The 70,765-nt window shown below is 47.7% G+C and overlaps 2 protein-coding genes across 5 annotated transcripts; one reads left to right on the forward strand and one right to left on the reverse strand.

Annotated features, from left to right (window-relative positions):
- Window positions 1-21,792: 21,792 nt before the first annotated feature.
- On the reverse strand, window positions 21,793-36,379 carry CDCA8 (cell division cycle associated 8). Of its 2 annotated transcripts, none has more exons than XM_073317609.2 (11): window positions 36,211-36,379; window positions 34,246-34,358; window positions 31,569-31,697; window positions 30,922-30,962; window positions 29,564-29,639; window positions 29,023-29,159; window positions 27,951-28,030; window positions 27,386-27,484; window positions 24,356-24,482; window positions 23,868-23,954; window positions 21,793-22,836 (listed from the first exon to the last, which is right to left on the reverse strand). In XM_073317609.2, the coding sequence occupies exons 2-11, from the start codon at window positions 34,340-34,342 to the stop codon at window positions 22,792-22,794; spliced, it is 918 nt and encodes a 305-aa protein (XP_073173710.1). In that variant the 5' UTR covers window positions 34,343-34,358; window positions 36,211-36,379; the 3' UTR covers window positions 21,793-22,791. The 2 variants fall into 2 exon arrangements, with proteins under 2 accessions (XP_073173710.1, XP_073173709.2); XM_073317608.2 differs by lacking the exon at window positions 36,211-36,379 and adding an exon at window positions 34,743-34,788.
- Window positions 36,172-40,999, forward strand: AIRIM (AFG2 interacting ribosome maturation factor). Of its 3 annotated transcripts, XM_073317611.1 has the most exons (6): window positions 36,297-36,483; window positions 37,248-37,312; window positions 37,441-37,734; window positions 38,764-38,943; window positions 39,477-39,595; window positions 40,564-40,999. In XM_073317611.1, the coding sequence occupies exons 3-6, from the start codon at window positions 37,463-37,465 to the stop codon at window positions 40,599-40,601; spliced, it is 609 nt and encodes a 202-aa protein (XP_073173712.1). In that variant the 5' UTR covers window positions 36,297-36,483; window positions 37,248-37,312; window positions 37,441-37,462; the 3' UTR covers window positions 40,602-40,999. The 3 variants fall into 3 exon arrangements, with proteins under 3 accessions (XP_073173713.1, XP_073173712.1, XP_073173711.1); XM_073317612.1 differs by lacking the exon at window positions 37,248-37,312 and having other exon boundaries at window positions 36,172-36,386; XM_073317610.1 differs by lacking the exon at window positions 37,248-37,312.
- The last annotated feature ends 29,766 nt before the right edge of the window (window positions 41,000-70,765 follow it).

A 70,765-nucleotide genomic window follows, 5' to 3' on the forward strand; every position in this document is an offset into this window, starting at 1 on the left:
GGACGAGAAACTGACTTTGCATTTAAACGAAAGTTGAGGGTCTCAAAGGATCACGACTCCAGCAACCGGAGGGTTGAGGAAAACACCAAATATCATGAAACTCATGATAAAAATCACAAGAGTTGGCTCCAAGAACCTACCACCAAGTTCAGCAGCCTCACTAGTCCGGCAAAGAGAAGCAACAGCTTCAGCCATGCAAGCAGATCTGACATGTGCCATACAGTGGTTCACCCACACCCAAGCTCATACATGTCAGTGTCTACACAGCTACGTGGGAACCATATGCTGTGACTTCTGTGTTGGTGCCTGCTAAACCCTGAACTGTAAGAGACCAGAAAGCAACAGCATAGAAGAAAGTCACTCTCCATTTAACCACACACTGCAGAGCAGTTACTTATTAGTTAGTGCTGCCCTTGGGGTTCTCCAAAATACCCTTCAGTGCACTCAGTAAGTCTGTGAAATAATCCAGCGAGAGCATGTAAATGTGTTTTAATCCTGACCTTCCTGACAGAGACAGGATGTGGAACAGGAACCAATATGACAAAACAATCGTCCCATCCTGACAGCAAAATCTGTGGGGAAGCGAGATGCCCTCCCAAGGGAAGCGCGGGAGCCCCATTGGTTGGGGTGCCTGAAAACAGACTCTTTTCCACAACTCATCCTCAGCCTGTGGAACTCACTGTCACAAGATATCACTGAAGCTAAGAGCTCAGCAAGATTCGGAAAGAGATTGGACAGCTCTGGGGATAAACATCAATGTCCAGAGCTAGCCATGAGAATTTCAGAAAGGCAATAAGCCCTCCCAAATCAGGGCATAAGCCAACCTCTAAGATAGAGGGGGTTGGGAAGAAACTTCTCCTTTGGACAGCTGGATCCATTCGGGGAGAGACGTGCTGCTTATCACTGAGGTGGCTGCTGTCCCCTGCACCTGGCCTGGCTGACATCCTGCACAGCTGGGGCTGGGACTCGCTTGTAGCAATGCTGTGGGGGTGCCTGTGCCAAGGCTTTGCTATAGGCTGGGGACCCTTCCAGATTTGCTGAAAGACGCTTCACAGTTAAGATAAAGAGTTTTTTAGCATCTCTGCTCCCCTGTGCGGCCTGCTAGGGCTGGATTTGAGCCATCGGTTTCCATGTAAAGTGCTGAAGTATGAATTAGGTTTCCACCTTCTCCTCGCCAGGATAATGATGCCTCATTTCTGCAGAGGCTGGCCAGCGCAGGCATGTTATTGAGCACTGCAACACATGGCAAAGAGCTTCCTTGCTTGCTAAGTTCCTGTGGAGAGATGCATGGTCTGTAATAAGTTAACACCAGAGAGAGAGAGACTCTCTGTATGTGTGTGTGTGTGTGTGGCTGAGCTTTCCTCCCAAGCAGCCTGCTCCAGACAGAAGGCATTTTCAATTGCCTTTTCCATCTGGCATTGATTACTGTCCAATTTCTTGTGCCTTCATTTGTAGTCAGCAGAAGCAGGCTGACTGACACGGAGGAAAAACGACTCATCAGATCTTATCAATCAGGCTCCATCAGAATTCAGCTTCCCATGCTCTGGGGCCACCCAGTCGCAATCTGCCATACTAGGTAACATTTTCAAAAGTGTTTAAGTAATGGAGGAGCCCAAATCCCTTTAAAAAGTAACTAAATCACTTAAGGACCCAATGAGACTTTGGTGCTTTTGAAATTTATGACCATTGTCTCTTTGGCTGCGTAGTGTAACTGGCAGGGTTGGTAAGATGAGGGGCCATGGCCACAGAGGCTGGGGTACAGGCACTGCCTGGGGGATGACTTGGCAGAGCCAAGCTCCACGGCTGGACTGGAAATGCAGCTGTGCCAAAGAATCCCCTACAAACCCCGAGAAGGTTCAGCAAAGTAATGGAGAATGGGGGCTGACGCCATGAGAGCCCAGGGCTGAGTGTGGGAGCTCAGACCTGCTCCCACAGCTGACTCACACTCAGGAAACATGGCAGCATGAGGCTGGATAAGAGCGTGCAGCCCGTAGTGGCCTCAGGAATATCCTTGACTCTCTGTTGATGACAGGACAATCACAGTATCCTATCACGAGCCCATTGTTTCCAGTGCTCCTTGGGAGGCACTGACTTGAGAGCTCACTGCCCCCAGCTTCCCTGGAGCATCATACTGGAGAGTGGAATAGAACGGGGGACCTTTTCCTGTCATTGTATAGGAGCCTCAGTGAATTAGGCACCTAGTGCCCATTGAACTCAGCCAACTCCTTTGGGCTGCAAGCCCAGCCTGCTTGGTAAGTTAGCTCCGTGTTCGTGATGGGTGAACCCTGGGTTTGAAGGAATCGATTCAAGTTCCTCTGCCTCAAGTTTTTCAGATTCTCAGATCACTGCAGCCAGCTTTCTAAACCTAAAAAGAATCTCCTCTGATTTCCTTGACCTTCTTATCGGATACGGCACCCTCCTGTATTGGCTGTCAATATATCGATTTCTTTCAGCCTGACCACGTGAAAGATTTATTTAGCTGCAGACAACCAATTAATTCCACACAGTTAAGAATTCCTCTCCCTCTGCCTCACCCTCACTTGTGTATGCCAGACTTAGAATTTAGCAGCTGGCACAGTCCTTATAGGCAGATCTGCCACATACCAATCGCCCTTCCTGAGTTCCAGCTCAGGCCAGGCTGAGGTCTTGGTAGGGAAGGATATAGTCCCTTGCAGTCAGCTCCACACACGTGTGAGGGGCTGCTTTGGGTCTGTATCAGTAACTGAACCGGGGGAAAATCCACATGCAGAGCATTGGGAGTTCATACATGTGAGCACTGGAGACAAAGAGGTCGTTGTCTGGAACCAGATTGGGCTAAAGGGGCGGATGATCCTTATTTACAAATAGTTATTTATAAAGGAAAACTTTGCAGTGCATTAAAGAATGAAGCTGTTCTGTTCTGCGTGCTTCTACAGGCCGCGGCTGGACAGCAAGGATGTGTCTGGAGTCACCGCTCATGTGCCTCGTCTGGGAAGTAAGAATTCACACCTTCAGTTTCTGTAACTGGTGTTTATAGCCTTTGAGCTGCTGGTTTCTACTGCATCTGCTGTGTGGTTTTGTCTCAGGGAGCTGGGGTAAATCTTGCATCAGCAGGTGTGCCCAGCTTCCCTTGACCCCCGTGTAAAACAGAAGCCTGTGCATTTGTCGGTTCGCTTGAGAGAGTCAAAGATTTCTCAGGATTGGAAGCACGAATCCAGGGGCTGTTACTCTGGAGGGTTCAGCTGTTCCTGACCTTGTTCATTTCAGCCTGACTATCTTGCAGGGAAAACAACCTGCTCCGATTACAGCCCTTTGCAGTAAAGCATCTGTTTCTTCCGAAAGACCCAGATTGGTGTGTTTGGAAAATACGACCCAAGCATTAATGACCAGCTCCAGGATTCTGCATGCATGGTCTATATTAATGTGGCAATGAAGGCCTTCAAATGGGGACAGTGCAAAGGGAAACAACCATCCCAAGCCAATTGCCCCAGCCATTCTGTTAATGGTGGGCTGGACAGAATGATCTCTTTGCTCCGGAAACAATATGAAAGAATCCACCTGCTGTTCACATGGGCTGACACTTAATACCATTTAACACACCACACTGCCCTGCAATCAGTTTTCTTTGAGAAGACAACTCAAGGTCCTTTGCAAAGAGGAAAACTTTGAACCAGGGAATGCTGTGCATTAAGGGGCAAGGTTCCAAGGGGTGCCATAGGAACAACAAGCTACTGAGATGATTTTAAGCACCCAAACAGCAGATAAAATCAGAGATACAGCAGCCTGACTGATAGACAGTGATATCACAGCATTCTCTGATCTGAATTATCCTCTGCAACGGGGACAGGAAATTGACTAAACAAAGCCACAGAGAGGTGAAAATATTTATCAGTGTCACAAAGCATCAGAGCAGGATAATGCACATTCTGGGGCATGGCAGGAGCTCTGGGGAAGCCACCTCCACTGTCCAGGGTGGAATTCTAAGCAAACAGCATTCTCTGGAGGGCAGGGAACATGCTTATCTGACAACTGCACCAGGCAAGCGGCAATTAACCGTAATTGTTCCGTACAAACTTTGCATGGACTTTAGCATGTTACACAATAAGTTACACAATAAGAGGCAGGTGAGCTGCAGAGATGGATACGCAGCGTGACTCAGAGCTGGAGGCCTGTGAAAGTTGCCAGCCCCAGTGTCTGTGTGGAGGTTTGTGGGAACACAGTGACTGAACTGGGCGTGGGATGACATTTGTTCTACACCAACAGCTCACTGCTGACGGGTGGATGAAGTAGCTCTGTCTCTCTCTTTCCTTGGCATCTCCAGTGCGGGCTGCAGAGAAGGGAAACTCATTTGTCTACTCACACAGCTCCAGCAAACACAAAGCAGCTATCTCCCAAAGACAGACCAGTCACTTGCCCACACCATGAAACCTGTCCCAGCAGACTGCTTGGCTGGCGAAGTAGAGAGCAGCTGAGTGCATATAACTCAACATGGCTCCAGGCTTCCTATCTACCCTGGATGAACCTGACATGAAGTTAGAAGCTTCTGAGCGGGGAGGGGGCATGGTGGGATTTGTGAGAGGCTCTTGTGTCCATCCAATGGCACTGGCATTTCAGCAGGGTCATTCCTCCCCCTGGAGGGACTCAATGCCTTCCCCAAACATCTTCTCCTCCTCACTTTGAGCCACAGAGTCTAGGGCCATTTCCAGGGTGATAATAGCTGCACTGTTACTGAGTGCTGGTACCAAAGTCCTCACATGGCCTCTTAGATTAAGGCATTTCTCGTCACCAGGAATATCAAACAATGGTCAAGGTCCCCCATATTCTCCATCCATGAACATCTGAGCAAGCGGATGAAGGTTTGCAGAGTGGCCGGTCCTCGGGCGAATGCCCATCTGTACTTGCCTGCCAGCAAGGCTGCTCCTTATTTGCCATTGGCTAGTTGCTCTACTTTCCTTAAAACGTTTCCAGCATCCAGCCAGGAAGCAGAAATGATACCATGCAACCTCTGTAACCAATCCCACCGCCCCAGGAATACAGAACAGGGAATAGCTGAAGGGAGCAGTTGGCAAAAAAGCCAGAGGCTCAGATTTTTCACTTCAGCAGTTCATCGAATGATTGCAAATAGATTAATAAAAGACAAAGCTTTTTCATGACTCATTCGCATGCAGAATAAAGGGCCAAATGCCCCACAGCTGCCATTCACAATGAATGACTGTCCTTTGCAAATCAGAAAGGACGCTCTTGTATTTTTTGTTCACAGCAAAGCTCAGCTGTCTGGTGAGCGACCCGGGTCTAGGCCACACCGCTGCAGCACGTCCGGTGAAGATGCTCGAGTCTATGCTGATGGAGCAGGCTCTCCCGTCGGCATAACGAAACCACCTCCACAAGAGCCAGCAGCAGCGCTGCCCACCCTGGTGCTCAGGTTGGTGTAAGTTACATTGCTCAGGGTGTGTATGCGGATTATTCATGCCCCAGAGCCACGTAAATAAGTTGCAGTAGGGACAAGCCCCCACTAGCAGCAAGTGATGCAGCAGGCAGGCTGAGTGGTAAGAGATCCTCACTCACCATGCTCAGACTCTAGAGCTCTATACTGGGTCCAGGCCCGGCTTACATTTCAGCGTCTCAGGCTGGGGTCCTGCCAAACTGGGTCTCCTGTTGTCTCCAGTGAGCACAGAGGTGCAGAGCCCTTTCCCAGTGCACATAACTAGCTAACAATTCCTGCCCAGCTGTCTCTCTCTGCCCTTCCTAGTCTTTAATATCCTCTGTGTACTCTCCTTGTTCCCTGGACCTTTCCCCATGCTCCTTAAATACTAGATTCATTGCAGTCCCCCTCCCCAGTCTCTCCTTTTGCACCCTTTGGGATAACGGTACCTGTTTAACTAGCTGGTTTTTTCCAGATCCCATTTCCCCTGCCTGCCTGGTGACTCCATCCAATCCCATGCCCCAGGCCTCTCTCTCCTCCTCCAATCTGTCCAGTTGCACCTGTCACCTCCACCCCACATGCCCACAGTCACACTGGCAGATGCTGCCAATAATCTCCAGCATTGGCTGGTGTTGGCTGGAGATAGGCTGTAATTAGCTATCACCCCATGGTACTTTTGTAGGAGTGTTGCTGGACAAGGATAAATTGTCTTGTACTTAACCGCCTGCTTTGTGCATCAGTAAATAGCAAGATGCAGACTTGAGCGCTCATTTTAAGATCTAAGTATCTTCAGTAGAAAGCTTTCCTCATTCCCCCCATCTCATAGCTCCGGCCAAGGCACTGCCCCAGCTATTTGCATGGGTGGGTTTTTGACACCATGAACAAAGAGGGGTCAAAAATACAGCTTAGATCTCTGTAATATTTCCAGCTACCACCTTATAGAAAATGAGTTAATTTCAAATTGTGTCTGAGCTGTATCAGCTTCCCTGCTTCCTGTGGTACTGAGCAGTTAAAACTTGTCAGGGTTTGTTCTTTATAAGGAAGGTTGACCCATAACTAGTAAATATTGATTTTTCCCTTGAAAGCTGCTCTCAACTGGTTGTCATAGGATTATGCAGACCAGAGGTGAAAGTAAGCCGGTCCGGTCCGGTATGGTGTACCGGCAAGAGCCAGTACGCTGTGCCAGACCGGACCGGCTTCCCCGACCGCTGCAGGGAGCCCTGGGCCCTTTAAAGTGCCCCTGGGGCTCCCCGCAGCGGCCGCAGGCCCCGGGCCCTTTAAATCTTGATTTAAAGGCCCTGCCTCTTCCGGTCGAGGTCCCGCCCTCCCCTCAGGACTCCGGAGTACCGGTAAGTCCTTTAAGTTACTTTCACCTCTGCTGCAGACACTGCAATACAAAAGATAACGAGCTGTATGGTAACACTGGACTGCAACACAGATTTTCTCTCTGAAGAAATAAGCATGGACTTTCTCAGGGTGAAGTTCACTGGTTGGGTGCCCGAGGTGCTCTAAGGACGCTGACTGTGTATTTTGACTCTGTGATATGGAATTGTACGTCCAGAGAATGTGTGCATATAACTGAATCTACATTGGATTTGATAGCACGGAGAAATTTGTTTTGGAAAAGAAAGCCCCGAAGTTCATGCTCTTTCCGAACAAGTAAAACAAATGCACATTTGCATTCTGGTCCTCAACTGTGTTGTTTTGAGCAGCGGGGCTTTGTCGCCCTGTTACCACGCTCGGAGCAAAGGAGTGTGACCAGCCCTGAGTTCAGAGGTCACTCGTGTGCAGGAGGACTGCTAACGGTGGAACATTGTACAGAGCTTCACGTACAGAGTTTCACGTAGGAAGCCATTTGCAATGCACAACAATTACCCATTGGTCCTACAAAACCCTATGAACAAGGCTGTGTATGCTTGGCTGGCACCTACGGGTGCCTTGTCTATTAACCGACCAGCTACCTCTGTACAGACATCGCTTTTGTGAGCAACCTTGTAATAGGGAGTAAGAATTACAAGCTGGATTTCCAGCTTTGCCAACTCTTACGATTTGATCACAAATCTTGTGATATTTAGTATGTTTCTTAAAGCTTTAGCTCCTGGAGTCCTGTGATTATGAGATTAGCAGCTCTTAGGCATTGTGGTTGGGGAGGAAAGCTTGAAAACATGATCTCTCAAGGCTAAGAAACCAGAAGACAAACATAACTCACTTTCACTCTCATTCTTTCCATGCTGCCTTCTTCCTAAATTTGCCCTCCACTTACATGAATTAGGGCCAGTGAGTGACTCTGAGATAATGCAGCGCTTTGAAGCACCTGCCAGACACATTTCATCTCAGCTATGCTAATTTAAGCACTAGCCGAGCAACTACTCTTAGCCCCTTTTTAGCACTCAGAAGCCTCTAGCCCAACTCCCAGCCTCCTGGCAACTCCCACCGCTCCTTGAAAAACGAGCGCTATCCCTGAGACGCTGCTTTGCATGCTAGGCAGTCACTGACACCTGTGCAAAGTGGGCGTGCCATGCTACCATTCTGATTGGCTCTCATTTCGCACAGGTGTGATGGCCAACCCAGGCTGAAGGGCCCTGGAAATCTTGTCCCAGGTGGATGCTCATGGTGATGGCCCACAAGAAATGGATCTATCTGTCAGAGCAACGGAGTATTTTCGGGTGGGAGCCCCATGTCCTTCCACAGCAGCTGTCAAGGGCCACAGCACCTTTCTCTAGTGGATGGAAAACTTTCTGCTTCCATCCCAAAGAGCAGCAGGTCTTCTTTAGCTACACAACCCCCTGAAAAGAATTAAGCTGTCATTTATCCATGGGTAAGACTAACAGTCCTGCTAATAGTGTTTTGTGCTGGCGAATGAACGTCCCTTTGCCAGCTCCTTGTGCTGCCTATTTAGAAGTTTCAATGTGTTTTTCATTTCCTCCCTAGACAGACCTAAAACCTGTTGTTTCGGAAAGGAGCAGCCAGCACCCATCAGGCGTTCTGCCCCCGCTGCCTGGGGGTCTGCTGCAGCTCAGCACCGTGGAGAGGGTGCCCCATGGTCACTGCTCCCATAGTCCCCATTACTGACAGAGCCTTGATATTCCCGCTTGGGTGCCCAGGACACTAGGGTTTTGTGTTGTGCCGTGCAAGGAGCTAAGCGACCCCCCACTGCTGCCTCTGAGTACCAAACCCTTTTATGTTTGGTGTGTTGCTGTAGCCGTGTTGGTCCCAGGATATCAGAGAGACAAGATAATATCTGTTAATGTAGAGAAGCTGGTCCGATAAAAGCTGTTTCCTCTCCCACCGTGTCTCTCCTTCTATGGCACACAAGGGACTGAGGAGCGAGTTCTTTCCTAGGGCAGGTCACCACCAAGTGTCATCTATTCCTATCCAGACCCAGGCAGCTACTCACACGAAGGGCTTGTCTACACTGCAAAGTTGTTGACAAAACTTTTGTCTTTCACGGGTACTTTAAAAAGCCCCACCGCAAAAGACAGTTTTGCCGACGCAAATGGCAGTGTGAACGCGGCTTTGTCGGCAAGAGCGCTCTCCTGCAGACAAAGTTAATGCCACTCGCGGGGCTGGAAGTATTTTGTCAGCAAAAGTGCCAACAAAGTACCGAAAAAGAGCGTTTCAATAGGCTGACTTTTAGTGACAAGGCTGTGTTGACACAGCCTTGTTGCTGAAAGCTGTGTGGTGTAGAAAAGCCCTAAGAGAAGTTCCTCTTGCTCAGCCCCTTGTCATCCTCAGCTCTGTTCGAGACTGAAATTTCTAATCCAATTTTGGATTGCACCTTTCCTACTAATTGTTTCTCCCCCTTTACGGGAAATTATTTTAATTGGTTACACTGTAACAGGCAATATCAACTTTGATGGGGAGACAGAAAGCCTGCTTGGGACTCTCGTCCGTGTGTGATTTAATATTTAACAATTCCATCTAATCTCATTTTCAGTGCAATCTCCCATCTCCGCTAGGTCTTTGTGAGGCCCCGTGCCTGATGGTTGCTAAGTTCTTGAGATGAAATAGAGATTTTCTCCCTGCTCTCATCAGAGCTGGGGGTGAAATTGCTCTGAAGTCCGTGCCATTGTAAGCTTTGCTTCCTATTCCAGTATTTTAAGAGAACATTTATATTTTGCTCAGCACTCAGATATGGCAGCCGAGTCACGGTGCTCTGCAATTCCACTGCTCTGAAACCGACTCCAGCCACATCAGTTTTCATATTATCTTACTGTAAATGAGATTCACTGGACAATCTGGGTCTGATTTGCAGCACAGCTGTGAAAGGAATCCTGCCTTTAAGAAACCCACCATCTATGAATAAATTGAATATACTTATTTTGAACTCTTGACAGAATCAAACTTTCTGTTGTCTGAGCATGTGAAAAGAAAAACTCAGCCAGCTCTACAGGGAGGAAGAAGCAGGTACTGCTTTTTAAAGACAATACTTTGTTTACATGACAAGAAAGGGCCTTGAATATAAAGTTGAGAAGCGAGTGGATTGTTGGAGGGCACAGAATGAAAAGCCCACTGTCAATAGAGCTGCTTTCAGCGCACCTATTGGTTCACTGCATTGAGTGAGCCCAGCATGCGGCCTGACCTGAGAGGCCCCGCAATCCTGGGAGGGGAGATGGGGAGTTTGAGTCACAAATTATTTCCTTTTGAGAGGGCTTGGCCATTTGTACAGCTGGCTCCTCCATTTACCCTGAGAGTAAAAGGCCAATAACTAACCTCAGAGCTGCTCGATGAGTTCCAGACAAGGATTGCTAAGGAAAACGTCCACTGCTTTGCTGGACAGGATATGAAATCTTTACATTGCTGGCTGGAGGAGGCCAAGAGAGTAGGGTCACTGGGGATGCAGGGGGGAAGGAGGCAAAAAGGGCAGTTTGCCCTGGGCTCTGTCATTTGAGAGAGCCCCCTAACCTATGGGACATGAGCGAGTGGCAGTGTGACCTGCGCACAGGATCACAGTGCCACTCAGGTTTGGTCCAGCCATCCCTCTAGATGACAGGGGGTCGGCCAGGCCAAACCTGAGTGATGCTGTCACGCCATGTGCTGGGTGGCAGCTTTTGGCATGGGGGGCAGGAACCAGTCCTGCAGGACAGGAGTCACTGCTGCAGAGAGTGCGGGGAGGGTTTGTTCTCCACCCTGGGCCTCTTTTGTCTCCATAGTCATTTTTTTTTGGAGGGGGGCCCTTCAGTTTCAGGTTTTGTCCTGGGCCCCCAAAAACCCTCTGTGCGGCCCTGCCAGAGAAGGGCAGCAGGACTCTGAACAAACAAGGGCTTATTGGCCCAGGAACTTTACATGCTGGGGTGGGGAGGGGACGGCCCAACAGACAGCGCTCACTAGAAGAAACCTCGATCCCCATCCAGAGGTCACCTCAGAGATGAATGTTAGTGTCTCTGTAATCCTTCCTATGCCACCGTTCCGCCCTGCCACCCTCTCCTGCCCCAGCACGAAGGTTATGCCTCTAGCACTCTCTGAGCTGCCCCATCTCCTCATTCTCTCTGTTGCCAGATTTGTCTTTGCTGTTCTCCTTTCCCCTATTCTGCCCCCTTCTGGTCCTATTTTCTTTCTCTTGCTCTCCTGTGGGTGCTCAGGGCCACTTTGGTTGGGAGCCTAGCTATGGGTTCAGGAGCCAAACTTTAGGCCAACCTAGCCTAATAATTTTAGCCTTATTTACATGTTGCTCCTTTGGTGAGCCAGAGCAGGGGTCTGGAGCCTTGCAGGTAGGATTCCCAGCACAAGAGAAATTGGTGAGGTGGCATCTGGGTGTACTCCAAGTATAACAGTCTTATTTACACATGCACCAGTCCTGGAACAGTGGTGATCACAAAGGCATGCAGAGCAACTCCTTCTCCCAGGAAGCTCAGTCCAGCACCAAGGCCTGGTTCCTGAAGAGCAACCCCGCCTCATGAGTTTACTCCAATCAAAGACCAAGGCAGAGCAAACTCTGCGACTGCTCACACAGCTCCCTGGGCGCAGAGCCTTGCAGAACAAACACTACAGCATGTCATCCCAAGACTGAACATTTGCTCACAAGCTAACAAAAGGAACTTGAGGATTGTGTGTAGCAGAGCCACTGGGGACACCTGGCATAAGAGTATATACATGCATTCTCTCTCCCTTTTATAAAGAGATGGGAGAATTCACCATTCCTGAATGACTCATCCCTCCTCTGCCTAGTCATTAAAAGAAATGTCCCAACAGATCACCCTGTGTCTACTCTTGTACATACACACTCACAGAAAGTGGGCCAACGGTACAGCAACAAGCCTCTGCTTTCACTAAACATGTATGTGATTCATTCACAATCCTGCAGTACAGTCAGTCAGAGGAAAACAAACTGCAGCTGAGTTCATGGCAAAAATTCCTGTTTGATTTGAATTTCTGATATCCCCGTCACCTGTACTACATGATACGGGGTCAGGCATAAAGGCCATGAGATCCCTTCGGTTAGGAAGTGATAGGTGACAGTAGTGAAGACCCCGTCTGCCCAGATCTGTCCTGACACTGCTGGTCACCATGTAACACAGCTTTAATTCAGTGAGGCTCCAGACCACTGAAAAGTGAGCACCAGTCACATCTGTTAATTACTGTCTGCTTAATTAAGGGCCCGATTGTTAACTGATGTTAGTCAGGTTAATTAAACGTTAAATCTTTGTCAGACAGCAAAAAATTGAAAGTTACAGGAGCTTAAATTGCAAAACACTTACAAGCCTGTTAATGTGAGTAATGCACATACCTAGACATACCCCCCAGTATATAAAATCACGAGTGGTGTGGAGAAAGTGAATAATGAAAAGTTATTTACTTGTTCCCATAATATAAGAACTAGGGGCCACCAAATGAAATTAATGGGCAGCAGGTTTAAAACAAATAAAAGGAAGTTCTTCTTCACACAGTGCACAGTCAACCTGTGGAACTCCTTGCCAGAGGAGGTTTTGAAGGCTAGGACTGTAACAGGGTTTAAAGGAGAACTGGATAAATTCATGGAGGTTAAGTCCATTCATGGCTATTAGCCAGGATGGGTAAGGAATGGTGTCCCTAGCCTCTGTTTGTCAGAGGATGGAGATGGATGGCAGGAGGGAGATCACTTGATCATTACCTGTTAGGTTCACTCCCTCTGCGGCACATGGCATTGACCTGTCTATCCTGTGGGTAGACAGGATACTGGGCTGGATGGACCTTTGGTCTGACCCAGTATGGCCGTTCCTATGTTCTTAATACACCCCAAACTCAGAGTCAGCACCAGGGACACTGAAGAGCCCAGGGAGATGGCTTTGCTCTTTATCCCTAACCCTTCTCCCCAGTCCTGCCACTTTCCTTCTGTGCACTCGAAGGCTTGAGCACCAGCACCCAGTTCAGCAAGGCTCTTATCCACAGGCTTCACCTTAAGTAGGGCGCAGTCCTGTTGACTCCAATGAGATTGCTTAAAGCAGTGGTTTTCACCTTGTGCTCCAGGGCCCCTAGGAGCCCCAGAAACGAAGTCTAAGATTTCCAAAGGGGTCCACACCTCCATTTGAAATGTTTTAGGGGTCCCCAAATGAAAAGAGGTTGAAAACCACTGGCTTAAAGTAAATCCTGGTGCCAAGCTCTTTGTTGGATTGGGCAGTGTACTCGTGAGCTCGTAGGATCGAGCCTTGTATGCCGACGACTGTGTGTGGAAACAGGCTCAGAACGGGCGTGTCGGGATGAGTGAGAACAGGCCGCATGGTGACTGTTTGAGCCTCTGACCTGGCTGGGCTGGGAAATGACGCCGTTTCTCCTCTCTAGCAATGGGATCATACACAGATAAGAGCTGCGGTAAAAGAGTCTCATATCACTGATATTTTACAGCAGAGGAACTTAAAATGAGGGTCAGAGCCCAGCCTTTCATCTCCAGGCACCTAACACAAGCTGCAGATGTCAGATAAGATTCCAGGTAACACGTCCTTGCCCAGGGGGCCTCCTTAGACATAAATGCATAGATTTCCCGATTGTAGATTGCTGCTTCCTCGGGGGTTTTCCCCCTCCTTTTCTTACTGCCATCCTAATCACCTCTCACTTCCAGAGAGGATGCTCTGCCCGTTCAGAGACGCCCCAGTAACTACCAGTGCTGGGCTGGAGCAAAACCAAAACACGGCACACTTCTGAGCTACTCAGTGGGCTCCCTCTCTGGGAGAGTAGCTTTCTGAGGCAGCGACGCCGCGGGGAGCAGGCCAGGGACGAAGAGCTCTTCAGATCTGACTCCCCATTTCTATCTTGTGCTCCCCCATTTCTTTGTGCAGCCACCTGTCATTTCTCATCCCTTATTTAGATTGTCAGCTCCTGGGGGCAGGGACAATCTTTTTATTATTATATATATGGCTGTTCAGTACCCAGCACAATGGGGCCCTGATAAAGACCCTCTGGCACAACTGCAATGCAAATAATCTGTCAACCCCCCTAACAGCAGCTGTTGCTGCCAGTATAGTCTCCTCCAGTGAAAACAGGGTGAGGAGCAAAATGCAGAGAGTGGCTAGCATCACTAACCCCATCTCAGCTCCTCTGGAGTCGCTGGAGAAGCGGACTATCTAAGGGAGAAGTGACACTGCTCTGCAGCGTCAGGAGAGGTAAAATAGGACCAAACCTGCCCTGCGGCATGCCAGACACTCCGGGCTGCCATCTAGGGCAGATTATTTCACTATTCCACCACCCTTCATCATCCTGATGACCCTCAGCATCCCTCCTCACAGCAGATGGATTCTCTGCCTCTAACTAATGCAGAGTCGGGGCTCCAGCTTGCCCGGGCACAGGAAGCAAACAGCCTGGCAGGGTCCGTGAACATGGATACCACGTTCCCAAATGGACACATCTTCTAACAGGGACAAATGGTTTTCATTTAAAAATAAACCCCCTGCTCATTATTCAGCCATAATTTCCAGTGTGGGAAGCATCCAGCTGTCCTGGAGTCACAGTCAAAACCCAGCTGCAGAAATCCAGAATGAATCAGCTGGCAAGGCTGAGTCCAGCTACAATATCATTAGGCAACGTGGATGCTGCAAATTTACTCCAAATAATGCCCCTCAGCATCCAGGCACCTTGGGCCCTTTACCCCGGAAGACCTCAACTGCTCCCTGTTGTGAGGCTGTCTCTCCATGATTCAGCCTGATTCATGAATACTACATGAATTAAGAAAGTGAGTAATACATGTACACACTCTGGCTGGGACAGTTTGTTGCTACAGAATGGAGTTGGGCAAATAATTAGCAACAGATAATTTATGCAACAAATTTCATCTATTTTCACTGTCCGTGGACACATCAAAGAACTCTGGAATTTGTTCATGAATTCCATCAGTAGATAATACTTGGTCTGCAGTATAGTCTAATTGCTACTTGCAAATATTACAATAGAATATAAAGCTGATATTTCATGCTGCAATTTATGCCACAAAACTCATTCAATTGGCGCAAATTTAAAACTGTGCATTTGACCCAATCTACACTTCCTATAAGTCACTCCATCAGGAAACAGAAATAATGCACATCACCATGTAACTAACTGATGCATCACAATCTGCAAATTGCATTGTGTATTTAATACACATTTTGCTACTTGAGCATTTGCTCTTTCCAGGTATTCGCTGTGGCTGTACATGTGTATTAGCAGAAAGTTAACACAAAAAGGCCACATTTCTCATGAGCATTCATGGATAAAGCGTGCTCCCCATTTGCTCAGTTCTGATACACCACCCTAGTACGACACTACGCTGAGCACAATCCAGAGCAGGTGATCCCTTTCCTAATATGCAGGAATTGCTTGTTTACGTCTGTCCTCCTTCCAGCTCAACTGTACTGACATTCCCCACTCCACTGCCCTCGTACTACGTGCAACTTCTGAAAACTCCACAAGGGTTAAAATTCATGGTTCGCTCAGGGTCTAAGGCAGCCCTGAACCCTGGAACCAATATGCTGCCATTTTGTAGTTATTCTCTAACTGGGAATGAGGTATTTTCCAGATGGAGCAGCACAGGGTGAAAGATTGTAGTTGGGAGGGGCAGTGCCAAAGAGTTGTTAAGACCGCAAAGAGGCACAGATTTTTTGGAGGATGTTCTGTCCAGTCAAAATAAATCTAGGCACCTGTGCAAATTACAGTGCTGTGCTGCTGACAGAAAGGCAGCATCCAGCTTTACCCTGCATCACAGCTCAGGCATGGACTGCGCTCACCAGCAGCACTGGTTTGGTCAGGCAAACGGTTGTTTGGTTGCCTTCCAGTAGCACAATACTCCACTTTCCAAGGGACTGATTTCTGGAGAGGCTTGGCAATGGAAGAGGTGCAGTGGAAGTGGAAGTAGAAATGACGTCATAGAGGGAAATCTATGGAAACCCTGAGAAATCAAGAAAGCAAGTTTGAACTGGAGTTGGAGCATGGCCAGGTAGGATGGCCTTGAAGGTGATGGATAAGGACATATGGTCATCTTTGCCATATTACCATCATTGCTCTGAAACATTCCTATTCCATTTCCCAAGCCCTGCTGCTGAGTATGTATGGACTCAAACTAAGTAAGGTCAATGACCCAATACCACCTGTGAGGATGCCTTTTTAGTCTCCAGAATCAGTTTCATATAATTTTTTTACATCTAAGAAGTCCCTCGCCCTTATGGTGGCAAAGTAAAGCTTGAAAACATGAGCCAAGTGTAACTGATGCAGGATGTTTGCTTAAATTGGGAAAGAGCCTGAAAAACTTTCTGAGAGAATAGCGGAAGGCATTCCCCATTCATCTCGATGGGATGTTAACTGGGGATTAATAATGGGGTGACTAATTAATGCCAACATTAACTATTTCACTGCTGATCCAGCTTATAAGAAAAGACAGGGAGATTTATATGGTGAAGCTTTACACACCCTGCTGAGTAACATTTCATTCTAGTGGCAAAAATTAGTTGTGACTGGAAGATACACCTCCTTCTTCCACCCCAATCTGACTCTGGGCACATGACAAAAATGATTTTGATTTTGGGTATGAAGCAGACATGTCAGCTAGAGAAGGAACATGTCAGCACTCCTGCTCCTTTAAATCCAAAACTCCCACAGAAAGTGACTGCCTAGAGCCATCTCTAATTTGTTCTAAGCTATCATCCCTTCTATCAGGAGGCAGGGAATCATCATCTATTTATTTCTTACAATGTCACTGAATTAGCGACCACCTGCAAGGTGTCCACGATGATAAACACTTGCTTTGTATATGGAGCTATTTTTGACAAAGCTTGATAGGGCACATCTATCAATTTGCCTAGAAGAACCACCTGTTAGGATCATTATCTAACAGAATCCCTTTGTAGGAAGTTCAATGTCAGTGCATCTCGGGAAAGATACCTTGCTGGATATCTTTTTAGCTCATTATATTCCTGAAGATTAATAATATTTCAGATTTCCATCATCAATTTGGGCTGAACTTTGGCGTTTGATACCCAGAACGAAGCCAACGGCAAGCGAAGTTTGGAGCATGCATTGAAGAGAGAGCTACCCCAAAGCGCAGCTTGCTGCTGCTCCCATCTGGCACAAGTTGGAATTGCTGTACCGAGGGCTGGGTGAGCTTTACACCTGACTTGCCAGACCTGGCTGCCTCAGGTGGGCAGATGGGGGGTGAATTTTCCTGTGATGTTCTTGCTCTCCTAATGTGGACGCACTTTGTGGAAAGAAGGCAACTCACTGCTGCCGCCTTGCTTCATGGTGGGTCACCTACACTCTAGGGACTTGCCCAGGCTCTATTTCTGCCCGACCCATTAGAGGAACTTGTTTTAAAATTCCAGCAGTCCAGGAAAGCTGCTTGGACCCTAAAAAGATGTGCTGGGCCCCAGGTAAAAAATGCCATCACTTTTCAGGATTGCTTGTTTTAGGGGATTGCCAGGCTCCTCCCAGGGAAGACCACAGCTCCCAGCTCTGGCAGAGATACCTCTGCGCACACCTGGCACCACCCCTGTTCCAGGGAACTAGATATGAGAAGTGGAGGTCTCCCAGTGCCTTCTACTTTAAAAGAAAAGCCTATAACCACAAACAAATGAACAAAGCCCTTGAAGTGTTTTTTTTTTTATTTTCAAGATGAATATTTGCAGAGCAGCTGTTCTGAGAATGCCTTCCTGGGCTCCGTGTGCGGGAAGGAGGCACCAGGCCTTTCCTCTGCCTCCACTGGGAGGCGTTCCCTTTACACAGCCCAGTCCATACAATCACTGATGCCTACCCAAAGGAAAACTCTCAGGTCTGTCAGTGGCAGCAACTGTGCATGTAACACAAAGCTGATTTCAACAACCTGTCAGTGATGCATGCGGATGCCTTTTCAACTTGACAATCATTGTTTTGCTGCATTGCTTTTCATTTCCCACGACTTAGTTTAAAAGGACAATGCTGGCACTAGCCAGGCTGGCATGCAAATAAATGCACACAAGCACAAAAAGCCTAAGTCCCTTCCTTGTAATGTTCCAGTAATCCCTGCACTGAGCAGAAAAGGGCAGTTGTAATTATTTTGTTAAACAAAATGCATCTGCCACGTAATGTGCAAAGGGGCCAGAAGTGTTGCTGGTAATTTACACGAGTGATAGAACAGCAGAAAAATGAACTACTACTTACCCGTGTTCCAGAGAGCAAACAGCACAGGCCGCATGGGGAAACGGACTCAGGTAATGAATGGGTTTAGCTACTGGCTGCCAGGTTGCTTTAATTCATGTCTGGTCTAATTAACTCTGGCTGACAGCAGTTGCAAATGTAGTTGAATATTATGAGTATTCTTTGCTACACTACAACAAAAACTGAAAGTCATTCTCAGAAGGCACCGACCCAGCCCCAAGGGAGTCTACAGCTAACACCCTCAGACCCCACAGAGCAAGTCCATCCCATGCTAGGGCAGAGAGGCCAGTACGAGTCATAAAACCACCCAAACAGAAATAAATGAGAGGGACCCTAGAAATGCAGCCATAAAACATTAGTTTACGTTCTGCAGGTCCTGCTTTGTCCCATTTTCCAGGAGTTAAAGTTTGCTATGGCTGTTTGCTGCCGCGGGTGTAAATGCTGTGTTAATTCCTGCACCAGTGTGGATGCAGCTGCCTTTCATTGCACTGAAACATCAGAAATGTATAGCAAGATTTTAGTGACACTGCTTCGAGGATCAGGACTCAGCTGAAAAAAGCAGCATTGCTACTCCTAGGGATCAGTGCCAATTTTAAAGTCCAATATCTCAGGAGCCAGCAGAGCTAGGAATGAATGCGGCGTTCCATAACCGGAGAGCTGGGAAGGTAGGCTAGGGGTCTAAGGCATTCATCTGTGTCTAGGGTAAGTTATGAGACAACAGACCAGGAACTCAAGTCATTCCAATTAGCATCTTGTTTCTTCCCATTACCTGATTTTAATACCTGCTATCTCAAAAGCTACGAGCGCTAGAAACCGATGCTTTCTACGACCTGGGAGCTAGTGAACCCAGCTTTCAAGTGTTTGAAAGCTCAAAGGTAAGCGGCAGAAATCAGTGGAAGCTAGAAGTGGAAACTGTCTCACAGCCTTAACAATAGTGTATCCAATGGGGCTGCATGAAGTCATGTATAGATACACCATTCAGTACAGAGCAAAACAGGAACAAACTCTGCCTTCATTTAAAGACTGATTTGTGCACCTAATCTTTGTCATTTCCAATGGGCTCCTCTCCATAGCACCTTGGCTCAAAGCAAGTACTTAGTTAAATGACAATCCAGGTCCAAAAGCACCATGCCATCCACATCTTGTCGTTTGTTATGGCTTCAGGGTATATTCTGCAAGGGCCATGATCGGGAAAAGGCTTGCACAGAGCTGTCTTGCACTTTGAGCTCTGTCCTTCCACCAAAAGTGTCATGCTCTGGTCCCTGAATATTTGATCAGCAATAGCAGTATTGCGGCTCACTGGTGGGTCACAGACGCTGATGATTCTAAAGTAAGTATGCACAAGCCAAAGTAGATAGAACCCTGAGTGGATACATCAGCTCCAATCAGTGATCTGTGAACGTGGCCTGTGGATAGCTGCAGATTTGCAGGACTCTAAAAGTAGGACCTTGAAGACTAGGACCAGGATGTTGAATTAAGTCCAGGATTTGATAGGGAGCAAGCGTAGAGGGCAGAGGAATAAGGGAAATGTTTGATCTGTGCTGGACAAATTTGCTTTTACATGGAGAAGCACTGAAAGATGAAAAAGATGAAAAACATACTTCTGTCTTCCAAACTGCAGTATTTACACAGCAATTAGATTCTAAGCCAACATGACCATTTTCATATTTACATGTCAGTGGAATTCAGCAGAGGTAGTAAAGCTGAGACAAAGCCCTGAGGCTTAATAATTTGCAGAGTGCCACCTGCAGTTAGGATTTAGAGAAGGCTGCCAAAACCATCAAGATGTTAAATAACTGAGCTCCTTCAAGGTATGTATAAACTGCAATCTGAGGTGTGACTGCAGCTGAGGTAAGTATACATGTACTGGCTTAAATCTAGCTAGCGTGGCTAGAAATGAAAACAGTAGCACAGGCTTCTGACCAAGCTGTACAAAACCTGCCCTGGACTCTGCCTGTGGACTCATGTTGCTGGCTGATACCACCACATCCATGCTGCTATTTTTAGCCGTGCTAGCAGATTAAAGCTAGCACAGGTATGCCTACCCTACACTATGCTCATACCTTCAACTGAAGGGTAGACGTATCCTAACTATATGCAGTCAGTGGTTGCCCTACACCCTGACATGCTTAGCTACTTTCTAACCATAATCATACTTTGTATTAAAATATTCTTCACTGTGGGCCGAAACTAGAGAGGCAGTGAATTGCTGGCTACCAGCTGAGAGAAACAGTGCTTTCCATGAAGTGCTATCGTTTTCTAATCTTTAAGGCCAGGTTCTTACTGGAGTAGGAAGCGTGCATGTTGTTGTTGTTTCAGAAGTATCAATCCTTCCATATAAATATACGGGCTAGAAAGTGATTATGTTTAAATGTTTAAAGGAATACTGTCCATCAAACACAAAATCACATTTCTGCCTACATTTTTGTTGGCTCAAGTAACAACATTACTCTAATGGGGGAGTCAAATTGTTGTTCCTATTTTTTCCAGCTTGATGTTATGCAGCTAGTTAGCTATCTTCACCTTTCTTTTGTGCAGATATTTCAGTCTCCTGAAAAATGAAAAAGTTAGGAATTCAAGTTGATGGCATCCCTTGAATCCAACAGCCTCACAAATCTGCATAGAAAGTATGATGTGCAGGATGAACAAAGACGCAGGGTAAACTGTCCCATTCAAGACAGGGACATGGATCCTAAATTCTGATAATTTCCCCTCCAAACCCATGCAATATGGTGATCACCATTAAGAGCTACAAAAAAGTCCAACCTTTCTTCCAAACCCTGCAGGTTGTCAGATACACAAACAGATGCCAGGCCCAGACCTCTAGCGTCTTTCCCTCTGTGTTAAAATACCCTGTAACTCAGCTTTGAAAATGTTTGCTGTTATAGCTTTTCTGAAGTTGAGGGAATTTTGGAAAGTTACAAAGTGGCAGAGTTACAATTTCATTTTTCCTTTTACAACTCAACTTTTCCACAGTTGGAAAAGGATTTGAAAAGTTACAGCAGATAAACGAAAACTGAAAAGAAATAAGTGAAAAGACAAACCCTAGACAGTCATTCTATTGAAGTCAGTGGAGGAAAAAAAGCAAAGAGTGGTCTGGAAAGGGAAAAAAACAAAAGTTTGAAATTTAAATTCAAGTAAAATCTAAATGAAAATTTTCCTACAAAAAAATTCAAATGAACTTTCTTCCCATGATTTTTTTCCAGCTAGTCCCATTCCCTTTCTTGGCAAGAGGATAATAGTTACCTTTTGTAATGCACATTGAGCCAACTACTATGTACTAAGTGTCACTGGAATTATGTGGTGGGACAGAATCAGAAGAGGGCATGTAGTTTACTGTTAAGAACTGCCTGTTCCAGTATTGCCTTAGTTTATATAATGTTAAGTACACTATAGAAAAACAGACATTGGAGGAAAAGGGGTTGACAAGCCATTATTCCTAAAGTTCTGGAATGAAGCACAGAACAGAAGCCCAGACAACTTGGGGCTCATGTTCCACTTTGGAAAGATACAGGGTGTTAACTCTTGTTGCAAAGTTCAGCTTTCTGAACTTTTATTCTGGCTTCTTAAAGCTCTCTTCAGAACTCTGAAAACTATGTGTAAAGACACAGAACAGATGTTGTTGTTGTTGTTCCAGGCCAGGTTTCAGTCACATGATTCCTACACAGAGGTTATGAAGTGCTTCAGGCTTTTTCCATCACAGAAATGCTGGAGAAGAGTAAGGTGCTGGACACTGACCATTCTAATGCATCAGTGCTGTCCATGCGCTATTAAGCGAAGCAGGAATTTTCTAAAACAGTAAAAGTCAATGAATATGTAACTAATTTTATTCCATCTATAAACAGTATTTATTGTGTAAAACTTTTTTAGTTCATGAAAAGAATGCAGGGAACACCGCAGTGGAGACCTAGACATAGTGGAACCTGGCCCTGCCACATCCCCATCTCCTCCCTAGGAGCTAGTGCAGGAAACAGCAGTTTCCCTGTGCAGAGGGAACTCTCCACTGGCTGTCTCCAACCACTCTAAAGGGACTTGCCCAGTAAGTGTATGTGCCTTAGACTTAGAGGATCGGAGGTCTAGATGATTGGTTTTGTAGATAGAAGCTTTAAAACTCAGTAAAATTATGGGTTTAAGAACACACCAGTGTATTCATTTCTTTAAAAACAACGGTAGGATGTACAATAAAAGACTTCAAGTACATTGTTCACTGTAAACTGGAGAGCAGGATTGAAAGTTCAGTGGCTGCTGTGAGAAAAACAAAACAAAGGATTCGTTGTACCCCTAGCACCCCTGGCAGCTTCATTAGCTGGTCTGCAATAAAATGTTCTTTTAGCACCCCCTATTAATTATTTGTAATTGAGGTTCATATTCCAGCTGTTAGAATACAACTAATTAGCACCTTGCAATGATGACATCAATAAACAGAAAACTTGCCTGGTAATAAGTGCAATGAGCAGCTCCACCGCTTTTGCTCCCAAACCAGATAAAACTTTTGTCAATCACACCTGTAATCCAATAGATCCTACTGCTTCGATCTTCTGCAGATTGCAGGGCAGCTGTATCCACCTGACTTGTCTCTCATACACTCTGGAGGATCCAAGGCCAAGGTATAGCTAGCTATCTTGAAACAGGAAACTAAGTACTTCTTTCTGTACAAAAAGAAGTCAACCTATTCTAATCACATTATATATTACAGGCTGAAAATCTGTTCCTAACTTCCACCGTGTAACAGAAAGGTAAAAGAATAGAGTAAGAATTCAGGTTGTAGTCCTAAAATTGATGTTCCAGATTTACAAAAAAAGTCAATTATCCCTGAAGTTTCATCTTTGGGTGTTCGTGCTGCTGCATACTTGTGCAAGATGAACCTAAAAAGGAGAAAGATTAACAAATAGCACTTGTAAAGAACACATGCTGCCATATCCTAAAGTAGGGGTGGGCAAACTACAGCCCAGGGGCAGCATCCGGCCCTCCAGACATTTTAATCTGGTCCTTGAGCTCCCTCTGGGGAGCGGGGTCCAGGGCTTGCCCAGCTCCGTGTGGCTCCTGGAAACAGCAGCATGTCCCTTCTCCAACTCCTACACATAGGGTAGCCAGGGGGCTCCGCATACTGCCTCCGCCCCAAGCGCTGCCCCCGCAGCTCCCATTGGCTGGGAACCACGGCCAATGGGAGCTGCAGGGGCAGCGCCTGTGGACGGGGCAGAACTGCCTGGCCGCGCCTCCTCATAGGAGCTGGATGGGGGACATGCTGCTGCTTCTGGGATCTGCTTGAGGTAAGTGCCCCGCAGAGCCTGCCCCCCTGCCATGCCCCAACCCCCTGCCCCAGCCCTGATATCCCTCCTGCCCTCTAACCCCTCGGTGCCAGCCCAGAACACCCTCCTACACCCTCATCGCCAGCCCCACTCCATAGCCTGCACCGCCAGCTGGAGCCCTCACCCCCTCCTGCACCCCAACCCATAATTTCGTGAGCATTCATGGCCCACCATACAATTTCCATACCCAGAGGTGGCCCTCAGGCCAAAAAGTTTGCCCACCCCCATCCTAAAACCACCTACACTGGAAAAAAAGGAGGGCATATTCACCCTTGAATTAAATCCTAAGCACTACCGGTAGCTCTCTCCCACTAATGAAAGCACGGTTTGTATACAGACCAGTTGAGTGTAAGACCCACCTCTGTGTATTTTGCTGACTAGGTGAACAGACCCACATTGTATAAAACCATATTTTCTGGGCGCGCCAAGATCCAGGCAAACACAAGAGGAAAAGAATTTAACAAGAAAGATGACTGGCAGAGTCTAATGGAAACTGATGGCCCATTAACTTGACTACAGGGATGATGACAATGCTAGGCACCACAACAGACCAGTTTCAATTCATAGCCAAGTATATATTGACTTACTGATAACTTCTTCATAATTCCCAGGGTCTCTGGATTGAGATGACTTAAATTCCTTTTGGTCAGGTCACTGGCTGCTAAACGAATGTTCTGTACGAAAAAGACCACAAGTCTCAGTTACTGTTCAGCTGTATCATACTGGTACATGTTAGCTTGTAAGTGAAACCAGTGAAAGAACCAAACAAGATTGAAGTATCTGGATTATATATTAGAAAGATTGATAGACCACTATATTTAAGAGCAGGGAATCATGTACTGCTTTTATAGCAAGTGATGGACCCACTGTCCTGGGAACAGGATAAGGTTACTGATAAACAGGACTAGTTACAAATAGAGGACCAGATGCAGCATGAGATCACAGACTTATCTCACACCTTTTCTGTATTGCACCATGGCACATACTGCTATCAGCCATTATTTTAAATTGCATTTGATGCACTTCAAGACCCACTAAAATATTTCCCTACATTTTTAATAAGTTTCTGCTTTACCTCCCCTCCTCCGACAGGGACCGTAATGATGACATCGTTGCTGTTAGCAAGAGGGCTGCCGTTTGCAGAGACGATGTAAACATGCTCATGTGCGGCAGGCGTGCGTAGACCTGGTGTCTTGAAAAGCCTGAAAGATGTTCCGAAGTTATTGCTGAATAACTTTATTCTAGCCAATTAAAATGATCAGCAGTACGTTTCATGAGATTCTCCCCAACTAGAGATTTCAAACATCTCATTTTCAAGGGAAACAGGTTGGAGAAAAATGTGTATCTTGAAGTGCGAAACCAACAGAGCTTGTCAGAACCCAACTGTACTAACAAAAAACTCTGATTAAACTAGGACATGATTTATCTTATCTTCTTTTTTCTATTTATGACCTCCATCTACCCTCTTCTGTGGGACTACAGGCTTCTGGCTCTAAATCAATCAAAACTCTGAGGCCAAAACCTAAGGCTATTAAGTGATGTGTTGTAGTCGTCTCAATATTCCATATTTTACACTGAAAGAGCTAATTCTGAGAAGACATTTGACATATTTAGGCCAACATTTCAAAAGCAGACTCTGGTTTTAGGTGCACAGCTCCAGACATCCTGAGCCCAATCTTCAGAAATGATGAGCACCCACAGCTCCCACTGACTACAGCTTTACTTGAGAACGATAAGATAAGCACTTCTAAAAATCAAGCCCAAGCGGTTTAAAAAACCAAAAGCACCCAACCTAAAAACTAAAGCACCTGCTTTTGAAATTTTAGATCCCTATCATATCCCTCCCTTAGTCATCTCTGTTCTAATCTGAACTGCCCCAGGTTTTTTAATCTGTCCTCATATGGAAGTTGTTCCTTAGCCCTAACCATTTTTGTTGCCCTTCTCTGTATCTTTTCCAATTCTAATGTATCTTTTTTGAGATGGGGTGACCAGTACTGCAAGCAGTATTCAAGGTGTGGATGTACCATGGATTTGTATAGCAGCACTATATTTTCTGTCTCTCTCTTTTCTAATGGTTCTTAACATCGATAGCTTTTTTGACTGCCACTGCACATTGAGCAGATGTTTTCAGAGAACTATCCATGATGACTCCAAGATCTTTCATGAGTGGAACAGCTAATTAGACCCCACCATTTTGTATATAAAGTTGGTGTCACGGGTCCACTTACCATTGGGGTACTTTCTTGTGGCCACATCTGGGTATTAGCTCCACTAAGGTCTGATGTCCCCCCTCCCACTGGTGGCTCACATTGCATCCTCTCTCACTCTACAGGACATGTAGTGCTCCCTCCTCATGATTCAGCCCTCTGGCCAGGTCATTATGTAGTCCTCCCCTTCCAGGGTATTAAAGTCCCACTGGATCAGCTGTCCTCATCTTTTCCAGACAGTCTTCCCATCCAAGGCCAGGCCCTGTACCATTTTCCCAGTGGCTGGAAGGGGAACCCCAGCCCACACACTACTTTGGGTTCCAGTCCAGGGACCCTATGTCCAGCAATTATGGTCTGCTTGCTCCCTGTTGCTCTTTCCCTGGACTTCTTTCTACTTCTTTGCTCTATCTTCTGGCTCCCCCGGGCCCGAGTTTACCAACCCAAACTTCCTCCACCCAGGGAGGGACTGCAGACTACTTCTGCAGCTCATGTTCTCAGCTTGCTGGCTTTATATGAACTCAGCCTGCCTCTGCTCAGCTGGACTCCACTTAGTGCCTGTCCATCAAGCCCAAGTCTCCGCGCAGGTGCAGCCTACCAGGTTAATTGACCTAATTTAACTTGCTCTGCCTTGTGTGGCGTGGACACCCCATCACGGCTGAGACTATGTTTTCCAATGTACATTACTTTGCACTTATCAACTCTAAAATTTCATCTACAATTTTGGCGCCTGATCACCCAGTTTTGTGAGATCCCTTTGCAATTGTTTGTAGTCTTCTTTGGACTTAACTATTAAGTAATTCTGTATCATCTGCAAATTTTGCCACCTCATTGTTCACCCCCTTTTGCAGATCATTTATGAATATGTTGAACAGCACTGGTCCCAGTACACATCATTGAAGGATCCTGCTATTTTACCTCTCTCCACTGTGAAAACTGACCATTTATTCCTGCCCTTGGTGAAAAGATAGGAAACAAGTTACTGACTCATGAGAGGATCTTCCTTCTTATCCCATGACTGCTTACTAGTCTTTGGTATGGGACCTTGTCAAAGTCCAAGTACACTAAATCCACTGGATCACCCTTGTCCACATGCTTGTGACCACCCCCTCAAAGAATGCTAATAGATTGGTGAGGCATGATTTCCCTTTACGAAGGCTATGTTGACGCTTTCCCAGCATATCTGCTAATTGTTCTTTACTATAGTTTCAACCAATCTGCCTGTTCCTGAAGTTAGGCTTACTAGCCTGTAATTGCCAGGATTGCCTCAGGGCCTTTTTAAAAACTCGGTGTTCTATTAGCTATCCTCCTCTCATCAGGCACAGAGGCTGATTTAAGCAATAGGTTACATACCACAGTTGTTAGTTTTGCACGCATCAGATGCACATATTTGAACAATGGAAAAAGGAGAGGGAGAAGGGACAGTGTGGAGATGGTTCAAACAAGTAGACTACAATTTTGCTGATTGCACAGTACAAGACTGAGCACAGTAAGCCATGCACAAATGAATACAGAATCATGAAGTCTCAAATTCCAATCCTGGCTCTGCTCGTGACACTCTACTAATAGTAGTCAAATAATCTCACTTCTCTACCTCAGTTATCTCATCCTTAATATTTCAGGGTCGTGACGGTTAGTCAATATTTCTACAGCACTTTGAATATGTGAAGTGTTATATTATGGCTCTTATAACACACATCAGATAGGAACAGCCACTGCCATGGGGCAGAATGGTAACAAGCTGATCTACATTGCAACTGTTCTGTCCCAGCTCATGGAAAACTAATGGCAAGACACACTAGATGCCTTGACACCTAGCAAATTCTGATACTTAATAGAGACATTTTGCAGAATACTATAAATATACAGCAACGTGGCTTTGCTAATTAATGCACACTCACCTGGAATCAAATTTAGGGGTGACAGTGGAGGTCCTTCCCCATGTGCGGGCACCAGCGACTTGGCCAAGGGCTGGAGTGACAAAATTATTTTTGCTTGACCTGCTCAAAGAGAGTGGCAGTGATAAGATGATGCCCTTTTAAAAGACCAGTTTAGCAGTTGCTTCTCAGTTCTGAACATCTGTTTTATTAGTTAGAAAAGCTGAGAACAATGTGAGGGTATTTGGAAACTAGAGGTTTCTCCTGATTTCAGGTAATGCCTCTTGACATGGCAGCAAAGACTGCAGTTTTATGACAGCTTGATTCAGTGTAAAACCCCACACACCCTCAAAGAGAATAGCTGATCAGTCACCTTACCATACTATGAGACTGCCCTCTGTAGAGCTCCTCCATTTACCCCTACCATACCTTTTTGTTAGCTCCTCCAGCACAGTACGCTTTGTCAGCCAGATCACTCTCTCCTCCATCCATCCACCCCAACCATGGTTACTTTGGCAGTATCATTTCTGGTCTCCCCTTTCCATCCCCACATTGAAAGAGAGGGATTCACACCACTCCAGACTCTTACCTTTTACTAATGCGTTTCACTCTCGCTGATGGAGCTCTTCTGCTCTTCGAAACTGGCACTTTTTTGGTTGATGTCTTCACCTGGAACACACAGAACTAACTGAATTATTTACTGTTTCTTGATCAAACCACAGCTGAACTCCAGTTCTGAAGAAGTGCTCCCATAACTGAACTAACACTGGTAACAGGAACTGAAGAACAAGACTCACTGTTCCCCTTCTCAGATGATCAAAACTGTGGAAAACCTGTCCCTTTTGAGTCTTGGCTTTATCATAGCCTAGAGCTGAGCTGGGGAAGACACAGGGATTTGTGCAGAATTCTTTTCCATAGATATCAAAATTCTAATAGTTAGTTAGAGCAGTCTTGGGTAAAGAGACTCCTGCTCCCAGAACATGATGGAAGTTGAACATACAATTTAAGAGAAAAGGGATATAAAATGTTTCTGTACACTTTCAGAAGTGGTTGGGTTCTACCTCATAACAGAATCTATCTAAGGCACTCAGATACCATGTGGACTCTGATCTCATGACAAACAGAATTCAGGCTATGAAGCAAAGGGAGAAACTAATTTCTCATTGAAGGTTTGGAGACACACAAAATATATGAAAATACCCTGAAGTCCCCTGACAATTTGTGGTTTTACACATTTTAAAAGAAATTCTCTCCCCAACGGGTCTTTCACACAGAAACAAACTAGGGAAATTGACTGTACAGTACAGAGGGGAAACAGTGAAAGAGACTACCCAGAGAGCTTTTACAAATGTACAAGAAAACAAAATGAGAAATCTCTCTCTTCCCATTATAGTCATCTTGGATATTACAAATAGAATAGATAACATTTTCAGATGGTCATGTGATTTAAGCTGCATCTGAAAAATACATATATTCTTCTGCAAAATAAAACTAGTTGTAAAGTTATATTTTACAAATTTTAAATAAAAAGATTATATAAACCTATACTGCTGATTAAAACAGGTAGCTAGCCTACGGCAAGCAAGCTATAAGCATCACCTCCATCAAAAGTCAACTCACTTCCTGCCTGGGCCATAACCACAACAAGATCAGTTATTTACCTTCCCTGTTTTGGGATAAACATTTTCATGTTCTGGTTCTGGTTCTTTGCTATCCTGTTTCCTCTTCTTTGCTACAGGGAGCAAACTAAGTTCTGTTTCTTCTTCAATAGCATCAATATCCTGTTTGGATTTTTTAGCTAGAAGGAGAAAAAAGTGTCCAAATTGAAAAAATTCGAAGCATATTAAAATATCCACGAACAGATAAGGTGAAAAGAAAACAGTTGTGAAGTTTGTTTGGCAAACAAATTATTGAACTAGTAGTTACATACTTATATAGAAATAAAGTAGGATTTTATAAGGAAAGGGGTTTTATGGGTGGCATAAACAAATGTGAACAACACTTCTATAAGATTTAGCAAATCTAAGTTAACACGCTGCACATGTAACATCACAAAGACTGAAGCAACAATTGTTTCTTTGAAACCTATTTAGGCCAGTTAATGAGAGTTGGAAGATAGCTGACAAGATCCATAAGGAACAAAAAAACATTCCACTATTGATTGCACCCAGAACATTCAGCAATGCTTGTAAACAAACTGACCTTTCTTGACAATTCTGAAAGGCGTCTGGATAACTTCTGCTGTAAGTTTGTTTATTTCTGATAGCTCCAAATCTGCCTAAAACCAAAAGCAATCACAATACCATGTGTATTATTAGTAAAGAACTCATTCCTAACTGCCTGCAAACAGCAGTGTAAACCCATAATTATTTTACAATAAAAATGCTTCTATGCTGCTTTGCACTTTGCTATGTAAACACTTCTCTGGTATTTTAGAAATGGTAACAGCTTGCAGGACCTGCACAGCACTTAGTACTGAAAGACTTTATTCACCTGCTACAGCTATTCCCAACCCCCAAACATTTCAGTCCAATCCCAACATAGAAGTTTTCTGGTTTACAAAGAAATGCATATTCCCTGGTGAATGAGGCAGGGCAAGATAACAGTAAGGAAACATTGTTTAACTGATAGTCTGTTTAGTCAATTAGTATCACTGGTAGGCAAGCCAAGATTTCATTGCAGAAAAATGGCTTCCTATAAAAAGACTGCTAAAATTGAAAACTTTCAGCTATCTGGGCCATGAGAGAAAGTAGGTCAGGACACTTGCTATTTTCCACTTCTTTAAAAATCAAAGGCAGACACCCACTATCAACTGCAGAGACCCAGCTTGAATTACAAGGTCAGTTTTCTGAAACTTGAGAATCCTCTGAGTAAGAGGAGCAAAGAGGTAGTTACAGAATTCAGGAACAAGTCTTCCAGCTACCAAATGCTTCAGACTCAGGGCTTCTCTACACTTGAAACACTGCAGCTGAGCCACAAAGAGCTTCGGTATAGACACTCACTACAGCAAAGGAAGGGTTTTTTCAATCAGCATAGTTAATCCATGTCTCCAAGGCAGTAGCTAGGTGGTGGAAGAATTCTTCCATCAACCAAGGGCTGTTTATACTGGGGCTTAGATCAGCTTAACTATGTGGCTCAGGGGTGTGCATTTTTCACATTCCTGAGTGATGTAGCTGAGTTGACTTAACTTTTGAGTGTAGACCTGGCCTCAGTAAAGATTTCGGAGAAGTCTGTATTAGGTGGCAGCCATAACAATGAAGTGAGTTTCAATAGTCATTAAAGTGCACGGCACGGGGGACTGGATATGTATCTTGGAAAAAGGAGTGTCAAAGATTTACCATAAACCAAGTAATTGAAGGAGAAGGCTAGCACTTTGGCCAGACAGGAGAGACTACAAACGTTTCATGTCTTATTTAATCCTTTCACCAAGTGCTGTGCTAAGACTCTTAAAATGATGCAATGGTTTAAATAAAGATTGGGTTCCTAAAAACATTATCCAGTTGTACCAGAAAAGAAGTTTTTATTTGGCTTAGGAGCTACACTAGATGTATGTTACCTACCGTTGCTGCTTCTTCTAGGGCCTTTTTACTTCCTCCTTTAGCTGGAGACAGAACATTTTTTTATCAATGTATAACCAGAGTAATTTATGCAATATTAAAGTTTTAATACTTGGGTAGAATTAAACAAACAGGCAAACAATGAGCATTTCTTGACAGTTAATGACCATCTTAAGATAAAGGAACTAGTGGGAAAGCAGGATTTATCGTAAACAGAAAATCTGTGGTTGTCTACGAATCCATGTGGATAGGATATTCAATTTGCCTCTTCTTGTTTCCAAAGGTTTTTTTTTAAACACATGATTTTGTACCCAGTTAACCCAGTGCCACACCTCTTATCTCATGTGCCAATGAGTTTAAGACATCCAAAGGAAAAACATTTGAAGCCTTATTTTGAATTAGCACTTTCATACAAATAAACTTATCCAATATATTGACTTTAAATGTGATATGTTACAAAAGAAATAATTTACTGTAATTATAGATAACAACGTAAATAGTAATTACGTTTCTGAAAATCATGCAACTAGGATATGTCATTAAACAGAGTCCACTAACTGGATGAATGACTTATTAATTCACTTTTAGCTCTAAATTTAGTACATTTTTGAACTATTTTGTCAATACATATTGGAGTGGATGGACCATACCAAAGTAGTCAAGCCAGTTCATCTCTCTCAGTGCTAGAGGAAGTCGGAGGTTTTCTATGTTATAAAGATTATCCAATTCCTTGAGAAGATTTTGCCCATTTGTTTGTAGCTGATCAATTCTAGTTTGGACTAAAACAAAAAAAAGAAAAGAATTTTGATTGATTACTACATAGAACACAAATGTTATTCAGGGATTTACATATCAGGGCTTGAATTTATATTTCTCTGAATATCAGCAAAAATCTACTCCCTTGTGAATGCGCTTTTCTGATCAAATCTATTTCATTCTTGCCAAATAAGCCTTTTTGAGCACTTATATTTTCATTTGCTATGAGCCAATGGTAGAAAATTAACTGGACTGTATAAAGGTATGTCTGCAGTGCTTCTGTGTAGACACTCCCTAAACCAACAGGAGGGTTTCGCACATTGGTGTGGGCAATCCACCTCCCCAAGAGGCAGTCACTAGGTTGATGGAAGAATTCCACAAGGTGGAACAGATTGTCACCTACCACCCATATTGGAACCCATATCATTAAACAATTACAACCCACACTTGATGGGGACCACATCCTGAAAGAAATCTTTCCTGAACCCCCTTTCCTGCCCTTCAAACAACCCCCCAATCCCATCATCAGAAAAAAGTTCTGCACAGACCAAGACACATTAACTCAAAGCAGCACCAGACACTGCCAGAACAACAGATGCAAAACCTGTGGACCTCTCCACTGCTGCGATGATGAACACCCCTTACAAGACACCTCTCAAAATCCCTGGCTTCTAAACAATTCTATCGCAACATGTGGTGTATCTCAGCCAGTGCACTAAGTGTACCTCGATAACAACAACTATGTGGGTGAAATCAGGTAATCACTAAGCTCTTGAATGAACTCACACAGAAAAATGATAAAAGACAAAAATACCATATCACCTGTGTGGTACACACTTTCCAAAGTGATCATTCTATGTCTGACCTCTCAGTCCTCATCCTCAAAGGAAACCCGTGCAACACCTTCAAAAATCGAACTTGGGAACTTAAATTCATAACTTTGCTAGATACTAAAAATCATGAACTGAATATACACACACTGGATTTATGGTTTATTACAAAAATCTATAAAACACTAAACCTCCCCCCTATAACTGGAAAGGTATTAACAGGCCACTTCACATTGAATGATCCCTTGAAATATGTATTAACTATTTATGCTGGACAATCTGTTCTACCTTGCATTTAGCTGTGACACAGAGTACATTTCCCAGATCTGAAGAAGAGCTCTATGTAAGCATGCAAGCTTGTTTCTCACCAACAGAAGTTGGTTCAATAAGAGATATCACTGCATGGACCTTGCCTCTCTAAATAGCCTATTGACAAGCACCCAATATTAATATTTAACAGCTAACAGTTGTTAGGATATAGATAATTCAGGCCTGTCTGTAAAGGCCTATACTCTAAGAATTTAGGTGTATTCTTATCACTTGGCTAGTTATAGAGGTATAAAAGAAAGAATCAAAATCACTGTCTGCAGTGTAAGGTCCTTCTCTTACTGTGACAGTCTGAGGCCCTGTTCTTAGGCTAAGGCCTTTGGCTAAGCAACAGAGGCAGCCGTAAACTGGGAAGCAACCGGTCACATCCTCACATTCCAACCTAGTCACATTGAAATAAGGTGCTATTGGGCCGTTAGGAATACAATCCTGTCCTGATAATGCCTATCACCTCCAGAGAAAGGAAAGTGCCTAGAAGATGTAAAAGGAAACTTAGTTTGATAGCATCCTGTCTGGCAAGAACTCACTTATCAATAGCTGGGATGTGAAATCCTCACTTCTGTATTGTTTTGTCATTATAGTTCCCACTTTGCTATTGTTCATCTGGTTCTGTGATTGTTCCTGTCTGCTGTATAATTAATTTTGCTGGGTGTAAACTAATGAAGGTGGTGAGATATAATTGGTTAAATAATCATGTTACAATATGTTAGGATTGGTTAGTTAAATGTCAGGAAAATGATTGGTTAAGGTATAACTAAGCAGAACTCAAGTTTTACTATATAGTCTGCAGTCAATCAGGAAGTTAGGGGGTGGGGGGAAATGGGAACAGGGAATGGGGGTGGGGAAATTAGAATCATGTTTGGCGAAAGGGCATGAATGGGAACAGGGACCCAGGTGTAAGGCTCTGTGGTGTCAGAGCTGGGAAGGGGGACACTAAGGAAGGAAACTGGAATCATGCTTGCTGGAAGATCACCCCAATAAACATTGAATTGTTTGCACCTTTGGACTTCGGTTATTGTTGCTCTCTGTTCATGCGAGAAGGACCAGGGAAGTAAGTGGGTGAAGGAATAAGCCCCCATAACAACCATGACCTCAAAAAAGATTTCCTATTTTAGTTTAATTCCTAGAAGACCTGCATCAACATTGCAGCATACTCATCACAACTAGCCCCCTGGATAGAAGCCTCAGGAAAGGTCAAGGATTGCATAAGCATCGAGAATTAAACCACCTTCTCCAATCCCTCAAAGTCATCCTTCTGGATCAAAGCTACAGTTTGTGCTTTATCTGTCCTGAGGTGTCAGTTTCCAGGGTTGTTAAGACAATAACTTTAACCAGCATTAAATTAACCTGGAAAACAACTCAGGACCCTGAACCCTTTGTAAAAAGCAAGTTTATGAATGAGTGCAAAGGTTACCTTCACGATCAAAGTCCTTTAAAAACGCAGCAAGCTTTTTCTTTTTCACATTGTTTTTGCTGGTTCCATTGGCTGTTTTCTTCCTGGATGGTGCCATGGTGTCGGATGGAGCTCTGCAGCAGAACAGAAACAGCCAGTTGGGTTCATACAAGGGAACACTTGGCCAGTCAGAGACAAGAGGCCCTAGTCTTCTGGGAGGCTGGGAGCTACTGCTGCTCTATCCCTATTGAAAACCAGGGCTCCTGGGACTACTGCAAGCCACAGCAGAGAGTCGGCATTGGTGCCCCACACAGGGGAGTGGATCCCCAGCACCAGGACCAGGCAGCAGACGCACCACTGGTGGCCTGGGGCTGAAAGCCTGGCAGGGGCTTGTCTGAACATAGGGCTGCTCCTGATCAGCTCCAGTGGTGGGGGCTCTGGGCCGGTGAAGCTAAACAGGCCCACAGCGAAGTGAGGACGGGTCAGAACCAGCCCGGGCCTGTCCCAATCCGCATCACCTCTCTCTGGAGTAGACAATGCCATCTGGGAACCACCTGCTCGGCACCCGGCCAGGGCAGTGGTTTTCAACCCTGTGGTCCTGGTGACCCCCCCGCTTTTCACATAGTCGCCTCGGAGTGTGACTCCTTCTGAATTAAAATGGAGGGATCGTTTCACTGGGGCATGGAGCTGGCAGCTCGCCACCCCTGTGCGGGGCAAGGCTGGGGCGGAGGGACAAGGACCGGGGAGCGAAAACGTGACAGAAGGGAGGTTCTGCATGTCCCCCCCCGAGCGGGCCCCTCTGCCCCCCCCGCTCCCCCGAGCGGCCCCCCCGCCCCAACAGCCCCCCGAGCGGGCCCCTCTGCCCCCCCTGCCCCCCCGAGCGGCCCCCCCGCCCCAACAGCCCCCCCTGCCCCCCGAGCGCCCCCCCACGGGCCCCTCCACCCCAACAGCCCCCCGAGCAGCCCCCCCGCCCCCCGAGCGGGCCCCCCCGCCCCCGAGCGGGCCCCCCGCCCCAACAGCCCCCCCTGCCCCCCGAGCGGGCCCCCCCGCCCCGGCCCCTCTGCCCCCCCCGCCCCCCGAGCGGGCCCCCCCCGCCCCAACAGCCCCCGAGCGGGCCCCTCTGCCACCCCGCCCCCCCCTTCCCCCCCCCGCCCCCCGAGCGGGCCCCCCCCGCCCCAACAGCCCCCCGAGCGGGCCCCTCTGCCACCCCGCCCCCCCCCTGCCCCCCGAGCGGGCCCCCCGCCCCAACAGCCCCCCTGCCCCCCGAGCGGCCCCCCCTACGGGCCCCTCCACCCCAACAGCCCCCCGAGCAGCCCCCCGCCCCAACAGCCCCCCTGCCCCCCGAGCGGCCCCCCCGCCCCAACAGCCCCCCGAGCAGCCCCCCGGCCCAACAGCCCCCCCCGCCCCCAGAGCGGGCCCCCCCGCCCCGGCTCCACTGCCCCCCCCGCCCCCGAGCGGGCCCCCCGCCCCAACAGCCCCCCCTGCCCCCCGAGCGGGCCCCCCCGCCCCGGCCCCTCCCGCCCCCCCGAGCGGGCCCCTCTGCCACCCCGCCCCCCCCTGCCCCCCGAGCGGGCCCCCCGCCCCAACAGCCCCCCTGCCCCCCGAGCGGCCCCCCCTACGGGCCCCTCCACCCCAACAGCCCCCCGAGCAGCCCCCCGCCCCAACAGCCCCCCTGCCCCCCGAGCAGCCCCCCCGCCCCCCCGAGCGGCCCCCCCGCCCCAACAGCCCCCCGAGCAGCCCCCCGGCCCAACAGCCCCCCCCGCCCCCAGAGCGGGCCCCCCCGCCCCGGCTCCACTGCCCCCCCCGCCCCCGAGCGGGCCCCCCGCCCCAACAGCCCCCCCTGCCCCCCGAGCGGGCCCCCCCGCCCCGGCCCCTCCCGCCCCCCCGAGCGGGCCCCTCTGCCACCCCGCCCCCCCCTGCCCCCCGAGCGGGCCCCCCGCCCCAACAGCCCCCCCTGCCCTCCGAGCGGCCCCCCCCGCCGCTCACCGGCTCGCTCCTGGCGTCCCCAACGCGCGCGCGAGCCCCAACAACTACTTTCAAACCCGACCGCCCAATCAGCGAAGCGGCGGGACGGCGCCCAAACGCGCACGCGCTCCCGCCGCCAATGGAAAACGGAGCACGAGAGAGAACTACAATTCCCAGCATGCCTCGGGGGCAGGCAGGTGGGTGACTTCCGCTTCGCGCGAGCGCCCGTCGCTGGGGCAGCCGGTTTCACTTCCGGTCTGAGGGGAGCTGGCAACTACACTTCCCAGGGCTCAGGTAAGGGAGGGCCCGGGGGTTCGCCTGCCCCCCCCGACCTCTCCCCCCCCGGGGCCCTGCTCCCCTCCCCCACAGGCCCCGCATCGAGACCCCTCCCGTCCTGCTCCCCTCCCCCACAGGCCCCGCATCGAGACCCGCCCCCCCCGTCCTGCTCCCCTCCCCCATTGCCCCCCCGTGGAGACACCCCCTCCCCCCCGGGGCCCTGCTCCCCTCCCCCACAGGCCCCGCATCGAGACCCGCCCCCCCCGTCCTGCTCCCCTCCCCCATTGCCCCCCCGTGGAGACACCCCCTCCCCCCCGGGGCCCTGCTCCCCTCCCCCACAGGCCCCGCATCGAGACCCGCCCCCCCCGTCCTGCTCCCCTCCCCCATTGGCCCCCCGTGGAGACACCCCCTCCCCCTTGGCCCCGCATCGAGACCCCCCCCGGGGCCCTGCTCCCCTCCCCCACTGGCCCCGCATCGAGACCCGCCCCCCCCCGTCCTGCTCCCCTCCCCCATTGGCCCCCCGTGGAGACACCCCCTCCCCCCCGGGTCCCTGCTCCCCTCCCCCACTGGCCTTGTATGGAGACACCCCCCTCCCCCCCGTGGCCCTGCTCCCCTCCCCCGGGTCCTGCTCCCCGTCCCCATTGCCCCCTGCATAAAGACCCTTCCTCTCTTTCCTCCAGCTCTGTCAGGGCTCTCACCTCAAATATGTTCACCCCCATAAGCAGCAGTCCACCCCGAATTCCCCCCCACCTTTCCCATTTCTAAAGCAAACTCTTGTCTAGGAGCTGCCTGAGCTTCTGGAGGCCTGCGCTCCTAAGCCAGTGGCGCTGGTCTGTGGAGCGGGATGGTGAGTGTGGACAGTGGCTGCTTACTGGAAGGCGGTGGGGACCCTCAGCCCTAGGATCTCTGTACCTGTGTGTGCATATTGCAGGTTTCTGTGTGGTGCCCATCACCAGAGCCTCTCTCTTCCTGCAGCTCTGGGTCTGCCTATAAGAAGATGTCAGAGAGCCCAGCCATCCTGGTCCTTCATCGGTCCCTGCAAAAGTGCTTCCAGGCCATACAGCAGCAGCAAGAGGCTTGGCAGACGGCGCTGACGGACTGTAAACCTCTCCTGAGCTCCCTCAGCAATCTGGCGGAGCAGATGCAGGCCTGCCAGAAGGTCACATTTGCACATACACCACTGCGAGGCTTCCCGGATCTGGAAGAGCAGTTAAAATATAAGCAACGCTGTGCAGCAGAGACTCTGCTGGAAGAGCTGGTGGGCAAAGTGTAAGAGGCTGTTGTGTCAGGTTGTGAGCACTATGAAAGCCTGGGCAAACATGCTGAGAGAGGTGGGATTCCCCTTCTGGCCTGTTTGCAGGATTCACATCTGAAGGAGAGGAGATAATGTCAACCTAAGCATCACGTTTCTGTCTGGAAATGTTGTACCTATTGTTCTAACAATATGTAAAATCATAACAACTGAAAGTGAGCAAAAAATTGTCCCCTGCCTTTCAATTTGTTTACTTTGACTTTACATGGTGGGCCAGATTCTCAACTGGTGTCAATTAGTGTAGCCTCATTGAGTTCTGTTGGACCTTTGTTCATAGAATCATAGAATATCAGGGTTGGAAGGGACCTCAGGAGGTCATCTAGTCCAACCCCCTGCTCAAAGCAGGACCAATCCCCAATTTTTGCCCCAGATCCCTAAATGGCCCCCTCAAGGATTGAACTCACAACCCTGGGTTTAGCAGGCCAATGCTCAAACCACTGAGCTATCCCTCCCCCCAAATTGTTGATTTACAATAGCAAAGAATCTGGCCGAGTGTTGTCAAATATTCATTTTCACCCTTTGTCCTCATTTTGTGTCAGTCTTTCTCACAGAGTCTTGGAAGTATGTGTGTTTGTGTGGGATAAGCATTTTAAAAAAGGAGAAATATATAATTGTAAAACCACAAGAATTATTAGGGGTCTCAGCCATGTGTAATACTTAATAGTTTAGAGGAGTTAATAGCACTCATTAGATTTCAAGTTACAGTGTCTCTTTAAATTATGTGATTTGTTCAGCCTCTCAGCAGCATGTTCTATACGATCAGTTATACAGTCACATAGGCTTACCTTTTCCTTGCATGAATTCCCTAGTTCCAGTTCAGGTTACTGCATATTGTTGAACTCACCAAACTGTCAGTGCAAGGGGAAGCACTTTTTTTGTTTAAAGCAAGTACTGAGGCTTGTCCATGTAATTCATTTTGGGGTACAAAGTGAGTGAGGCCACCCTTTGGAAAACACAGCCGTGAGTATGACTCTCTGTTTTCACAGAGCTGACTTGCAGAAAGTGCGGGATGTAGTTAGTGGCTACGTGGGCACTGTTTTCCAACTCTATGAGCAGCATGCGGATGTGCTAGGTTTTGAAGCTTCTGTGCAGCGTACTGCTCTTATCCCCTCGCTGGCAGACATGTTGGAATGGCTGCACAATATTGAGAGATATTACCGACATGTGTATCCTTTGCTAGAAAAGCTAAAAGTTTGTAGCTCAAACAGGTCAAGGAGGTTGTTGTCTTGATTCATGTCAACAGAACTGGATTTGGCTTTCTTTATTTGTGAGTTGTCATCAGCTGGTGACCAGTAAGGTCACAATAAAACCTCACCAAGCATCTTGATGGACAGCTCTGGCAAATTGCTCCTGCCTCCACCTCCAGGAGTCAGTCTCCTGGCCCTGCTGTTTGGCCAAGGGAAATGAGATGAATAGGGAACATTTTTAGTAAGTGAATTTCTCAAAGAATCTAGAAAATACAGTCCATAGAGGGGGAAGAAGCTTAGATACTTGGGGTGACTATCGTTAGTGTGTTTTGACAAGGAACAACAAATAGAGCTCTTTCAGCATGTCCTGGTGGGAGGGGGAGTTGGATTGCAGGACTACAATGGGTCCCTACTCTCTCTTTTGAGCTCATAACTTCCTAAGAAGTCAGCTTGCTTGTGTTTCCTTCTCACCTCCCACCGGCCCCATATTTCAATCCTTACCTTCCAGAAAGATACCTGGAGAGTAAATTCCTTCTTCTCCAAGTCAGATATGAGAACTTGCCAGACATGCAAACCCTGCCGCAGTCCTGGGAGAGGATTTTGGAGAACAATAGCCGAAACATGGTTCAAGGTATTTTCATAAAACTCTTAAACATCTTAATGTGAGCTTAGTGCTATTGAAAGGGGCTGGTGTGGTGGCCCTGGAGACTGAAAGCCACTGTTTATCACCTGAACCTGTACTGTATTGGGTTTGTTTAGTCTGGAAAAGGGAAGACTGAGGGGGGGACATAACAGTTTTCAAGAACGTAAAAGGTTGTTATAAAGAGGAGGGAGAAATTTTTTTTTCTTAACCTCTTAAGGACAGGACAAGAAGCAATGGGCTTAAATTGCAGCAAGGGAGGTTTAGGTTGGACATTAGGAAAAACTTCCTAACCGTCAGGGTGGTTAAGCACTGGAATAAATTGCCTAGGGAGGTTGTGGAGTCTCCATCATTGGAGACTTTTAAGAGCAGGTGAGACAAACCCCTGTTAGGGGTGGTCTAGAGCAGTGTTTCTCAAGCTATCTGATGAGAATAGCAATTTTTTTTCCAATGTGTGCGCAGACCTGCAGCCGATGGCTCGTGGACTAGCACCGGTCCATGGACCAGCACTTTGAATAGCACTGGTCTAGATAATACTTAGTCCTGCCTTGTGTGCAGGGGACTGGACGAGATGCCCTCTCGAAGTCCCTTCCAGTCCTATGATTCCATGCAGCCACAACAATGTCTATCAATTAGTGCTACCATTGCAGTATTGGTTATATGGACGCTTGTCCTATGAGAACTGGACTGAGACCCACTGAATGATCACTATCTGGTAACAACTTGAAGTCACTGCACACCTGGACTTGACTGGAAATGGGACCTTTGAATAGAGGCAAAAGGTTCAGTATCCCATTTACCAGTCCTAAGATATTGAATTGTTGGTGGGTTATTCCCCGTTGGTCCTTGGTAATAAGTGGGGAAGTTCTCTCTGTGTGTGTGTGTGTGTGTGTGTGTATTATGACAAAAATAACACTTAGTGCAACATTAATGGCTTCTGTTTTTTCCTCCCAACTTAGACACTCTTCTGAAGGTCTCCTTTCTGGAGACTCTGTGAGGAGCTCTATTACTAACCAGCTTGCAGAGAGAAAACACCAGAGGATTTGTGTGAAATGATTAGTTTTGGGTGCCTGGGATAATACCTTGTTCAGGATACCCATGAAGAAGCTGGATTTGCTGAATGAGCTAGCCCAGTGCAGGGGTTTCCCTTGCTCTCTGCTATGAGCTAAGTGGTGTGTTAAAAGTCAAACAAGCCTGGCACCCAATGCGAGTGTCTCTGCTTGGCTTATGAAAGTGGACTTGATGTAGCAGCTGAAACAGTGGCTTGGATCATAAACTGAAGACAAAGGGAAAATGACAGATGTGGAATTTCTTCTTTAGCTCAGGGAGAGCTGCCAGCAGCAGCGCTCGTGGACTTTTTGTCTGCCAATGGAAATATACTTTTTTAATAAATTATGTGTCTGTCTGTGGTTAATGGCACACTGCAGTTCTACCCCAGGTAGCTAAATAAATGTTAGAGCAAAAACTTCCACTTAAAAATATTCCTTGTGTGATACCTACTGTCATTACATGTAACACTAAAGATTGCTACAGCATGAAGTCTAAAGAGAAACTTCTGATTGCTGACAAATGCACAAAAGAAGCCATCTCTCTGTTCAGTTTCCTTTTTTTACTTGTGTGGGGCCTTCACCCAGAAAGGCCAAAGAAAAACCTGTTTTCAAAAAGTGATTATGAAGCTGAAATAGTGGCAGGTGCCGCTGTAGTTGTGGAAACTACATTTAGTATTTTCTGAATTTACTAGATTTCAAATTGCTGGCTCCAAGTAGAACAGATAATAGATACAAGTCCTTAAGTAAAGAATTCTAGCTCACTTCTCTAGCAAGGGCTGGCATTTTACTGCTGCTCTCTGTCCCATGAGGTAAAGTGATTAATATTTAAAAGTAAGATACTTCTCCATTACAGGGCAGATAGTGATAAGCAATTCAAATTGGCTTTATATCCCAGCCAGGCAGCTGTAAGACAAGCTTCCTGTCAGTGCTGTTCTGAGCGAGCTTCCCCTGATTTTAGCACTTGCCTTTGGTGGGGTGCAGGCTCCTTACGTGTAGAACCTTGGGCTTCTGCAGGGTAGAGACTATCCAGTATGCTGTGCTGAATTGTGCTTCTGGGCCTCCCACCAATGTTACCGGGAGCTGTGGGCAGTGTGAATCCATTTAGCTGTAGCCTGATGGTTTTGGAATGTAGTCTTTACTGAGAACACCAAAGTCATTTCACTTAAGACCTAAAGATGGACTTGACCTCCGTCCTAGAGGTGAAAGGTGAGGGCTTGTCCATGCTATGCGCACCAGTGGTGAAAATAAAATGGCCAAGCATCCTATTATGAAACGTTTAACATAGTTTCATCTTCTTCCACAAGGGGGAGGTATTGCAGTTCTGCTAATCAAGTAGTTTTGCCGGGAATGATGCCAGGAACAGGAAGGGCTTTGCACTATGTAAAAGGGAGAAAGTTGACTATCGTGGCATTGCTTACAACCCCACCAGGAAGGTGCTGGTAAGAAAGTGCTGCCCTTTGCTATACAGCTCTCCCTTTTCCTTCTGGGTGGGTTGATGTGATGGAGATTTTGAAAGCAGTATGTAGACCAATGTCCTCCATGCTAAAAGTATCACACCCTTTTGCTTGTGGCAGGTGCTGTCCCCTGGGGCTGAGGCAGCATGTGCTGAATAGGGAACAGAAGATTTAATTCTACACCTTTCTAAAAGCACATGGCACAGGCTATTGAGAGACTTGTTCCCTGTGTTTCTCTGTGCAGCCTAGAGAATAAGGGTGGGTACCTTAAGCACCACTGAAAGCATTGCCAAGAGATGTACGAAGGAGGGGGCATTCTCCCCAAAATGTGCATGCTTGGTCCTCACCACTTACTGGTGACAAGACACTCAGATGGCAGAATAGACTCCAAACTATTAAGACTTAATCTATAGCTCGTCCCAACCCACCTCCAATTGCAGCCTGACAGCCTGAGCGAAGAGATGAGCCTTGTCGTGTGCTGGGGGAGTGAATTCCAAACCCAAGAGCCCTCGGCTCTGCAGCAAACCACCTCCCCTACCATGAGCCTGTAAGTCATTAACCAAACATCACGCTCAATGGTATCGAAGGCTGCAGACCGCGGTAAACATACCACGTAGGACAGGTACCTGTCCTCTGGCCACATTGCCTGGGGAGATCAGCAATGACCCAAACTAGGGCCTAGGCTGACACCAGATGGATTTCGCTTTAAAGACCCATTCAGTGAGAGATGTAGCTCTTTGTTTCCTGGCTCCAGACACTGTGCAGTTAATAGGAATTATACCTGCTAAAGGGAAACAGAGAAACACCTCTTTGTGCTTTGCTTTTAGAATGAAATGACTCAAGCCCAAGGAGCCATTTGGCCACATGAGGGCACTGCTAGACCTGCCTAGGGAGGGGAGCATATTATCAGCTGTGTGCTTCTGGGAGCACGAATGCCTCCTGTCTGCTGACAGCGTTGGCCTTATGGATTTTTTTTTTATCTGCACTTTTAATTGGAATGGAAGATAAAAAGAACTGCCTCCCTGCCTTTGCTGTGTCTCAAGTCTGCCCAGCTTAGTCCCTCCTCTGCTAATACAGAGCCCACATTAGATGCCAGGGAACCCTTTGGGTACACCTGCAATGTACATGTTCTCTCAGCAGTCAGAGGTACACTCGCAGGGGTGTCTAGCCAGGGGGCAGTGCTCCCATACAGGCTCCATCTGACTGGTCCCCATCCCTGCCGTTTGTGTGATTAAGAGTTAAGGCAAAGGTGCTCAATGCATCTCTCACATAACAAAGCTTTTGTGCCCAGCAACAGCAGGGGTGTTGATTGGCCACGGAGCACCCTGTATCCCTCTGAGTTGGACTGCGGGAGGTCACATGGCAACTTCTGCACTGGCACAGGAGAGGCCAGCAGTCCTGCTTGGGCAGTAGCAGCCTTGTGAGTTACAACACTTCTTGTTTTTGGCCTATTGCAAGTGGTGAGAGATGCCTGGCTGGTTTCCTGGTGAAGACCATGCCGCTTTCCTCCTCTGTACCGGGGGAAGCAGCTTGGAGGGAGATAAGACTCTTGACTCTGCCTTGTCACATGCTTGGTTTAGAGATTTCACCCCAGAGGCTCTGTCCTCCTTCACGAGATGGACTTCAACTTTCAGGGTTGGTGGCCTCTATCATAGAATCATAGAATATCAGGGTTGGAAGGGACCTCAGGAGGTCATCTAGTCCAACCCCCTGCTCAAAGCAGGACCAATCTCCAATTTTTGCCCCAGATCTCTAAGTGGCCCCCTCAAGAATTGAACTCACAACCCTGGGTTTAGCAGGCCAATGCTCAAACCACTGAGCTATCCCTCCCTGTCAAGGGGCATTTATTACAGTAATGCTCCCTTCTGTGCGCATTAATGGTAGATTGGCTAAAGGGTGGGCTCAAACCAGCTTGAATTCCATGTGCATGTGAATTCATAGAATCATAGACTTTAGGTCAGAAGGGACCATTATGATCATCTAGTCTGACCTCCTGCACAATGCAGGCCACAGAATCTCACCCACCCACTCCTGTAACACACCACTACCCTATGTCTGAGCTATTGAAGTCCTCAAATCGTGGTTTAAAGAATTCGAGGTGCAGAGAATCCTCCAGGAAGTGAACCGTGCCCCATGCGGCAGAGAAAGGTGAAAAACCCCCAGGGCCTCTGAATTCTGTGGATTCCCTGCAAAAACTTAACACAGGAATGTGACTGTGCAATGAGTCAAGGTGCAAATATCCCAGAGCCTTGCACTGAGTCATCTCCCTCTAAAGGAAGTGCGATAAGACCTCTTCCTCCTCCGGCAGGGTTTTAAGCTAAAGCAGATGATGTTGTGAAGATGTTAGCTTGGGAGATCAGTCTTGAAGAGCATGGCTTCCCGAGGGTCACAGGTGCCACAGAACTCTGTCGGAGGAATGCTCCACCCTGCAGATAGAGCACTCTTTCCCCTAGAGAGAGGCTCTTTTCTAACAGCCTGCCCACCACTAACCAAAACCCACCACTCGCTCGCTTCTGTGGCCTGTATCAATGGCTTCTCGCTATTTAGTGCTTCTCTACAACTGGCACAGACAGGGCTGCAGCACAGTGGCAGCTCATTAATGAGGCTGGTGAACGTTTCCCTGTGTACCTCGCTGGGTGGCAGCTTCTTGTGTTTCTATTCATCTCACCTTCCCCTCCCAAGAGTTTATCTCTCCCCCGCCCCCATTCCCACCCCACACCCAGCCTCTGAAATTCAGCACCTGGCTTTATCTCTGGTTGGTTTGCGACCACTTGTGTCCCATCCAATGACGGAGTGACTGGTGAAGGATTACAAGCCATTGGCTGCTACCTGGGATTCACCTCATCCAGGTTCCACTGAAATGCTGCCTGCTTCTCCTGGGCTTAAGGGGCAAGCTGTGGCAGGTGAAAGGGGAGGACTGAGGCTGGTCTGTGGGCTTGTGGGGTTCTGGTGTCCGAGTGTTACAGCTGCACCTGGTGGCCCTCTCTAGTGTTAGAGCTTCAGCAGAGTTCCCTATGATGGGTCGATGCATCCTCCAAAGTACTGGCCTTTGGAGGGGATCTCAAACTGAAGTCCCCTCGCCCACACAGAAATTAAAGATCCCAAGAGATAATCCAGGTGTCCATGGTCACATCACCGCCTCCTCCCCCCAATAGCTGGGGGTTTGAAGCAGTGAACAAGCTACTGCAGACCTGTAGGTCCGTACACTTGCACAGGGCTTGTGCTGCCAGGACGTAGCTCGTTACTCTACAAAATGCTTTGGGAACAAGTAGCATTTGGGAGGTGGTGGGGAAACCCAAGACAGTTCTCAGGTGTGTCAGGGTTATCACACCTTGCTTCAGAGTATATGCTGCAACTTAGGCCCTCGTCCCTCCCTGTTGTACACCTGCCTGAACCAGCCAGGAGAAGAGACTGCTTCTAAGCTCCTGCTTCATACACCGTTGGAGTGTATGCAGAAGGAAGCGGAAGTCTGGTAATACAAGCAACTGATGCTGACACATCCCATCAGCATACTGGCATCAAGCTTACATGTTTTATGGGCTTTCTTCGGCCTGCTGTGTGATGGCTTTCACATCCCATGACTGTCACCCATAAACACCTTCTTAGTTTTAATAACATGCACCCAGTCAGCTTTAATAACACTTTCTTGGCCAAGGAGTTGCTATATGCAGATAATGTGCGGAGTGATTTCTACAGCCTGGGAGCCTCATGTCACCCCCCTCCCTGGCCCCCGGCCCCCCGCCCCACACCAGTCAGACCGCAACACCGGAGCAAAACAAACGCCAGCCAGGGGTGGGGTACTGGAGTTTGTCAGTGGTTTTTCCAGGGGGCAGAACTGCAATTTGATTGCTAAAGCAAAGGCTGTGGGCCAAACGCTGCTGCCCTTACATGGAGCAGTGGGTCAGCCCCAGATCAATGGGAGTATTTGCAGAGTAGCATGCTATCCCACCTGAGTAAGGATAGCAGCTAGGAAGTCAGGCTATTCTGGGTAACTGTCCACAAATAAAGACCAGGGTTTCTAAGGTTTAGAAGCCACTCTCCTCTGAGCTGCTTGTCCATGAAATGCACCCCCCTCTCTTTTGTGTCGTATGTGGGTAGGACGGGCTCATCCAGACCCATTCCATCAGGGCTGTATCACTCAGTGACCTTCATTCCCCATTTCTGAAGCAGCATCAGTGAAGACAAAGCAAAACATGAAACCTACCCCAAATCCAGGGAGTTTAGGAGCCAGCTCTTGCAGGAAGAGGGACGAGGCTAATGGAAAACATGCCAGGTCCCACTGCAAATGCTGATGATCAGTTCTTGAAATATCATTTAGCAACATGGGCTGACCCCCCTCCTGGTTTTTGAGGGATGGAATCTGAGAGGGCTGGCAGCCCCAACTGACGAAGAACATCTTTGTGGGCTCATTCTCAGTATGCAGGGCAGGATGCTGGCAAAGACAATGATCAGACATTGACTTCCGTTGAGATGGAGGTTGAGGTATCTGCCTTGGCCCCAGAAATCTCAGGTGACAATAGATCATGATGTTCCCAGAGCCAGGCAGCCTGTGTACTGCATGGATCACTACCTGCAGATCTGAGTCCGGAAACCTCCGCTCTGACCATGAGTTTCTGAAGCACAGCTTCATAAAGGAGGAATGGAGCTGGAGACCTGGCACAGGCCAGTATGAACTTGCCTTATGTTCTCAGCCAGTCAAGAGCCAGGGGTTTGTGCCATTCAGATGAATGGGAATGGGTGTCCACTTCCTGTAAGACGTTTTGTGAATCATCTCCCCCTGACAGTACATAGGGACACTGGAATGGGACTCTGCTATTGGTGACATTTGCCTCTGTCCAATGTGGTGTCATACTTTGAGATCCGAGAGACTGCCTAGAGCCCGGCTATACCTGCGTATCGTGGGGATTAGCTGAATCTGCACGGACATATTAAAACAATATGGGGTGGGATCTTCAGAAGTGCTTGGCCTTTGCCTTACCCTTCTCCCACTGCAGCCCATGGGAGTTTCACCAAACACCCAGTGGGAGCAGAATTAGGCCAATGCAAACTTTGAAAATTCTACTCAGATTAAATTAATTGAGCTTCACAAGAGCTCTGGGAGACCATTAAGGGCTAGAAAGAGTTTACTTCTCCCACCCCTGGGATATAACCTACACATCGTAGTTTAGGACAGGAAGTGAAGGCTGTCTTGTTGAACTGAAACTGTAGGAAGGCAGAATATAATGGAGTTGGAATTTGACTAGGACTGTTGAGGGCTCATTAATCAGGGAGCCGTTTTCAATGCATAACAACAGCAACTTTATTGAAGCTCTAAAGTTCTGGACAATGTTCCATAGTCATCAGAAAGCATTCTGAACTATCCACACCCAGAGATATGTTTGTCTGTTATGCAGAACTTTATACAGAAAGCCTTAATTTGAAACACTTATTTCTAGCTCTCATGGTTACGGAGAAATGCTTGAAAACATGACCCAAATGTAACCTGGTGGCTCAGAAGCCAGAAGGCAAACAAATCAAAAATAACCAATTTTATTTTTAGTCGAATGATTTTTTAGCTATCGTCATGATGTTTGCGGAGCCATTCTTCTGGACTGAGTTAACTAATAATCAGTGAACCAGGGCTGGCCACGCTGCTCTACTTTTGAAGAATACCATGAGAGCTTGATGGGTCAGAAGTGGCCATGACCCCGCTCAGACTCCAAATGGGGTGATGCTGAGTGCCCCTGCATTTTGGAGGTGATTATTTCATTGTGCTGTAACACTCACAGTTGACAGGACATTCCTTTGAGTGCATTTGTCTGCAGTTCTCTGGGAAGGCCAAGGCCCAGATGCATCTTCACATCAGAGTACTCTAATTGAACACAACTGTGGGCTGAGATGGATTTCGGGAACTGTACCTTACAGCTCAGACAGCCTGCCAAGATCCCCAGCTGTTAACAAGAATGTCTTTCCTCACATGTGTTAATTCCTTTTAAGCCAGGATCCATCAGAGGATCTCTGCAGGGCAGGGGGCTTCCCACGCTGAAGCTGTGAATTCAGGACATCACTAGTTTGCATTGTGGAGGAGAAAGTGGTTTCTACAGAAATGATACACACTTCTCAACACTCAGCTTTGCTTTTGAAAAGTGTGGGAGGAGGATTGGGAATGGTCCTCTGGACAGAGTCCTGGCTGCATCTGAAAACAGTTAATCAGTCAGCATCCCTTGTAGCACCAGAGAGATCCCCATGACCCAGAGCGTGCTATGGGGCAAGGAGTGTCCCATTGCAGTGGGTATGGCTATGCTACAAGCATTACTGCAGCTAGGCCGCTGTCACGTCGACACTTGGTGTGCGATGGAAGGGGTTCCTCTGTTGTTGTAGAAAATGGAGACGCGGCAGTGAGGTCGGCAGAAGAACTCCTTTGACCTAGCAGTGTCTGTAGTGTGGGTTAGGTCAACCTGCAAAATTGTTCACAGCCCTGAGCTAGGTTGAGCTAACTCTTAAGTGTAGACCAGGTCAAAAGCTTGTTTTTTCACAACTCTTCCTCTGGAATGTCCCATTACATGTTGTCACACGCCCTGTCTCCAGGCTGTGCCTCAGTTTCCCCTCTGGCTATATAAATCAGTCCTGAAGCAAACTTTAATTCAAAAACTTTTGTGTGTGTGTGTGTGCGGGGGTGGGGGGGTTGGGGGGGGAGGGGAGGGGAGATAACAGGCGCTGCCGGGAGCACCCGATTACTCCCAGGGGTATTCCACAGGTTGTCGTGGGCCAGTTAGGCCCTAATCCTTCCTGAAGATGCCATTTTGAAGAGCATGCCACTGGGACAGCACACTCTTCAAAATGGCATCCCCCATGCAATAGCAGACTAATCCCCTCAGTACGGGATGGGGACAAACCACCCCAAAAGAAGACTGTCCAGTTTAAACTGGATGAATGGCTGGCTGGCCCGTCTGTCTGATCTCATCACTGCAGCATCTGAGAACCTATCCTGGGCCTCAAGAACAGAAGTTCTGTTCCTCCTGCCAGGCAATGAGGAATCTCCTGAGTGGTGTTCAGTCACCACTCAGTGCCCGAGGCACTTGCAAGAGTTCTGCTTTATTCTGTACGCGGTTCCAACTGGCTGGGCAGAACAATAATAAAATCTTCCCAGAGCCCCACCCAGCCTCTCTGTCTGGGGAGGTGCAGCTCCTAATACCACATTCTGTAGCTATCTGGGGACCCTCATCCTGGGGGCTGAAGATTCAGAGTTCTAATCTCCATAGGAGCCTCACAGTCCATGTGACTAATTCACCCTGAGTAAATACATCTAGATGTAAATGAAAGTGAATCTGAGCTCTTTTACTTGTCGAGGAAGTTCCTTTAGAGAGTATGCTGGGCAGCGCTCTGTCTTTCAGGAATGCAATAAAGCAAGATTAGCAGCTGGAGCTACCCTGTTAAAATAGAGTACAAAGTCCATGCTTTGATTTTCAGCTCTGCCCCCCTCTGATTTAATGTGAAAATAGTTACTTTCCATTTGCAGGAAAAGCACAAAGTAATAAATCAGTTCCGAAAATTAAATAGCCACAAAGCGTTTATAGAAACAGCTGACTTTTATCATCTAGTTTGGATTTCATATAAGTAACATTCAGTACGGACGTTGCAGTGAGCTTATAATGTGATTATAGCGAGACTGCTCTGCACAGCTTTGCTTGAAACATGGGGGATTTGCTAAGAGTAATTTGACTTTCAGTGCATTTTCCTCGGTTCTTTCTTCTGGTCTTAGAGTGGTAGCTATGTTAGTCTGTATCAGCAAAAACAACGACAAGGCCTTATGGCACCTCAGAGACTAACCAATTTATTTGAGCAAAAGCTTTCGTGGGCTAGAACCCACTTTAAATTTGTTAGTCTGTAAGATGCCACAAGGACTCCTCGTTGTTTTTTCTTTTGGTCTTGCCACCATCAGAGCAAATTTAGGGACTACTGAGCAGTATGCCCTCGGAAACCTGCCAGATGGTAATAACGTTGTGTCTGAGACGTGCCCTTGAGCGTACGTATGTCTAAAAGCTGCACTGAACTCCCACTGACGTGACAGTGACCCCAGGCTTGCCAGCTAAATGAATGTGCTGGATGAATCAGACTGAAAGAAATAGCAACCAGACAAGAAACTTTGCACCAAATTTATGCCTGTCTGTCTCTCTAGCTTAGGTTGCAGGCATTAAATGCAAGTTTAAGCCAAGCACTACAAAAGCCCATTGAAATAGACGCTTCTCTTGCCTAAAGTTCAGAGAGTTACATTTCCTTGGTTTTTTTCTTTTTCTAAATCCTTCTTGTGGGTAGAGGCACCTGCAAAGAGGGGAGTTTTTGCACTGGGCTTTGAAAATGGACAAAGTAGGTCTCGTTCCAACTTCCCCCTTTGAAAAGCTGCCCCATAGTCTAGCACCTAGAACTTTGAGAATGCCCCAAAATGTTCCTAAGCATTTTTAATGTCTGCTTCCTTGGTGAATGAAGCTGTCTGGGTGGGTCCCAGATGGAGAGGTGCTTTCTGAAGTAGTCTGGACTCATCCACCATGGAGATGGGCACAGTATAAGATCTTTAATAGATAGACCACAGAGGGCTTTGACACTTAGGACCAGAATCTTAGATCCAGAAGCAAACTGGGAGCCAGAGGCGGGCCCAGGACACTGGTGGCTAGTCCACCTCCAGAGTTGTGTAGCAGGGCTGCTAGGTCCTCAGCTGAGTGGAACAGGCCCAGACTCCCAGCCCGTAGATGAGGTGGATAGAGATGCTTGTCTTTTTTTTTTTAATAGAAGGCTTTCGTTGGTGAACAGTCTGTATTGAACAGCCTCTCCCAGTGCCTTGCCTTGCTCTGGCCAGCAGAATGCCACTTCATTCTGGCCCATGCCCACATTTGAAATACCAGGCTCCTGACCTTGTAACTCTGATGACTGTCTTCTCTCCTTTCCAAAGGATTTTGTGGATGAAATCATCACATCCCTTTGATATCAGGCCTGGGGCTTTGCTGGCCTCTGCATGAGCGGGACTTCAGCCCTGGACTTGCATCTCACTAATATCTCTCGACAAAGCACATGCACGAGAGCACTCAGGCTCAGTCCAATGCAGATTTCTGTTCCCTTGAGCGTTGTCTTTGCATATAATTAACTCTGATGTGGCAACTGTGCCTTATTGACCCACCAATACCTTGGCAAGTTAGCGTGAAGCCGGCAACCGGGGACGCAGGGAGGATGCAAGTGAGAACAATTTGACATTTGGTGTTTGACTTTTTAAAAGATGAGGATGTTTTCTGACAAGGGGGATTCAGATGAGTTTACTCCGCTCTGCAGACTAATTCATATGATCAAGTTCCCAAGAACTTTGCCCTCATGGCATGCTGGGACTAGTGGTCTGAAAAAAGTGTGTGTGGGGTCTATCATAATCTGGGAGCAGCAGTTTTGGTAATCCAAGTGCTTATAGTGCACCCATCAGTGACTTGCTCAGTTTTTATTTTTTTCCCCAGGTCTGTGACCCCTTGTGACTCCCTCTACCTTTAAGCATTGGCACCTGGCATTGGCCCCTGTCGGAAGACAGTATTCTGGGCTAGATGGACCTTTGGTCTGACCCAGTGTGGCCATTCTTATGTTCTTATGCTGAGACTAAAACACACAGGTGTCTAGCCCCAGACTCAGAACTCCAGACTTCACCAATTCGATGGAAAGCAATAGAATCATAGAATCCTAGAATATCAGGGTTGGAAGGGACCTCAGGAGGTCATCTAGTCTAACCCCCTGCTCAAAGCAGGACCAATCCCCAACTAAATCATCCCAGCAAGGCCTTTGTCAAGCCTGATCTTAAAAATATCTAAGGAGGGAGATTCCACCACCTCCCTAGGTAACCCATTCCAGTGCTTCACCACCCTCCTAGTGAAAAAGTTTTCCCTAATATCCAACCTAAACCTCCCGCACTGCAACTTGAGACCATTACTCCTTGTTCTGTCATCACCTACCACTGAGAACACTGAGTACTTTCTGGGCTCCTTACCAGTGATGAAACTCTGGGTTTAAAGTAGATTTGAAATCTGAATTTATCACAATGTTGTTTAGCCACATAGGAAATCGCAAAGGGATTTGGAATTTGAATTTCAGTTTAACGTTTAATTAGGGACAGAAATGTATGATAAAAAGCTCCAGGAGCCATTTAGTTCCATCAGCCTCCATGGCTTTCACACTTCCTCTCTCAGACTTTCATCTTGGCCTCAAACAGAATTTCTTTGTGATTGCAGGCTGCTTCATGGGCTTCTTAAGTTTTATCCACTCAGAAATAAAACACCTCCCCTGCCCCTGTACATGAACAAGTTCAGTCTCTCTCATTCCTACCCTTTGTCTGGCTTCACTCTAATGTTTCTTTAGTGTTTTTGACTTTATTACAGCATTTGTCCTGTTGATTCATTGCTGAGTCCCAAGGAGAGGGAAGGCTCTTAATCCTATAGATGGGAGTTGAATAGGAACACATGTAAATGGGAAGCAAGTTTTTGTTCTTCTGAGCTAACGGGAGGCTCCTGCGGAGTAGAGAATTAGGTCATGCCAACAGGGGAATCCATGGAACAAAAGGTTTTCTGGGCTGGTATGCTCCATCCGGCCCAATCTGGTCAACCCAGCCAACCACATCCAGTCCATCCTGTCCCTGCTACAGTACCAAGACAGCTAGGATGGACTGTTCTGCAGCCTCGCACAGCCAGCCCAGCCAGACTCAGCATATGTACTCCAGCCTAACTCACCTCCTCTGCCAGCTCTGGGGAGGTTTTATCATAATCCACCTTCCCGCTTTTCCCCTAGGCCCTTCCACTTCCCTCTCTCCTTCTGTAGAAACAAGTCTACAGTAGGTGTCTCTTGAACTCATTAGAACTCCTTGTCCTGGTTGCCTTCCCGCTAATCTATTCCAGACGTCTAGGACCCTTTATGTTTAGGAGTTCTGCCTTCGTTCCCGATTTATTCTTGGTTTCCTAACTCTTAAATTTAGCTCCCTTTGTTTTCAAACCTTCTCACCAGTTTGAGGAAAACCAATTATATTTCCAAACCTAAGTCAGATGAGAAGTCTGACATCTGCCTTGTATAAGGCTTTGAAAACTACCAACAATCAACACTTTAGAAAGAGCATAGTCTTCCACAGTGCCCAAATTGGAGAAGGCAATTAGAATAATCATTCACAAATAGCATAATAGTTTGCCCTGTTCTAGCCCATTTCATTCAAGACTCTGACAGTGCTTTAGAGGAGAGCTCTGCTTATATTCTCCTCTGCTCCGCGTAGCATGTCTTCACGCCACCCTCCTCTGGTACCTTGACAAACCTGCAGAGCACCAAAGGAGACTGGCTGAGGGAATTCATCAGGTCTCCCGACCCCTCTGATCAGAGCAATGACCTCCCACCTCTGACAATAACAGCCATGGGATGAGGCAGCTGCCTCTCTCTGCACTGCCCTTTCGTGTTACCTCCGACTCCATGACTCATTCATGTCTGCCTGTTCCCAGCTGAGGTTTGGGTGACCAAAAACACTTCTCATGCACTCCGCTGGTGCTTGCACCTTTTCCAGTTTTGCTTAGTGCCCTTCCAGTTTTAACCCTTCCTTGGATAATTTTGTTGCATCCACCACTTTCATATTCCCTGGAATTTTACATACTTCTCTCATGTCCCCTTCCTTGTGCCTAGCAAATGCAAAGTGTGGTGGTGGAGTGGGGATGGGGAGGATTGAACAGACTGAGATCGGAGCCAAGCCTAGAAATATTTGACGGGTGTCAAGCGTTAGGGATGAGAAGAAATGTTCAGGAAGGAATAACTGGCAGTGACAGGATCAAAATGAGCAGAGGACAATTTAGGCTATTAGGGAAAAAAATTCCTAGCAAGTATGTGGCTTAGATTTTGGAAGAGGCTCTCAGAAGAAGCTGAAAGAGCTGTACCCTGGCGTTATGGGAGCATGGGTCACACAGGCTCTCGGGAATGTCAGTAGGAACCGGCCTGGCCTGGCTGGGAACAGGATGGATTATTCCACTGGGCATTTCCCATTTGAATGTCGGCAGTAATTACCCCATAGCTCCTAGTTATGCCACAAGAATAAAAGTTGTTTATTGGCTCAGAACAAAGTGACCTCACAATCCAAACCTTGTTAAACAGGGCAAGGTTCCCCTTCATTTATCTAAGATGCTTAAAGAGACCCCATTACTGCAGCATTTGAGCACTTCACAATGTTTAATGTATTATTCTGGCAGCACCCCTGTGCAGCGGGGCAATGCAATCATTTCCCTTGTCCAGATGGGGAAGTGAAGCACAGAGAGGTGAAGTGACTTGTGCAGGGTCATCCAGGGAGTCTGTGGCAGAGCCAGGAATTGAATCTGGGTGCCAAGCTGGTGTTCCTAACCACTGACCAATCCTTCGTCTTCAGCTGGCTAGGAAATGTCCAACATGAGAAAGTTCACCTTGGATGTTGTGCGTGTGATGCCATGGACTAGGGCAGCAGTTCTCAAACTGTGGGGTCAGGACCCCAAAGTGGGTTGCAGCCCCATTTTAATGGGGTCATCAGGGCTGGCTTAAACTTGCTGTGGCTCTTGGCTGAAGCCTGAGCCGCACCGCCCAGGGCCAAAGCTGAAGCCTTAGGGCTTCAGCCCTGGGTTGCGGGGCTCAGGTTACAGGCCCCCTGGCTGGGGCTGAAGTCTTTGGGCTTTGGCTTTGACCCCTTCCCCACCCAGGGCAGTGGGGCTTGGGCTTTGGCTTCCCCACCCAGGGCAGCGGGAATCAGGCGGACTCAGGCTTCGGTCTCCCCTCCTCGGGTCGTGTAGTAATTTTTTTTGTCAGAAGGGGGTCGCAGTGCAATGAAATTTGAGAACCCCTGGACGAGGGTAACTCACAGTGGTTTACCTTTAATTGCTTCTTTATGGTACCCTCCGAGACAGGCTGGGCTGGAGTATTTGCCCTGAGTTACCTGTGCAAGTGGAAAAGAAGCAGTTCTGCTCCTGAGAGGTGACCATCTTGTGGCTGTTTGCCTTGAAGAGGGGTTTGTGCTTTATGAATTTGTCCATGAGTCAGACGTCAAAAATGGGTGTGAGGAGAGGCGAGAGAGAGAGAGAGTCTGGAAAAGAAAAATGGATTTGAAGTGATTCTGAATCCCTGACAGGAGCAAAAAGCCCAACTGTCTGTGGCAGCCAGAGCTGGCATGATATCCCAGACACAGACAAAATGTCCTGCTAACAAGGGATTAGTGAATAATCCAGCGTTCCCATTTGCATTAGTCACATCTCTGCTGCAGTCATGTCAGTAAAAGGCAAATCTTAGGGCATGCAGAGTCCTCAGTTAAGGCAAAGAGGAACCAGAGAGCCTGAGTTTGTCAGGACAATCCTTATTTCTCGTAGTAGTGCACTGGCTAAGAGTCGCAATGGTGGATAGACCTGCCTGGAGGTGCCTGCACAGGACACTGCTATTGGTCTAAGCACTAAAGAGTCAATGGTTTGGAGAAAACCCAAACATGCTAGTGGAATAACCCAGAGCCCCTTGATCTGGACGCTGTTCCACCAAGTCTAAAAAGCTTTTTGATTGAGTTTAACAAGATTAGTCTATAAGCCTTTGAGATGTCAGTTTGCTGGCAGGTTTGCATTCAGTAGTTTCTGCATTGCCAGGGAATGCAATTGCTCATTTCATTGGCTTGCTTTGATTTCACTAAATCAGACTGTTTCTTTGCTTCCCAATTAGTCCCTTCTGCTCAGCAGTAACAAGCTGAAGAGAGAAGAGTCTGGGGAAGGGGTGCAAAACATTCAACATCCTGGGAGGAGAGTTCCCTGCCTTCCCCCTTCTTTGGGCCAATGGAGATTCAGCGCCAAGAAAGAGAACAGCTAAGCTGTAACAATGTGCCAGGGTGACAGATGTCTGTGGGTTCCAAACCCCCTCCCCCTTCTCTCTGCAGCTCCGGAATAAATTCAAACAGCAACCACTGATTGCACCATCTCCCGGGACACCGTTGTGCTGCTGATGCTCAGAAAGTTCGCATCCTCCTGACCCCGGAGCCGGCACTGACATTACTGAGGCTACTAGTGAAAAAACATATCACTACAGAGGCCAGGCCCACTTCGGACCCTGCAGTGGGGAAATAAAAACTCCAAGCAGACGCCGGGCCTGATTCCAGGGGTATGGGGCGTTCAGGACTCCAGCTGGAGTCCATAGGAGGTGGCACCTTTCCCACCTGTGAGTCTACAGACGGGAACGGGTGAACAGGTGGGATTTCCAGCCTCCTGCAGTCAGGCCACGAGTGAAAGTGTAAAACACTCCCACACAAATGGACGATGAAAGACACTCGTCAGTGGCTTAACCGTCCCATCGCGAGCGTGTCACGATTTGGAGCTTGGCTGTCGCAAGTTGCTGAACTGGCTCTGATAAAAAGCTGTCTTGACTTTTCTGTCTAATCTTGCTAGGTATTTATACTTGACTCCTCACCATGAGATCTGAGCTCCTACTAGAACTGGCCCAAACCCGAGCCAGGCCTCTTTCAGGCTGGAAAAATTCAGCTAACTTCTGTGTGGGTTAATTTACAACCGTCCTCCACGGTGGAGCTTCTGGTCTTCCCCATTTCTGCGGAAGGGGAAACGCTATGGAAGAATCTGTTCTCATTTGTATCAGCTCTGGCCAGCGTCCCCAAGAGCTGAATCTTTCGGTGTGTCTCTGAAGCCAGCTATAGGGTCTTTTGATGTTAGCTTAGTTTTTCCGAGTGTCACTAGTGCCTTGTGAGGTTCTGGTCCTAAACAAAGCACTGTGTGACAACCAGTGAGGAGGTTATGTAGGCCACTGCTGCAAACTGCAAAGAAACCACTCACAAGGAGGTGCTGTTCCAGGTGACTTCTCATGGTGCAGAGATTATTTTATTGGCTTTTGTTATACATAGCTGAGAAATGCAATGATGCCGCTTGAATGACAATTGTTAAACAAAAAGCTTGGGCCCTATGTTGGTTTAGTGCATGATTTGCATCTCTAATCAGAAGGGATGATGGGAATAGACACATGCTGTTCGCGGAGCTCTATTTACCATTGGGGGAGTTGTGTCGCTGGGGAGGAATCTCTTGGAGAGATGCAGTAAATTCCAGTCAGTCAGGTAGGAATTGCATTAGCTACCTGGGAAGCATTTTCTTTTATCAGCTGAGCTACAGAAATCACACAGAGCAATGTGCGTAACACTACGGGGAGGACAGTGACTAAGGGGACAGCTGGAGGTTCTGAATATTGCTGCTTGCAATCTGAGCAGCCGTTTCCAGTTTTTGCAGGGCAGTGAAGGGTGTGGCGTGCAGAGGGTTTTTTACAAATCAGACGGAAGCTGTTTGTGCATCTCAGATTCATTTTAGGATGTGTGCCAAAAGAACAAAAGACAGCTTTGGCCTTACAAATAACATAGTCTGCGTCAAACCCTGGGTCGCAATTTAGAGCCTAAAACTGGCAGTCAGATGTTCTCGTGCAACTTTCTACGGGGATTGTGAGTGTGACTGACTGAATGAATTCCTTACCCTTGCTGAGGTGTGAGTGATGTCATCAGCTCCTGCAAAAGAAAGAGCATCCCCAGTTCAGGTTCCGGGTTGTGTCTGACCCAGCTGCAGTCTGAAACGGATTAAGCTGAGCTATATGAATTTTATAAGCAGTAACACAAAACCAATGTACACATTAGGCTGATACGAAGCAGAAGATGAGTTGGTATTTGTCTTAGAGGGAAATGAATGGTAATGAAATGGAAACATCAGGTTTTGCTCATAACTCCGTCATGTAGAAAATATTTAATAGAATTATCCCAGGGGAGGAGATTTATTGAAGGACAATTTATTAAAGACGAATGGAATCTTTTAAAATATGTCTCATTTAGGGCAGCGGTCTGCATGCCTCAGAGGGCTGGTAACTAGAGATTGCGCCTTGGCCCCTACAGGTCACTAATCCAGAGTGCTAGAGATGGTAAGAAGCTTTGCTGTGGTAGGACAAGTATCCATGTCAAAACCCCCCCGCCCACCATGCACAAAAGGCTCAGTCCTGCAAGATGCTGAGCACTAGGACCCAAACCAGCAAAGCATTTACATACGTGCTTAACTGCAGGCGCACCATGGACTGTAATGGGAGCACTCACATGCTTAAAGCTCAGTGTGTGCTCACGCACTTTGCTGGACTGGGGCTCAGCAGAGTGTCCCCGGGTGGAATGGGGCCGCGGAGAGGGAGCACGGGATCTCTGCAGGGTGCTCTCTGTGGAGCTGCCCTGGTAACCCGGTTAGAGGGAACAGGTGATTACAGTTGCTGGCTGAGTGGGGCTGGCTGCAGAGGGAGCACAGAACCGCTGGGGTCTAGACGCTCCACTGATTCTTCTCTCTGCAGTCCAGAGAGCCCGTGTTGCTCTTTATTTGCTTTGGATCCCAGCCTCTCTCCTGCACTCAGCCACCTGGCTCTGGCTACCAGCCCTGGGACTCGGTGTCTAGGTCTAGTGGCAGAGTCGTCAGTGGAGAAATACCCAGAGTGGAAGGTCCGTGACAGCCCGACGTTCCTCTTTCTGGACAGGGTGAGGGTGGGGGGTTATTTACCTCCTTCTAGCAGAGCTGTTTGGAGGGTGTTTTCTGGGTTCGTGTGGCTGTCGCCGTTTGGGCCCTAGGATATTAGAGAGACTCAGTGGGGGAGGGACTGGCCCAAGAAAAGATGTTACCACACCCATTTGCCTTGGTAAGCATTGTACGTACATAGGGGCAGGTCCAACGGGGGGTATTTAAAAGACACTGTAGCAGGGTGGCCACTTAGCGAGCGCCCCCCTCATGGCCGGGGGTTGCTGGACAGGCACCCTGCCCTGATTAGCCCCCTCTTGGAGGCTCCTTAGGCACTCCAGACACTGCTGTGGCTCTCAGCACCCCTTTCTGGGGCTGGATTAGTATCACAGAACCTTCACACAGACCGCAGAGTCCTTTGTCTCAAACTAACCCAAACACTCCTCAGTGGGTCACACGTCAAGAGTTCAGACTTGGCTCTGTTTCTTCAGCCACATCCAGACCTCCTTCTCTGTCTGCCAACTCCATCCTAAGCCACCAGTTCCGGACCCTTTCTGGCTGGAGTGCAGCCCTCTGGCCCTCATTATGCCTCCTGTTAGTATCTCCTAAGCTTCTCTCAACCACACCCTCCTGCAGCTCTTCTGTTTGGATGCTCTGATTCCCCTCAGGTGGGGCTCCTCTTCTCCTTAGGGCTAGCATTAGCCCCAGGCTCTCCAGCCCCAGGGCCAGCTGCCCTGTCACAGAGACAAATCAGTGAAATATAAAAGCCGGGAGACGCAATTAGACACCCCTCTCCCCTCGGAGTCCCTAAGATACCGGAGACATTTCACAGTCCTGTGAAACCATAAGGCCCAGAGCGTCCCCCCAGCAGCTGCTAAAGGGTAATTCGCAGTATAAAGATGTATGGCGATATTTACCCATCGAGGTGTGCCCGCTCTTAAAGTGTGATTGTAGCACTTCAGTGTAGATACCGCCCACACCGACGGGAGGGGCTCCCCCACTGCCCCAGGCGACGCACCTCCCTGAGAATCGGTAGCTAAACTGATGGAAGAATTCGTCTGTTCACCTCACACTGTCTACACAGGGGTTATGTCGGTATAGCTACATCCCGCAGAGTCACACCCCGAGAGATGTAGCGAGACTGATGTAAGTTCCTAGTGTAGACCAGGCCAGAATTTAACCATATTGGACCAAATTCTGCCTTTATTTACCCCCATGCAGCCGCACTGATTTCTGCAGTGTTGCATTGGTGCACCTGAAAGCAGAATTTGGTGCCTTAATTCAGGCCGACATGTTCAAAAGTCACTGGTGACTGGGGTACCTCTGCTTTTGTGAACTCAGTTGAAGGTATCTTTAAGGGTAGATGATTTTCAGTGGGTGGATGCTCAGTACTTTTTGAAAATTAGGCTCCTTTGAGACAGCTTAGCTTGGACATCCAAAGCCACCAGCCACTATTGAAAATTTGAGTCACTGTCTTTTCATTTTCTGACTTATTGATCCTGAGCTGCAGGGCAATTGGTTAACAACTGCTGTTAAAGTCACATCTGCAGGTAATTTCTCTGTTCAGCGGGAATGGAGCAGCATTCATTCAATTAATTAGAAAAATACATGCTGCCTTTCTGAAATCTATCTGAAGAGGTCATGTCATACCCATAAGACTCTGTTTATTGTACTTTACATATGAAATTATATGTCTGGTACAATAATGTTATTCGTAATAAAGAGTAGGGAAGTTTGCATGGTCATTAGAAGCATACATTTAGTTGGTTGCATGTAGGAGAACTTGCTGGCTAAATTTAGTTTGAAATTTGCAACCATTTAATTTGAGTAAACATCCTTTTGTGTTCCATCCAGCTTTTAATAAATCCGCCAAATCATTTGTAGGGGACAGAACATAAATCCTGCCACTGTTTTCTCTGCTGCGCTATCACCAGTATCTGTTATTTGCAAAACTGTTTGTTCCCTTCCCTTTCCAAGCCTCACCCAGGTCAGCAGTTCAGATGCTGAAAAAGAGCTGGAGAATGCTGTAGATTCCTGATGAGTGCAAAGTGTCTCTCAAACGTGAAAGGCCTCGTGCCCTTTGTCACCACTGAACCTGCTGGGCTGCACGGCAAATCAATAAGTTAGAGGGAAATGCACTCCCCTGTGAGAGCCATGCCCAGGGCTACAGAGGAGAACAAAGTAGATGGGCCTTTGAAAAAGGTATTTGTACTGCAGGGCATGCTGACAGATGGCCACTTACTGCATTTTGCCCAAGTGTCTAGAGTTGTCGTGCAGCAGTTGAGGGAGGCAAGTCCTCATCCTGCCTTTAGGAAGATCACTTAGGTCATTGGTACAGGAGCCAAATCCCTGGGAAATGCTGCTCTGAATTGTACAGCGTCACAGAGACACGGGTCACCCAGCTAAGGTGACTGTGGTGGCATGAAAGGCGGCACTTCTAAAGGAAAACTCTTCTATGGGGGAGCGTCCCAGTCAAAGGACAAGAAGTGGGCAGTTTCTGACTTTGGCCTCATCTGAGAGCATCAGTGTCAGGAGACAGACAAATAAGTCAACAGTAGGAGATTTGAAGGCAAGAGAAGAAAAGTTCTACCCCTTGAAAATGCCCTTCCCTTCATATTACATATTGCTCCAGAGACCTCGGTAAAGTGAGGGTTCTACCTACATCACCATGACTCTGGCTGGGCTCTGCTGCAGATCATCTCCTCTCTGTGGCACTGGAAACACTAAGCCAAAGACTAGTCCATGATCTTAACTGGAGTGAGGATTCATACCACCATGTCCTGGACAACGTCCTGCAGAGATTGATTCATAAGTGTCTCGTGTGTCCAATCAATTAGCTTCTGTGGCACTTTGAGGCTGCCGTCTCCCTGCTCTAAATGGGAACCATAGCCCCCCGAGCTCTACAAGTGGAGACACAAAGAGTGTCTCTGTCTTGTTCTGTGTTTCATCGACTCATAGACTTTAAGGTCAGAAGGGACCGTTATGATCATCTAGTCTGACCTCCTGCACAACGCAGGCCACAGAATCTCACCCACCCACTCCTGGAACAACCCCCTGACCTATGTCTCAGCTACTGAAGTCCTCAAATCGTGGTTTAAAGACTTCAAGGTGCAGAGAATCCTCCAGCAAGTGACCTGTGCCCTGTTCTGCAGAGGAAGGCGAAAAACCCCCAGGGCCTCTGCCAATCTGCCCTGGAGGAAAATTCCTTCCAGACCCCAGATATGGCGATGAGCTAAACCCTGAGCATGTGGGCAAGACTCACCAGCCAGACAGCCAGGAACAAATTCTCTGTAGTAACTCAGATCCCACCCCATCACAGGCCATTGGGCATATTTAATGGTCAAATATCAATTAGTTGCCAAAATTAGGCTATCCCATCATAACATCCCCTCCATAAACTTATCAAGCTTAGTCTTAAAGCCAGATATGTCTTTTGCCCCCACTACTCCCCTTGGAAGGCTGTTCCAGAACTTCACTCCTCTGATGGTTAGAAACCTTCGTCTAATTTCAAGTCTAAACTTCCTGATGGCCAGTTTATATACATTTATTCTTGTGTCCACATTGGTACTGAACTTAAATAATTCCTCTCTCTCCCTGATATTTATTCCTCGGATATATTTAGAGAGAGCAATCATATCTCCTCTCAGCCTTCTTTTGTTTAGGCTGAACAAGCCAAGCTCTTTGAGTCTCCTTTCATAAGAAAGGTTTTCCATTCCTCGGATCATCCTAGTATCCCTTCTCTGTACCTGTTCCAGTTTGAATTCATCCTTCTTAAACATGGGAGACCAGAACTGCACACAATATTCCAGATGAGGTCTCACCAGTCCCTTGTATAATGGTACTAACATCTCCTTATCTCTACTGGAAATACCTCGCCTGATGCATCCCAAGACCACATTAACTTTTTTCATGGCCATATCACATTGCCGGCTCATAGTCATCCTGTGATCAACCAATACTCCGAGGTCCTTTTCCTGCTTTGTTACTTCCAAGTGATGCGTCCCCCAGTTTATAATGTTATAACGGACAAACAAAGAGCATCAAAGCTGTGGTGGCAGAATGGTGTCAAGATGGCTTGGGAAGTCAGACAATGCCGGATGATGCAAACAAAGCTAGGGAGCACTGGAAGGAAGAGAAATTAGATGTGTGAAAGGCAGATTGTCATGCCCTTATTCATGCTGAATGGCACCTTCCTCCATCAGTGGCCCATTGGTGTCCATGGGACTACTCATGGAATAAATATGTTCAGCATGAGTAAGGCCATCCCATCGGAGCCTGCGCTGGGAATGAGGAACAACTTGGGGCCTCCCATCATCCCAGAAGGCTAGGATAAGAGCATGATTAAATATTGATTATAGAGCCTGAAATCCATAATGTGATGGGAACAGCCCAGTGCAGGGACACATTTACTCTGCAGGGTTTAAATTACCATGCCCACAAGACATGACTTTATGACCCTGTGACTGGGTGCAACTCACCCCTGCAGCGCCCCCTGCTGGATGTCCCAGGGATCAGCTCTGCTAGCCGGTGCGCCCTCTTCTGGTGGCATCTCACCGCCGTCACTTCTGCGCCAGAGACCCACATCCCTCCCGGGACTGCAACATCCTCTTCATGACACAGCCCTCCCCCTGTGCCGCACGCCGTGCTCTGCCCTTCCAGGGGACTGGACTGCAGTCTGACAGCCCAGCCACTTCCCTCCGTGGCGAGGGGGAGGCACCCGGGCCCATGCACTACTCCAGGTCCTGGCCCAGAGACCAGGGAGATGGCTGCCACTTGTTGCGTCCCCTCCGACTACTCTATCAATCTCCTCGTGCCACTTCCCCGCAGCCCCAGCACCCTCTTGGCCCTTGCCTCAGGGCCTCAGCCTGCTGACCCTGGCAGCCCACCAGGAGCTGCCGTTAGCTCCCCGGGTGTCCGCCTGCAGCACGGCTCTGTCCAGGGTGCTTGCTGCCTTCAGCCTGCCAGGCAGCCAGTCCCCCTCCCTCCTCAAGCTCCAGGGAGCGACTGAAGCGGGTCTGCCCTGCAGCCCTTCTTATATGGGCCTGCCCAGCCATGATTGGCTGCCTCCCATGCAGCCTCCGGAGGGCTCTATTAACCCCTTAGAGCCCAGGGTGGGGAAGGCGCCCCATCACAGCCCGGCACACTAGCACATAGACCGATGGATCGATACTTTCACGCCAGCTACAAGCAAAGAGGAGAGTCCGTGACAGCCAGGAGATGCCGAGGGAACATCAGATGAGCAGACGGAGGCGCTGCTTCTAGCAGAGATGGAAGGCTGTGAGCGGCAGGAAAGAGTCGTGAGCAAGCTGGGGGCTGTCTGGATTGCAGAACGCCTCACAGAAGCCTTGGAGGACACAAAGAGAGTCCTCTTGGGGAATGGCTCACACAAGGGCTTGATTTCCATCGGCATTCAGGAGACCCATCACATCAGCCAGCTGGTCCTGCTCCACGGCTGCCTGTCTCTCCTCCCCAGCAACGCTGTGACTCCACACAGAGGGTCACTGCCTGACACTGACTTGTCACTGGGCTGGGCAGACGCCGTGTTCACACTGTGCCCTTACTACCTGGGGGCAACACTTCGCTATCGGGCGGTGCGGGGGGAGATCCTTGGAATAATGTTATTTCCCATTCCATTGTGTCTTTCAGCCCAAAGGCCTTTGCAAACCATCCAGAAGGGTCAGGAAGCCACCTCTGGCTGCCATGCAGACAAACAGCACGCCCCGGGCTGGGGACATTTGATGGCTAAGGATCCAAGCCCTGACTCTTATGGAAAGTGCCCTGCCAACTCTGATGCCTGGGCAAAGCAGAAAGGACCCCGGTTGTTAAAGGGTCACCAGGAAGAGGTGCTCACAGTTCACTGACCCACCCTCAGTTTCTCTGCTGAGGCAGTTGAAGGGCTGGTTTGCCCCGACGAGGATTCAGATTTGTGGTTTCAGGGAGATTATGTATGTCCAGCCCCATGCTCAGACCCAGGCAGGCAGCAAAGGCCTTGAACACTAAAGGCAATGTTTTCGAAGGCAGGTGCCTAAAGTTGGACACCCAAGTCCATGAGGGGGCCCTCAAGAGGGGTGTGGTTTTCAGAGATCTAAGTACAGATGTAGCTGTCTAGTGTTTGACCCCCAATTCTGAAACGTGTGACCTAAAGCAGTAGAAAGGAGCTGGTTCCATGGCTCCAACCCATAATGGGGACTTGGAGGGCAGTGGATCCCTCCACCGTGGGAGAGTCTGGGGCTGTCCATGCTGGTAATTATGGAATCATAGAAGTGTTGGGCTGAAGGGTACCCTGAGGGGTCACCCAGTCCAGCCCCATGTGCTGAGGCAGGACCAAGTAAACCTCGACCTTCCCGGCCAGGTGTTTGTCCAACCTGTTCTTAAAAACTGCCAACTCCACAAACTCCCTTGGAAGTCTGTGAACTAGCCTGAGAGTTAGAACATTTTTCCTAATATCTAACCTAAACCTCATCTCCTTTGTTGCAGATTAAGCCCATTACTTCTTGGCCTGCCTACAGTGGACATGGAGAACATGTGATCACCATCCTCTGTATAACAGCCCTTAATATATTTGAAGACTGTTGTGAGTTCCTCCCCACTCGGCTGTCTTTTCTCAGTAATGCCAAGGATGCCGCAGGATTTATTCACTCGTCAGTTGTACTTAGGGGACCTGAAGATCCCAGTATTCTCTCTCTCTCTCTTTATGACATACTAGCTGCCAATCTTTCATTTTAAAAGCACCCTCTCTAATTACTTGGAATGTCCATAGCCCTAACCAACCCAGAAAAGACCATTTAAATAAATTGTGTGCAGATGTGTCTTATCTGTAAGGAGCACAAATCTCAGCATCTGCAGATCTGCCATGAAGAAGCAGTGTGGGGCGAGCCTTTGGCAGGATGCACAGCCGGTGCTCGGCATCAGTAAGAAGACATGATTTCTGTCCTGCAGAATTGCCTGCAGAGCCACTGGGTTACAGGTGACTTGTCCCCAGGAGCTTGGCTTGTGTGCGCTGAATTGTTACGGAGGGGAGAGCTGCAACATGACTTGCTCTGAATGCCCTCAGATATTTGTCCTGTTGGCTGTAACTTTCCACACTTGGCCTCAGCCCCAAGGGTGAATTTCTTGGACAGCTTAAATTAAAGGCATTTGACGCTGGGGAGAACGGTCGTGTTGTCGATTAATTTCTGACTCCCACCAGGGCTTGTGCTGGGGGTCCCATTGTGCTCGGTGCTGCTCAGACACAGTCCCCACTCCAAAGAGCTTAGAGCCCAGATAGGCAATGGCTGCAAGGGGAAACAAAGGCAAAGTGTGGTGCAGGCAGGACTAGAACACACATCACCTGAGTCTCAGCCCGGTGCTCGAGCCACTTTGATGGTTCTATGGGACATTCATGGGAGTCAAGAACTCGGAGGGACTCTGCTTTCCATAGTAACAGGACCCCTGGGGCATGCCGGCTAAGAGCGGGACAGCCGTTCTCCAGCGGAGATTCCCAGAAAGCAAAGTGCTCTTCCAGAAATAAAACAAACCTTTTATTGTGGCCATTGTTCTCAGAAAATGGCCAGTCCACACGTAGCAGACTTGCCATTACACATTGGCCCAGTGTGGACACGATGGACAGCATTCTGATGGCTTCACCCAGGCTCATGGTATCCCCCCACTAAGGGCCTGTAAAATGGACCATTCATTATTTTTGTATCTACTCTGTGTGGCTGGAGAAAGGAGCTCATTAAAATAACATCCTCCTATTAAAAAATCAGTTCTCATCTTCCTGGGGTGGCGGTGGGGAACCAGGGAGGACACTAGATGAGCCCAAGGCCCCATCTCAGAACGGAGTGGTTGTGGTGGAAATTGTGTTAGGTGTGCAGAAAGTGAGTATTAGCAATGAGAATGCCGAGCTCCCTAAACCCATTCAATCCGCCCCCCACTCAGCGCCAGCCTCAGGACCTTGGGGGCTCTGCTGGGAGAATCAGAGAAGGCACATTGAGAGCCCTACATGCTTCTGGCAAGCTTGGGGTAGAAGCTGCTAATGGCAACTGTTGTGTTTCCTTGCTGGTGCAGCGTTCTATATACCTTCAGAAAACAACCCATCAAAAGCACCTTGGTTTTGAATGCGCAGACTCACATCTCTCTGGCAGCATTGCAGGAATCATTGGGTGGGGTTCTCTGGCTTGTGCTGTGCAGGAGGTCAGAGGAGCTTTCTGAATGCTTCCATCTGGACTCTATGAAATCTCAGCCTTTGTTTTCAGTTGGTCAGTGGAGAGGTGGGGCAGGGGTTGCAGGTGTTTTCTCTCCATGTCTTTATTTTATTGGGTGGCTGCTGGGGCTGTAGATGTCTGAGCCCTGCCTGTTGGTTGCAGCTGTGCAGGAGGGAAGAGCGTGCATTGACTCCTTCCAGGCCATTGTTTGTGCTGCTCTCTGAGTTGCCCAACTTGTATCCCATGACACACCGGCCAAGCAGCCAGTGACAGATCCAGGCTTGAAATGCAGAGGTTTGCCATGACACCTCTCCAGATTTACGCTGGCTCCTTTGGAAACCGCAAAAAAGTTTCTCCCTCCACAGTTCAGCGGTGCCCAGACGGAGATGACATGAAATCTGCAGGAAGCTTTATTTTATAGCAATATTATAATTCACTGAACCAGATGTTGTTGTTTAGTTGTCACCCCTTCATGTGAGCAACACTGCTACGGTTCAATGCAATCATCTGCGAGATTATTTCCAACCTCTTCAACCTGGGTCTCTTGCTGCTGGGTTCTTTAAAAGCTGGCCAGAGCTTAGGAAGCCTGGGCAGAAAAGCTCCTATATTCTTCTCGGTCGCATGACAGAGTGGGGATTAAAAAGCTACAAAAGCCCTGGCAAGAAGGCTACAAGGGGAACAAACATATTCCCAGGACTTAGCACAGTGGCTGACAGTCCCTCCAGGGTCTGTGCTTAATCTCCCTTGATGCCAAGGCCTTCAGTAGCAGGGAAGACAAGATGCAGCCATGGTAACAGTGCACATTCCCCTGATGTTCAGGGCAAAGCACACGGGAACAGCTCAAGGTAGGACTGGCTTGGCCTATGCACCCGTTTGAGGGGTCACCTGCTCACAGCAGCAAAGAGTGAGCCAATGCCAGCCTGGGAGTGCAGCCGGCAGTGCACTCAGCGCTGGGGCAACGGGGGAGGACGGGAGGCTGTCTCCCTTCTGGTTCCAGCCCCTGCCAGTCGCCAGTTCTGCCTTGCTCTGGAGGAGCGTGCCCTCCTTCTGTGCTTTGTCCGTGGGGAGGGCAGCATCCAGTGCTGCAGATGGTGCATACTCACAATAATCCACTGGAATGACCCCTTGGTTATTGGCTGGGCATTCTCATGACTCTTAGTGGGATATACTTTGACTAACATACAGATATAGGGCCAGCTCCTCAGCTGGCCTAAATTGGTGTAAAGAACGAGATAAGTTCATGGAGAATAGGTCCATCAATGGCTATGAGCCAGGATGGACAGGGATGGTGTCCCTAGTCTCTGTTTGCCACAAGCTGGGAGTGGGCGACAGGGGATGGATCACTTGATGATTCCCTGTTCTGTTCATTCCCTCTGGGGCACCTGGCACTGGTCACTGTTGGAAGACAGGACACTGGGCTGGATGGACCTCTGGTCCAGTATGGCCGTTCTCATGTTCTTGTGTTCTTATGGTGCAACTCCTTTGAAACCACGGGAGCAAGGCCAGTTCAGCCATCGATTTTTATCTGAAGTTTATGCCACCTTCTTCTAGACGTTGTAGCTGCAAGAAGCTGCTGGGTCACCATCCGTAGCTCCTATATCATGGGGGTGGGGGGCATCTACTAACAAAAAGGGGAATGGAAACCACTGGTTGAAGCTCCTTAAAGATTATTCAAACTTTTTCCACTGGGTGGAACATATGAGTGCTGTCTCTGCCAGGAGAGCATGTGAAAGTGGTTGTGACATGGGGCCGAGCACTATGGAATAACTCCCTGCCACACACACTGGCTTGCCCAGGGAGGAAGAATTAGGGACTGTTTGCAAAGCATCTGGGGTAAAACACTCCTGTGGAGTGGGCCAGCACATGGGCTAAGTACCACTTAATTATTAAGTATTATTATTATTGTTCACTTACAATTGGTTCACTTACATCCCAATTATTAATTCACTCACAGTGAGTCCCTCTATCCCCACTGCACAGGCTGCCCTCAGCTAGAAATGAACATTGTTTAAAAAACTGCATTATCTTTGGGAGGAAAAAAAGAGCCATGGGTTTAAATGAAAGGAATAAAACAATTTGTGACTCCCCCGAACAGGAACATTTGCAAATCCACCAGCTCCAGAAGGCCTGCCCAGGGCTACAGTTTATTGTAAGTGCTCAAAGACACAAGGAGCTCTGCAGTGGCCATCTGGTTCTAACCTCAGCGTAGCCGATTGCACTATCCAAAAGTGTGTTGTGAAGTTGTGTTGCAAGCTTCACTTGGTGGCAGGAAATGCTGCCGGCTGGTATATTTGGACCTTGAACACATTAAACCCGCGGCAAGTATGTAAAAAGCAAGGAATAAATGCGCTGGCTTCATACCTGACATAGATTTGATTCTGGATGCAGCAGTTTGTTTATTTCCTTGGATGGAAACAAACCTCAGCCTTTCAGCTGTTCTGGATTTTTCTCAGCAGAATAATTTTTCCACCAAACCTCATTACTTTTCTAATCCTTTGTAACTCACCAAGCCATGCTGCCCTCACTTTAAAAAGCCATTTTCATAGCCCATTAGCAAATTCACAGGTTTTTTTTATACACCAGGAATTAAAGTGGAAACATAAGGCCTAGCAAATTATTTTCACTCGATATGCAGTTTCCCTAGTAAACAAGTGTTGCAAAAGCCTCTGTGTTGTCAGCAAAGCATGGAAGGGTGAGGAACAGAACACAGTCACATGTGTTTGTAGTCAGTGAATTATTTATATAACCCAAAGGATAGGACCGATTTGTTTGGATCCAGCGGCTCCCTGCATTGGAGCCTCTTTAGATTTTGCTTCTCAGCTTTTCTTTTGTTACAGAAAAGTAAATAATAAAAACATTAAATGCGAAATCGGTTCCGAGGGGGTGAAATTTCCTCTGGTGCAAAGGACGAGCACATGGTCTGTGCAATACCCTCATTTGGAGGGCTTGGGCTGGACTTTGTGCATGGGCCTTGGTCTGGCCCTAAGCACAGGGCAGAAGTGCACCTGTTTTCCATCACAGCAATAGACAGAGGTTAATGGAATAGCCTGTTGACTCCAAGCACTTGTGCACCTGACTTGAAGCCAGTGGTCGTTTTGCCCAGTGAAAGAAAGTAGGATCAGCCCCCATGTGCTTCCTCACCCAACAGTCCTGTTAGATTATTACTGATTTCTCAGAGACGTTTATACTTCATGCAAGTAACCAAATTACTTAGCAAGGGCAAATTATTCAGAATTTGGTCAGTCCTATTATTTCAACTTCTCATACAGGCAGAGGCCAATACTTTCAAGCTTGGAGGCCTGATACTTAGGTTCCTAACCCAAATTTGGATACTCAAATTAAAATTGCTTGATTTTCAAAAGTGCTGAGCAGCAGAGGCTCCCACAGCTTACCTGGGTTAAAGTAGAAGCGTGTCCAGTACCATCTTGTACCCCTCAGCTCCAGACAAAGGTCTAGCAAGAAACAATAGAAAGTAAAAACCAACAAGGCAATAATGTTTCAAATGAAGTCCACCTGAATACTTTCTCCATTTGCCCTGTTGCTGTAGGGAGGTGAATTCAATCTGAGATGTATGGAAGAGCAGGACAAATGGAGCTTGCAGAAGCAAGAATCTGGCCCAGCAGGAAGTGAAAGGCCAGGGAGAGCTGAAACACGGCAAGTGGAGATGCCTATGGAATGCTCCATCCCACACCACACACCTCCCTGTTTCAATTTTCTCATAAAGAGCCAAGCAGCAACAACAACACTGCAGACATCAATTATCTCATGTAACTCTGCCAGCTAGGACAGATGCCTTGGCCTTTCCTTCTCAAACTCAGGTTCAGCCATATGCATCCTTGTGTATAAAGGGAAAATAATTGGTGGGTGCAATCTGGAGCAGAGAAGGCCAGGATATCCCAACTTTACCCAAGGCCAATAAGCAGAGATGTTTGGACAAGCACAGAGCCTGCACAAGATAATTTCTGAACCCTCAAGCCTCCTG

The sequence above is a fragment of the Lepidochelys kempii genome, chromosome 19 (assembly GCF_965140285.1).
Source record: "Lepidochelys kempii isolate rLepKem1 chromosome 19, rLepKem1.hap1, whole genome shotgun sequence".
Classification (NCBI taxonomy): Eukaryota; Metazoa; Chordata; order Testudines; family Cheloniidae; genus Lepidochelys; species Lepidochelys kempii.

Excerpts from the sequence above, each read along its gene's own strand:
- CDCA8 (XM_073317609.2), bottom strand. The coding sequence starts at position 34,342 with ATGGCACCATCCAGGAAGAAAACAGCCAATGGAACCAGCAAAAACAAT. Across the intron at positions 29,640-30,921 it reads CCCTAGAAGAAGCAGCAACG|GCAGATTTGGAGCTATCAGA; the intron begins GTAGGTAACATA and ends TTTTGGTTTTAG. Across the intron at positions 23,955-24,355 it reads TCCCTGTCGGAGGAGGGGAG|AACATTCGTTTAGCAGCCAG; the intron begins GTAAAGCAGAAA and ends TTTTTCGTACAG.
- AIRIM (XM_073317612.1), top strand. The coding sequence starts at position 37,463 with ATGTCAGAGAGCCCAGCCATCCTGGTCCTTCATCGGTCCCTGCAAAAG. Across the intron at positions 38,944-39,476 it reads GAGAGATATTACCGACATGT|ATACCTGGAGAGTAAATTCC; the intron begins GTATCCTTTGCT and ends CCTTCCAGAAAG. Across the intron at positions 39,596-40,563 it reads TAGCCGAAACATGGTTCAAG|ACACTCTTCTGAAGGTCTCC; the intron begins GTATTTTCATAA and ends CTCCCAACTTAG.